This window comes from Dryobates pubescens, chromosome 6, assembly GCF_014839835.1.
Source record: "Dryobates pubescens isolate bDryPub1 chromosome 6, bDryPub1.pri, whole genome shotgun sequence".
Taxonomy (NCBI): domain Eukaryota; kingdom Metazoa; phylum Chordata; class Aves; order Piciformes; family Picidae; genus Dryobates; species Dryobates pubescens.
The window spans coordinates 39,821,242-39,893,330 of record NC_071617.1 but is presented as its reverse complement, the minus strand read 5'-3'; the positions used below and the strand labels follow the sequence as shown (position 1 = coordinate 39,893,330).

The 72,089-nt window shown below is 40.7% G+C and overlaps 1 protein-coding gene across 2 annotated transcripts; it reads right to left on the bottom strand.

The window, feature by feature from the left end:
• Window positions 1–30,149: 30,149 nt before the first annotated feature.
• CDC42EP3 (CDC42 effector protein 3) lies at window positions 30,150–60,178 on the bottom strand. 2 transcript variants are annotated; one of them, XM_054162361.1, is made up of 2 exons: window positions 60,050–60,178; window positions 30,150–31,304 (listed from the first exon to the last, which is right to left on the bottom strand). In XM_054162361.1, exon 2 carries the CDS (start codon window positions 30,971–30,973, stop codon window positions 30,206–30,208), a length of 768 nt encoding a protein of 255 aa, XP_054018336.1. In that variant the 5' UTR covers window positions 30,974–31,304; window positions 60,050–60,178; the 3' UTR covers window positions 30,150–30,205. The 2 variants fall into 2 exon arrangements, with proteins under 2 accessions (XP_054018336.1, XP_054018335.1); XM_054162360.1 differs by lacking the exon at window positions 60,050–60,178 and adding an exon at window positions 59,553–59,761.
• Between the last annotated feature and the right edge of the window lie 11,911 nt (window positions 60,179–72,089).

Genomic DNA, 72,089 nt, shown 5'->3' with positions numbered 1-72,089 from the left:
GACACAGCAGTGTTTTGGCTACTGTTGAATAAGTATCCAGGCTGTGTCTTTCCAACATTTCCCCACCCCAAGAATACACTGAGGGGTGGGCAAGATCTTTGGAGGGGACATGGCTGAGCCAGCTGACCCAGACTGGCCAAATGGGTATTCCATGCCGTATAATGTCAGCTCAGATATAAGAATGAAGTGAAAGAAGGAAGAGGGGGATTCATCCATGGTGTCTCTCCTCCTAAGGAAATAACCAAGTTTAGAGAGCCCTGCTTCCTGAGGCCAACCATCATCCTGCTGATGGGAAGTCGAGACTAACATCTCTCTCTCTGCTTTTGCTTCTGGCGTGGTCTGTTGCTTTTGCTTATTATTGTTATTAAATTGCTTCTATCTTATTACTGGCTTTTGTTATATTTCTCCCCTCTCCCCTGTCCATTTAATGAAGGGGAGTGATAGAGCAGCTTTGGTGGGCATTTGGCCCCTAGCCAGGGCCAAACCACCACTCAGGTACATCAAATTCAGCACACTGATAAGCCAAGCCTCAGACTGTGCAGTTACCTGCCTTATGGCAGAAGTCTTTGCCTGCAGAAGGCATACTTAAATACATCTAATTTTGACTTACTGTATTAAAAAAATAATTCTGTTTCTCTCTATTGAGGGAGGTATTTCCCCAGCTTTCATGGTGAGAAATGAAAAAGTGCATGTAAGCTAAGCTAAATATTTCCTTTTATCAGTTCATAAAAAACGTTTTCTGACACATTAGCAGAAATTTACATGCAATTGCCATGTAAAGGCTTGGAAATGCTGTGATCACTGAGTAGAGTTTGCTGTGTTCTGCAGTTGGTGAAACAGCTGACCGGTTTGTTGTGTCTTCAAAATATATTTAACATAACCTGCCACAGAAATAAATAAAAATTAAAATCAGTTATCCTAACAAAAGAACTTTTTAGCTGAAGGGAGCTTCAAAAGATGAAGCATTTCCCTGATGTTCATGGCTGCCAGAACCGTTCTTTCCTGAAGCTGCTGCTGGCAGAAGTTCATGTTGTGATGGATCTATGGTCCATATTATGACAAGAAAGGTCAGAAAAGCACTGATGCATTTTTCTAGCATGCTTGAATATGTCAGTAATAACTATAAGATTGTAACCTGGTGAGCTAAACTTTGTGCAGTTGCCAGATACAAGAAAGTTTGTTCTGTTCAACTTTTGTTTCATTTAAATTCTTCTCTTTGGTTTCTAATATAATCAACATTGCATTCTTTAATACAATCTTGTTTCAGGAATTGTTACTGAAGAGGGCTGCTCCAGAGCAATGTAAGTGAACTTCTGACCTCTGGGGATGAAAGAAGGGAGGTAAAAGACACTTGGGCAGGAGCTCTCTGCAGAATATGACACTGGCAAGAGTTAGTCAGTGCATAAATCAAGTCAAAAGAGAAGGGCACATCAGCCACAGGACCAAATACTGACAGTTGTCAAGAAAAATTCTCTATTAAAATATCAACATTTTTGGTTTATGTTGTAAAAACATCTGCCCTCTGCTATCCTGCAAACAGCATTATTAGAAGCACATTTTCAAGCTATATAAAGAATCACAGCCAGAGATGGTTATTTCAATAAAAAGTATTTCATTTAATTTGAACACAGTTAATTGGGACAGCTGCTTTCTAGAAAAAGTTTATAGAAAATCAATTTGTGATAGTACATAGAAAAGTCTGGGACTTAATTAGGACAGTAGTCACAAGTTTTCCTTAATGAGGTGTACTTGGCCACTGCCACAGGCTTACATGGTGTTTAAGCAGGTGTTAAATATGTGTGAAACACTAAACTTCGATCTTTTCAGAGAAACACTGCCAAACACTTACTGATGAATCATGAAATTCAATATTATTATTCTTATTTTCTTTAGCACTTCATTTCATCCTGAGCCTGCTACTATCTTTTGTGTGGGTTTCAGTGTCAGGTCTGGGAAATACTACAGATTTCCACTTTTGCATGTGAATATCTACATTATAAAAACAATAATTTCCTGAATGTGCTAGGGATCTGGAGGGCAGCAGGCTTCCAAATTCTGGAAGGTCACATGCATCATTCCATATATGTTATTTCAGCTCTAATGTTCTAATGTTCTATTTCCAAGCCTCAGATTGCTCTGGAGTCCAGGTGACTGTGCAGGCCTGAATTCAAAATTACTGAGACACCATTCAAACAGCTTTTTTCTAACAGTAGATGTTTTGGCATGAGGATTGAGAGCACAGCTCCAGTGGTACCCAAAGGAGAGGGAAACATTTGTTTCCTTCTATGGGACTTCCACAAAGATCAAGATGTTTAACTATTTTCAGTGAGGTTTCCTCAAACTGAAGTTTTAAAAGTAAAATACACACTTTATCATTGCTTGATATTCCCATTCAGAGCTTCTATCTACACAATAAAAGTACTTATTTTTGTTTATAACCTGACATGTGTAAAAACAATTTATGCTTTCTGAGCAAATAATTTATTTTACATTTTTAATGTGCTATTTGATTTAGTTCTCTCATTTTGAGAATAGCTAACTGAAAAGCTGTTCTAAAATTTAGTGTCAATAAAGAAGTCCCCAGTTAGACTGGTGAACTGGGGAAAAACACCCTTTGTTTTCAACCTCACCAAGGATAGCACAATAAGGTCAAAAACTGGAGTTCTTGCATGTCCCATGGCAAAAGACATCAAGGACAATGTTAAGGAAGATTTGAGAAAATAAAGGACTTTTAGATGGGAGATGTTTCTTCAGTTTTCTACTAAAGTACATGAAGTTTAATCTTCTGTTCCACCTATTCAGGACAGGTTCTTTTCAAGAAATTTAGATGTCTAAACAGAGGGAATAGGTTCCTAAGATGCTCCTAGTCTTCTGAACTCACTCACAGTAAAATCAGTTCTTGGTAACCGCATGTGACAACTACGAACAATCCTTTAAAAAACAACATAGTACTGAAGAATGAGATCACAATTACTAGTGAGAAACAGGGCATCTATCTTCTTGCTTGTCAGAACTACAAAGTTGACTTATCTTTCCTAATCATGTTGATACTCTCTGCTCCATAGATTGATTGAGCCTGCTGTAGTGATTCTGAAGAGCATTAAAAAGAGACATTCCAATTACTTTGCAGAGCAAGGACCCTGAGAATAAATGTTTTCCTATTCAGCTGTGAGCAAAACTCATGAAAGTGGAAGACAGAGACTTTAATCATGGAATGCTTTGCTATTCATACTGCTTTGTACACTCTGGAAAATCTTTACCTTGCAATAGGAGAAGACAGAAAGAAGTAGCAACCTTTCCTGACTTATTATGGATGTGATATGTTTTCACACATGCTTAGCTTTTCTGAGGACTGAAAGAGAGACTACCATTATTCTGGCTTGCTTTGTCTCCATTTGGAGATGAACTGGGTGTTTTGGGACAACCAAGGTAATCTGAGGAATCAGGCAGTAAAAAACAGGAAAAGTAGAAAGCAGCTCAACACATCAACAGAAGAAAGAGATCCAATCTACCCCTCCTCCATGTAAAGCTAGCTCTGTCCGTATACCCATCATGGTATACTCATAAAAGAGCTTTCCATATATGTGATTAGAGGGTACACTCTTGAGGCTTCCTAACTTTTTCAGTTTGGTAAGTTAAACCTGCAGCCCTCATCTCAGTTCATGGATAAAAAATGTGACCCCTAATGACTTTCAAGCTAATACACAAAGCAGTTATATTTGTACAGCAGCCTAACTGGAGAAGTGTCCAACAAAGTCTGCCAGTAGAACTTCAGCATATTTCCTATTTTAACAGTCTGTAATTTGAGTGGTTGTTCTCTTGAGTGCCTTCAAATTATGCCAATTTCCAGAGATCAGAGTCTAGGCTAAGTACTCTCCATGAATAGATATACAGTCGATCTCTGTTTTAGTTGGAATAAGGTACATATTTGAACCGATTGCTCCTTGCCTCAAAGAGCTATTCAGCTGGCTATAAAAATTGTGGTTTTGACATGGGAATGTTCCTGTGGCATTGTTTTACATATCACTGGCTGAATCAGAAATCTTAGATTCTCTTTGGACATTTCAGTTGTGATGTGGTTTGAACTGGAGTACCTAAGGCTCTCTTTGATTTACTACCAAGGGAGAAGTAAAATAATATCGCATGTTTTCGATGTTCAGAGAAGTTTATGTTACTTTCTCTGCAGCACTGCCTTGTTATGTTGCAGGTGCATTACCTCCCTAGTAATAATGACAGGTAATTTATTTTTTTCTGGTGCAGGAAGCTGAATTAAAAATGTCAAGCTTATAAACTTGAACTTAGTCTAAATCATTAAGTGGAAAACATATATGTTTTGACAGACTAAAGGTTAGCAAAAGTATCTTTTTAATCCTGTTTCCTATACTGAGTCAAAAAATAATCATAGATGTACAGCAAGACTACATCTGCTTTAGGTAATGCAGCTAGAAACTGGGTAAAACAAAAAGCATTGTAGATGCTGTGCTCTATATACAGCCTCAATATTCTTTGACTAAGTTAAATTTCAGTAAAATGTAGATGGAATAGCGATGCTTAACCAAAAAAAGTTTATGTGCATGGGTGGACTGCCACACACCATACGAAGTAACACTGCCTCCTGATAACAGAAAGATACATATTTACATGAGCAACAAGAACTAGAAAAATATTAAGAAACACATGTAACAAAATGCTGAGGATTTTATGAATTATTTCTTCTGAAAAATAGATACGCTGGTGAGCTCTCTGATGTGCTGCTGTAGATTAAGTTAACAAGACAGTGAATGTTTTTCAGACCATATTATTCACCATTATTCACCAAACTTAATTTCAGATAGTGGGGAATCTTCTAGGTTTCATCTCACATACAATTGCAACTTTAAATTAAAAGGATTTCTGATATATATATATTTTAGTTGAGTTTTCACATTTGCCTTACATTTGAATTAAGAGATTTTTTGAACCATGCATGTACAGTGGCTTCAGCAAGGATGACCTGGGTTTTTTAGAGTGCACTGTTCTTAGATGAACTGAGGCAAAGTTTCATTCTGAGTTTTGCTTGAGTAAGCCCTGTAGGATTTGGCCTAGTTTTGCCTATTTTCAGTAAGAACGGTGTAACTGTGGTCTGTTCTTAGCCTGCCACAACATAAATGGCCTTTTGAAACAAAGACTTATAATGTCAGCTTCAGCAGTCTGTATGAATATTGACTTTAACTTTGCTTACTCAGGAACGTTATAAAAAGAAACCTGCATATACATGGAAAAAAGATAAAAACATTAGAATGAAAAGATTCGGTTGTTTAAAAATATGTTGAGTCCTAAGTGACCATGAAAAAAAACTAAGCTGTAACAGTCACACTTAGAAAGTAAAAAAAAAAGTTATACTGTACAACTTTTGCTTTCTTTCAACAGAACAGTGTTGTGTTGAATTTCAAGGCTGACCCTGGAAAGCATCCTAGGTGGCAAACCAAAGATCAAGGCTAATGTCAAATTTTTCTAATTTATATTTCTCCAATGCTTTCAAAGTCTTGAGGCAAGATGGAGCCTGACTGGATTGAGGGTATTATATTCCCACGTATGTCTCATGAAGAATTGCTTAGGACTAAGAAAATCATCGAAGAAAAAAATCCCTTATTCTTTTTGGCTTAGAATAAGATGTGCATAAGTGAAGTGTAACTCAAATGGGGCTTTTCAAAATCTCTTGTTTCTGGCTAATACTCATGACTGTGGTGAGTTTTCTTGAATAACAAAAATGCTTTCAGCAAATGACCCTCTTCTCCAGGAGTGAATGCCACTCTGCCATGCTGAAAGAAGAAAATGAGGTAGTATTTCACTTAAGGGAAAAATGAAAGCTGGAATTTGTTTCATATTTCCCCCCATATTTTCTTTTCCATTCTCAATCATATCTGCATGGCTGATGGTTAACAGGGTGCTTGGCTTCTATGTGAGGAGGCATTTGTTATTGCTTGGTAACTATTTTCCATAGCAACAAAATGTCTCTGTTTAAGATCCAGTGGAGATGAGCAAACAGAAAAGCCTCCAAGAAGTAGTTTGTACAAGAAGCTAAATTAAACTTAACACTTTCAGGTTAACTGTGCAGTCAGTATTTTCTTCTGGTATTGAAAAAAACCTTGCTAAGGGCCAGAGTGACCTCAATTTTTAAGCATAAGAACGGCTATATTGGGCCAGGCCCACTGTCTCCTTAGCACAGAAAGCCATTTCTGCCAGCACTAGGTAGTGGATTGCTTAACTAGACTGGCATAAAAATACTATTCTCTTTCATTTCTGGTTTTAGTCATTCTTATTTGCATGGTATGTTTCATTACCAGTCCCACACAAACAAATAGCAGCCATTTTCCACATGACTTAGAGCTACTGTATTGTATCAAAGTATCAATGTATGATATTATAATTAAGACTGTTTTCATCTACTACAACAAAATTATGGTTATAGATGCTTTAAAATATGATTAATCAATCTTAATATACCCAGGGATCAAACTATGAAAATATCAGGCAACAGTAAAAGATAATACAGGGTTTTTAACCTAAAAACCATTAATTTAATGGAAGCAACAGACTGATACACTTTACAAAAGAGAGTAGGGAGAAAATGAAAAATGCCCAGGAGTTTTAAGCATGCAACAGCAACAGAAGAGAAGCAAGAAGGCACACAGAAAAGCATACCATAATTTATGTCAATAATTTCTATTGTCACAATCCAGTCTGACAGCCTTTCAATAACAGCCACAAGTACAGCATGGGATGTTTCTTAGAGTAATTTATAAGTTATAGAACTAAGTTTTTCATGTAATAACTATTTGGGTTTTGGTTTTGTTTGTTGTTGTTGGTTTTTTTTTTTTTACCCAGCAGGTCAATATGATGAACATAAGATAAAAATAACCTCCTAAAGTCTGAATTGATTTCTAGAATTTATGTGTGGCTGAATCTAGCACCAAAGTCCAGACATGCCAACAAAATATCTCAGATTCTATGTGATCCACTCACAAGGTCTGAATAGTATCTGTCTTTCAAGCGTCCATTCACAGATGTCATGCACACATGCACCACCTGCAGAAATGCTGACTTTTGGCTGTGTGGTAAAAGGCAGCTCTCACTGCTGGCATGCCTCAGCCAGGCCTTGGGACAGCAGCCAGGGCTGCACATTGTCTGCCAGTGGGCTCTTGTGCAGGCCATCAGCTGGGCTGAAGGGGCCACCATGACACACAAGGCCATGCTGGAGCACCTGGGCCCACAGAGACACCTGAGCCAGCAGCACCGCAGTGGGACCTGTTTCTTTGTCCCTGTGAGCTGTATGGCTGGGCCCCCTTACATAGAATCGTAGAATCAATAAGGTTGGAAGAGACCTCAGAGGTCATCAAGTCCAACCGGTCACCCAACACCTCATGACTGCTAAACCACAGCACCAAGTGCCACGTCCAGTCCCTTTTTGAACACCTCCAGGGACGGTGACTCCACCACCTCCCTGGGCAGCACATTCCAACAGCTAACAACTTTCTCTGTGAAGAACTTTCTCCTTACCTTGAGCTTAAACTTCCCCTGGCACAGCTTGAGACTGTGTTCTCTTGTTCTGGTGCTGGTTGCCTGGGAGAAGAGACCAACCCCCTCCTGATGACAACCACCCTTCAGGTGACAGCAAGGTCTCCCCTGAACCTCCTTTTCTCCAGGCTAAACAACCCCAGCTCCCTCAGCCTCTCCTCATAGGGCTTGTGCTCAAGGCCTCTCCCCAGCCTCATTGCCTTTCTCTGGACATGTTCAAGAGTCTCAATGTCCTTCTTAACTTGAGGGGCCCAGAACTGGACACAGTACTCTGTCCCCCAGGAACAATGCTTTCCCCTCACTGCTCCTAGGCATGGGTAAGCATCCACAGCATTCCAAAGCAAATCATAGAATCAAAATGCTTCTGCATTTTTCTGTGCTTTTCTGCAAATAGGCTAAGGTAACTGTACATTGTATTATCTCAGTTCTATTCCTTATCTCAACCCAGCAGGGGGTATTGTGTTACATTTCCCTCCTGTCTGTGTCGAGGCAAAGGGGTGCTTGTGATCTAAACCTCCTCTGGCAAAGGAGAATGTAAACTCACAGGAATTAAAAAAAAAAAAAAAGTTAAAAATGGAAAGATTCTTACTGTCACAATGTCTTCCAAGGGCTCCCGCCTCTCCTCCAGAGGTTTCCAGGATCCAGAGCTGCCTTTTCTCCTTCATCTGTCACTCATTATTTCCCATGGGCAAAGCCAGGCTGCACTGAGTGCATGTTGGGCTATCTGTTCATTCCGACCCCCAAATCTTCTTCTGCAGACACATCCCAGAATCCCAGCATGGAGGGGGTTGGAAGGGACATCTGGAGATCATCCCATCCAAGCCCCCTGCTCCAGCAGGGCAGGTCACACAGGACACATCCAGGTGGGGTTGGAAGCTCTCCACACAAGGAGATTCCACAACCTCTCTGGGCGGCCTGCTCCAGGCCTCCAGCACCCTCATGCCAAACAACTTTCTCCGCCTCTTCGCATGGAACCTCCTGGGTGCCAGTTTGTGCCCCTTGCTCCTTGTCCTGTCCCTGGGCCCAACTGAGCAGAGTCTGGCCCCAGCCTCTTGCCCTCCACAGGTCCTTTAGCTCTTGCTGAGCATTGATCAGATCCCCTTTGGGGCTGCTCTTCTCCAGCTCAAACACCCCCAGGGCTCTCAGCCTTTGCTCCTCACAGAGCTGCTCCAGTCCCCTCAGCAGCTTTGTAGCCTCCTCTGGATTCTCTGCCTGTCTCTCTTGAACGGAAGAGTCCAGAACTGGACACAGCCCTCCAGCTGTGGCCTCCCCAGGGCAGAGCTGGGGGAGAAGTCCCTTAACCTGGTGGCTACACTCTTCTTAGCACCCTCCAGGAGAGCACACTGTTGGCCCAGCCCTTCACACAGAGTCTCAGCTTCTGGGGCAGTGTGAGGCTCTTGCCAAGGTGCTGCACCCAGGGCCACAACAGTTCTCTTCATTCCAAGGTATTACATGCATTTATTATGCTTTGATTAAAACTTAGGTGTATGGTTTCAAAAGGCACAGCAGGCCAATCTAAAGCTCATTGTTGCCAAAGGGAGCGTGCATACTCACCTCCTCTCCCCTCCTGTCCCCTCCTCACCATCAGGCTGATGCTAGCATTTTCCAGAGCCCTTCTTATGTGCAATATTATTTGCTAAAATGGCAAAAATCTCACCCCAAGAAAAACACAATGAAAAGTTGAATAGGTCTCTGCCATACTAATGAGTTAAATTAGTTCACAGCAGGGTGCCAAGGGTGCCAGATGAGGAGTAAGAAAGATGTGCAGCCAGCAGCAGGAGAAGGAAGAGGAGGGAGGAGAGATTAAGTTTCCTCTTCACCATGTTTGATCAGTTTATTGATCAGTCTTTGTTTTATTGTAACTCTGAAACCTAGGTAACTAGTGTAACTCTGAAACCTTGGAGCTGTGATGGTGTTCTTTCCTCTCAGTCACTGGTACATGCCAATAGCATGCTGCCACCGGATTGGAGCCTGGCTTCTCCCTTGAATGCCAAAAAAAAACCCCCAAACCCTACTTCAAAAATATTTAGGATATTTATAATACACTATATGCTATATACATATAATAATACATAATACATATAATATCTTAATATTACTTTTATAATAATTAGGAACTGATGTTACCATCATGCTACAATGGCCAAAATGCAGCCTAAGCCCTTTTCATGATCAAAAATAGAATCTGCCATAGTTCCTAGATATGCACACCCCCATGGTTTCATTTATAGAAACATTATTCTAAAGAGTAATGTTATTTTCCCCTATGCAAACCAACACATTCATACAAATGCCTCCTCACTTTTCTAAAGTGGGATGTGAATATTCATCTTAAGGAAATGAAAAAAAATGTGCAGAAGAAGGCATTATAATCTGCATATGGATTAATCTAATAACATGATCTAATAATCTGTTTGTATTGGCATAATCTTGGAAAGCTCTCATCAGTGTGATAAAATTTAGCAACTAAATAAACACATCTTTCTATGCCTCTCCTGGAAAACTGGAGAGAGCCAATATATTGATTTTTAGCTTTGCCTTTGCCCTTTTTCCTGTTCCACAGACAAGAAAGGTTTTTACCAGTGATAGTAAAAAGACATAGGCATAGCAAAACACAGTGGTTGAAGCTTAAATTAGTAAATTTTAAACAGGAAATAAACCACAATTTTTAGCACATAGTTACTTAACTGCCTGGGCAGTTTACTATAGGCATGGAAAACTCAGTCTTTTTTGCACTCTTTAAACTTGAATCAACTGTCTTTATAAAAAAGGTATTTTCAGCCAAACCTACTGAGGTAACCATGGAAATTGCCAGAGAGGATAGGCAGGAGGTCAGGTCAGGCCGTACCATGAAAACCATTCCTTTTACTATAATCCATGGATATTCTCCTCTGTACCTAGCAAGCCATAGACTGATAGCTTTCCAGGTAAGCAGTACACTTGCTAAAAAAGCTGATGCTAGAGTATTCCTTCCTTGATACTAATGAAGAGTGGATGTCTTAAGTGGCCTGCAGAGAACTGTGAATTTGGAGGATACTCTACAGTGAAGGCTAAATAGAGTTGGTTCACTTTACATCACTAAGGATTTTAGAGCAAGCAAACATCCCAACGTAATGGAAGTGGTATACGAACATGCATCTTCGCTTTCCAGTTTTGTTTAGCATTGGCCACTTCCAAAAGAATGTTTGGGCCTATATTGGCAATTTCCCAAAAGAACAAAGACACAGATGTCATTGGTCTTAATTTCATTAAGCACATCAATTTTAATTATTCAACATCAGAGTCCGTATTAGAAAAAAGAAAGGAGAATTGAAACCTAACTTCAAAAAATCCTGGCAAGTGTCAAGTCCTGTACAAGTTGACTTGAACAGCTGCACTCAACATGGGATTTTTTTTTCCCTAATGTCCAGCTAGCAATAAATGTTCACAGGGAAAATTTGACAGAAAACAAACAGGAGAAAATAATAGGTTGTAAATATGAATACCTAATGTAAAACTACACAAGATTATTCAGCAACATTAATGTAGTTAAATCAATATTCTGGCCTCAGTGCTAAGCATTTCAGAATGACAAATTTTGGTATTTTCCAGACTCTTCCACCATATAGCTGCCCATTAATTACCTTAATTTGTCAGCTGGCAGCACAAACAGGGTACAAGTGTTTAGTCTGCTGCTTGTGTTAATATCTAGGAGCTGCAGTAGGCAGGTTTCCAGAACTCTGCTATATAATCATCTAAGAAACTTCTTAGCTCAGATGTTTGCTAGAACTACTAGCATGTTTTCTTTTTCTTACAAATAAAGTAACAGATGAAAATGTCTCGAGCTAACACTGGCTTGTTTGCATTCTTAACAAAATAACTTTCAGAGCAGTGCAGTAATTCCACTTCAGTATCTTGTAGGTGTGCTAACTAACAAGATGCATTTTATTTTTCAGTTTTAGGGCCAGAATGATTTACATGGTGGAATATTTGTGTAAGGTGCTTTGTGTTCCCACCTCGTGAATAACAGTGTAGGAAGAAATGATGATAAAAGCTGGTTCATAAACTAGCGCGTTCTGTAAGTCTTTTCAGGCAGTGAAATAACAGCATCATGAGACAAGAAGTACATTGACTGTTACTGTTTTGCTCCCACCATGGGAAACAAACTTGATCCTGGGCATTGGATCACTCAGTGACTTGTTGAGCAGAAAGCAAACCAGACTATAAACATGTATATGCACAAGAGCTTTCCACTGAGCCTGGCATTAGACCAGGTTTCTCATTGACATGTAAGCTAGCTAGTGCTATGGATCATCAAAACTCTGGCTAGAGATATTGTATCAATCCTTTTCTGAAGTATCCACTTGTTAGTGACAGGCAGTTAAGCACCTAGACAAATCCAAGCAAAAGGTGAAAATTAGGACCCAGCACCAAGACTTCTACTACCACTTTGTTAAGAGGTACCCTTAGCCTGTTTGACTACTCAGCCAGGACTGTAACTCAGCTTTCCTTGGACTAGAGCTTTTCTTTGAGCAGTGGTATCAAATGTTCTTAATGCCATTTCTTTTTTTTTTTTTTTTCTCCATCTGGGGACTAACTGAACAGATACAGGTGGGATTCAGTCCTGTTCCTTAAAAGGCTTTCTCAGAGCATAACAGTGTGAATTTTTTGATTTACACTTGCTTTCTCAGGCTTTTCTTGTACTGCAGCTGCAGGAAAGTAGTAATTCAATGACCTACTAACTTTTTCCACATAAAGAGCCAGCAGCAAAAGAACAGGCATATCAACATAGTTCCTCATATTGCAGTTCCTCATATTGCAGCATGGATGTAACAGAGAGATATGTTAGGGACCCTGACCTTGCTATGTTTTACAAGTGTCGCCTAACATCAATAGATTTCTCAGCTATTTGAAATTAAACAATAGTTAATATTTGCAGGACAGGTCAAATAAAACCATAGGTCTGCACAGAAGAGAGAATGTAAGTAGCCTTTGCTGTGTGTCCATATGGAAGTGTACACTTCACCTTTTTTGTAAGAACAGCTGAAGACAATGATAATGCCAGTTTACTTGTCTCTGTATGGTGATGGAATATGATGAAGATGTCTATCTTTAGCATTGTTGCTTCTGGCTCATTGTGAGGCACCCTGCAGGTTTACACAACTGAATTGTTCTCATTTGTTTTATAGGTTGTTGGGTTTTGTTTGGTGTTTGTTTTGGTTTTTTGGTCAATATAAACACAGATCAAAGTGAAAATATTTTTTAACTGAAGCTAGAGACAAAAGATAGCAGTTGGTTCCCAGAGGGAGAGTTTGAGTCTCCAGGTCAGAGCGAATGGGTAATTTTCTCCTTTAGGCTGCTGCTAAGGAGGCCAGTTTTGCTCCCATGAGCCTGTTGGATGGACTGCTTGACATATATGCAATATTTCTGATACAAAGACAACAGAGAAAAGCAAGCTGTGCAGTCTTTGTTAGGTTAGAGCACAGAAACCAATTACAATGCCCTTTTCAACTATTACACAATTGGTCACCTCATCATTTTCCCCCTTTCCTTTACAGTCACTTCATTTCAGAGGAGAAGGAAAATGTTGCTGTGAAAGGTAAGATGATGATACACCTAATAGAGTTGGGGATGTCCCTGTTTACTGCAGGGTTGTTGGACTAGATGACCTCTAGATATCCCTTCCAACGCAGTGCATTCTATGATTCTATGAGACCTAACTCCAGCAGAATACCACAGAAAGCACAAGCTTTCCTAAAGAAAAGCTCTCCAGCTAGTCATAGTCCTCCCAACAGAATTTCAGCAGGTAAGCATTCTAAACTTAGCACCAGCTGTTTATTCTCTAACAGTGTTCTTTTACAATAAGAGGAGGTTATATAAATGAACCTGAGCTCGCTTTACTCCAGATAGTGCTCCTGCGCTACAGAGCAACTTGAATGGTGGTTCTAAGCAGTACAAATATTCTGCTTGGTTTAGAGCTCAAAATTACTATTTTTACATTTAATGTTCTGGCATTCCCAGTTTTGATGGTTTGGGTTTTTTTCACATGAACTTTTTTTATCAAGAGATTTGACATTCACATCAGTTGTGTGACTGAGGTCACAAGACCCCATCTGTCCAATCTATTGTTTCCCCATGATGATCATTCAATGAGATAAATTAATCTTGATGAACATTTCCTAAAAAGGAAAAGAAAGAAGTTTCCACTGTGGGACTATTGAGAATCTAAAGGTCATTCCAATCTGATATACTTTCAAAAGTTTAACCATTATTACTCTTCCGCTTAGAAGTGTACTGTTTTACCAAAATAGTTATATGAAGGAAAGGCTGTTGGGTGGACACTTATATGTAAATGCTACACTGATATAGCTAATATAGCTTCTAGAATAAGCTGCATTTGAATAAGGGTATTCATTTGCCCTAAGGAAATTCTGTAAAACCTTGTAGGAGTCAAACTACTGTAGATAAGGCACCCCTAGCAATCTATGGCTCATCTAGGAATAATAAACAGTAAGTCCTTCCCTTGTTCCCTGAACCTAACTTTAAATAACTGTTGTACAATACAGAGGAAGGGCACACAGTTTTTATGAAGGAGCTTCATTCTCTCACCAGATGAAATGCTATATTCTTCCCTTTGCACCTGCTTTAGGTGCCTTTAAAATATGCTCTCTGTCACTGATGTAAAGTGAATAGAATAAACCAGGTTGGAAGAGACCTTTGAAATCATTGCATCCAACCCTTCATCCAACACCATCTAATCAACTAAACCATGTCACCAAGCACCCTATCAAGTCTCCTCCTAAACACCTCCAGTGATGGTGACTCCACCACCTCCCTGGGCAGCACATTCCAATGGCCAATCACTCTCTCTATGAAGAATTTCTTCCTAACATCCAATCTAAACTTCCCCTGGTGCATCTTGAGACTGTGTCCTCTTGTTCTGGTGCTGGTTTTCTGGGAGAAGAGACCAACCCCTGCCTGTCTACAACCTCCCTTCAGGTAGTTCTGGAGAGCAATAAGGTCTCCCCTGAGCCTCCTCTTCTCTAGGCTAAGCAACCCCATCTCCCTCAGCCTCTCCTCACAGGGCTTGTGCTCCAAACCCCTCATCAGCTTTGTTGCCCTTCTAAGTAGCTGCCCTTCTAAGTGGCTGCAATATATTCTTGAATTGAACAGATCTTTCACACTGAAGGAAAATTAAGCATGCTAAGTAGGTGGATGGGAAAGATGATCCAGAAAGCCATAATAATTTCTTTTCAGTTTGTTTAAACTCTTTTATTTCACCGAATAGACAAAAAGTCTACAGAGAAGTAAAAGTAAAAATGGAGTATGGCAAGACAATGTGCTCCATTTCAATCACTGTCTATTTATAATTCTCTAAAGAGAGATTATTCATAGATTCATAGAATACCAGGTTGGAAGGGATCTCACAAATCATCTAGTCCAACCTTTCAGGGTAAGAATATAGTTTAAATGAGATGTCCCAGCACCCTGTCAAGCTGGGCCTTGAAACTGTCTAATGTAGGGGAATCCACCACCTCCCTTGGGAGTTTATTCCAATGTCTTAAAGTTCAAATAGTGGAATATTTTTTTTCTGGCATCCAGTCCAAATCTCCCCAGTAGCAATTTGTATCATTACCCCTTGTCTTTACCATGTGACTCTGTAAAAAGTGAGTCCCTGTCCTCATAGCTGCCCTTTATGCACTTGTACAGGGTTATGAGGTCTCCTGTAAGCCTTCTCTTCTCAGGGCTGAACAAAAGAACTTTTCTAAGTAACAAGTTAATTCAATAAAGCAAATATGTGGATTTATATTTTTCATGTATTTACACCTATTTACTCATTTTACTAGAGGACTGTGAGAACTCTTAACTTTGGAGCAAACAGGGGGCATAAATTATTTGATTCCTTGATGGTCTTTTGCTTTGTACTCCTGCACTTTAAGGAAAGAAAACCAAAACATTAAAGGTGCAATAAGATGGATGCAGAAGTGTGAAAAATGTACCTCCTCCTTAACAGCCACTATTCCTACTGCTGAGAAGGAGCAGGTTCCAAAGCAGGCAGGTGAGAGAGAGCTGGTGGCAGGTGAGAGAGAGCTGGTGGCAGGTGAGTGAGAGCTGGTGGCAGGTGAGTGAGAGCTGGTGGCAGGTGAGTGAGAGCTGGTGGCAGGTGGAGAAAAGTAAGGCTTATTTAGTGTGTGTGGGGGTGAAATTAGCCAGGTGCCACTGTTTGTGTGTCTTTTTGTTATTTTGTTATTTGGTTTTGTGTTCTTGCTCCTTATACTGGGGGGAGGTATAATAATGTTCTGCAGTACATAACATTTTTATGGAGCATTGTTTCATAAGATCATCACATCCTCAATGCTGAGCTAGTAGGAAAGAATGAAATTTCATTGTAATGTCACTTAGATCTATTACAAATCAACTCTGGTTTATTCTCAATTATTCATCTCATCCTAAACTATTCATAACTTAGAAATACTTGGTTTATTTTTTTCCACTTAGAAGGAATGCTACTAGAAAAAATTGAAAATTAAAGGAAAATCCTGAAATTGCTTCAAAGTGAGCATGGAGTTATTCTTCTGAAAACCCTTTAGTTTCTTGAGAAATTATTAACACCAGATTTTGCATTTAAACCCTCCTAGATACACTCAAGATAGATTCTTCCCACACTTTCCCAATGGCATGAAAAAATGAGATATTTTTTTTGTCAGAATATGTGAAACATATTCACATAGCCACTGTTTCTAGAAGGGTTGAGAGCTACCTCCATGGTATGCTTCCATCTCCTCCAGTCCTGAGGATGACCCTCACTCAGTTGTATTAGATTTCAGTCTTTCCAGATCTGTGGGACCCCACACCACCTTATCAATAAAGGATGAGATGGAGACTGCATGAAAACTTCCTGAGATTTTTTGCTGCCACAAATAGTGTATCTCAGGTGCATCCTTTCACTTCATGATGATTTACTAGTGGTAACAACTCCATAAAGGGCCTATAAAGAACAACCAGTTTTGCTGCTACAGCCTGGGTCATGGTGCAACAGGGTGGGTCGCAAGGTAAGCATACAGTACTAGTAGTAGTGGAGGATAGTCTTCAAGGTCTTCCTTTTGAATGTGCACAGCACAACTCTCAAAACTAATCACTGCTTTGAGAATAGCCATCTGGAAGTGAGCGGGGAACAAAAACGGCCTTGTAGCAAGAAGAGGGAATACAGTGGAAAAACATCTAATTCACAGAAGTGCTCAACAACTTTTATGTTCCTTCAAGTATTTCAGTGCTATTAGGGACCCAAATAATGTCTGCTTGTGCTTAAGTTTGAACTTTCCTTTCAGAAATGGGCCTGACCACAGTGATCTCTAAGTTCAGTAATTTAGGACTATGTTACCATAACAATTGGGAAGTCCAGGCGCTACTGAAATCACTTTTGGGAAACTGCATAATCATCTGTGAAGGATGAATTTAAATTGGAATGTTTGCAAAAGAGAGCTGGAAGGATCATTAGGGAATGAAAGGCCTTCTAAGAGGTTTAAATAGAGCAGCTTGTTTAGTCTGACAAAATTAAGATCGAGGGAGAAAATGAGAGCTGTTGACAAATGTGTTAGTGAAGAAGGGTAAACACTAGAGGGAAAAGCTATTTAGGGTAAAGGACAGCACTGGTGTATGGCTACTAGCTTAACCCTTAACAATTTCAGACTGAAAAAAACAAGGAGAAGATTGCTACAAGAGTGAAATGCTGGAGTTTTAACAACAGCAGTGGAAAGGAAGGGTTTAAGATCTCAAGCTGAGCCAGGGGAAGTTTAGGCTCGAGGTGAGGAGAAAATTCTTCACTGAGAGAGTTGTTAGCCATTGGAATGTGCTGCCCAGGGAGGTGGTGGAGTCACCGTCCGTGGAGGTGTTCAAGACGGGGTTGGACATGGCACTTGGTGCTATGGTTTAGTAGTCATGAGGTGTTGGGTGACAGGTTGGACTTGATGATCTTTGAGGTCTCTTCCAACCTTATTGATTCTATGATTCTATGGAGTTTGACCTAGCTATGAAAATTTATATCACAGGAGCTATGGTGTGGGAGGCTGATCTTGATACCTGTAATACTTAATGTAGTTCTATCTGTTTTAAGATCTAGTCTTCAAATGAATATGTATGGAAATAACTCCAGTCATTGCCTCTCCAGCTGCAAGCAGGACCTTTGCAGAGCAGCTGCATTCCACAAGAAAAATTAAATGAGTCCAGGCTCCCTCACAAGCAAGAAAGGCAGGGATTTGGCTTTCCTGCATTTGGAATATGTTACTTGTAGAACTAAGGATGAGCTTCAGATCTCACTGCATTCATAACTAAATATAAAACTAGTTTTCTTGATTTCCTACAGTAAGCTTTGTAGGCACATAGAAGTGTTCTGATTTTAATGATCTTGTTGGTTTTTCTAACACTGGGGAGACAGAGCAAGTGGGGGGAAAGTGTGGTTGTAACTTTCAAAACTGTTATAAGATGTTCATTTAAAAAGCTTTTTTCATAAATATGGGCAGGTGTGTAACTTCAATGAAGGTTTCTTCATAAATTCCTTTGAGCAGTTTCTTCTAGAATATGAATTTGTAGAAACCTTCAGAACTTACAAAACTATTTCAAAGCTACTTTAAGTTTTGCAGTGTTGTATTAACAAATAACTTGGCAAACCCCTTTGACTTAACATATGAGCAGGTCTATGACTGTTCCTAGAGTTCTCTCTCTGTTGTACAACATCTGGAGACTATACATTGCTTCTTAGAGTTTTGTTTGTCATGGCCTTTTGTTCTCATGCTACTGATAAAAGTTCTTCTGATCCTCTAGTTGAAACAGATTAAAAGGGTCCCTACAGACAATCTATCTTTTTCCTGTCCTGTTGCTGAAGAGAGACCTGCAGGTGTCTGCTAGGCCTCTCTTGCTTGAGTGTGTGGCTTGTCTTATGATTACTGACTCCACAAGTCTTAAATAGACATTTAAAATCAAAACATTAGGGCTACACATCTTTGTGACCAGGTTTAGATTTGCTGTTTTGAAATTCCTTGTTAGATTTTGTCTGATCAGAAGAAACTGTTCCTCTAGTACAATGCTTGCATACAGACTATAAAAGTATTTGTTATTCTCTTTCAGCATATTCAGCTAACAGCTAATCTAACCCAAAGATCTAAACAATTTATAAAACAAAATTTAAAAAAGAAAAAGAAAAAAAAAGACAAAAAAAGCTTTTTGGTATCAAAAACTGTAAGAAGAGTTTGGGCCAACTGGATCTAACCTTGCAACTGAGAAAAGGGAAAAACAATTCTATAAATGGATGAGATGAAGACAATTTATGAGATCATCTTGAAATTCCCCCTAAGATAAATATCAGGAATAAGTTACCATAGAAAACAAGTGGTGATTATCTATGAATTGAAGAGGTACCTGATTCTTTCTCAGAAGCACTGAATTACATTATTCCACCTCAACATGAAGAAAAACTTTACTGTAAGGGTGATGGAACAGACTGCCCAGAGAGGCTGTGGAGTCTCCCTTATTGAGACTTTCAAGACCCATCTGGATGTGTTCTGGTGTAGACGTGCCCTAGGTGATCCTGCTTTGGCAGGGGGGTTGGACTCAATGATCTCTGGAGGCCTCTTCCAACCCCTATCATTCTATGATTTCAGAGTAGGCTCTTGTCATGTTTACAGTTCAGATCTATGGTCTAAATGGACTGAATTGGAAGCTTTCGAGGTCACCTAGGTGTTACTGTCAAGGATTTTCCAGCTCACTATTAATTTCTGCACATAATTCTTGGCTCTAGACTGGTCAAGGGGTGGTGGCCAGAAGAAAGACATGCTTAGTACTTTATTGTGGTCTTGTTGCAAGGAATTGAGGGGAAGAGGAGGGGGAAAACCTAGAACCACTGCAGCATTATAAACTCATATAGCTTCCTACAGATAGCTCTGTTCTCTGATTGCATTCTGACAGCCTCTCAGATCTATAGATAATATATTTTAAAGTGATCATTCTTCCTTCATTCCACAGGAGCTAAACCCTACTTCAATATGAAAATTACCTGAAAGATATTCAACATGAAAATACACAGAGCACCAGGGACTCCAATTATTCTCAGGTCAGATCTACAGTTTTCAGTCTGTTAAACAGTTTTTACAATGGACAAATCTTAATTTGTACTGTGAGAATGCCTCACAGGTGTAAATCATTTTGATTTGAGATACCTCTTAGTTTCTTTTCTTTCTCAAGTATGGACATTACTGAGTTTTGTAGAACATAAGTGAAATCCTATTTAAAGCAACATCTTATGTTACAGAAAGAAAGAAAACCACCACAACTGTGTCATATGTTGCTTTTCAAGGTATTCTTTTGCAGCCAGTTCTTTTGAGTTAGGAATTCTTGGTTTATTCAGTTAGAATAGCTAAGGATATTTCCCAGTAGCACAGCTTTCTAACTACGAAAAAAGTTTCACACCTTTGTGAACTCTCCTACCTAATACATACATTAGTAACTAGAAAAACACTTCAGCTAAACAGGAAAACAGGTTCAAATGAACTGTATATTTAATCAGGAAATGTGATTGAATAGATTATTGCATGAATGTTGGAAGGAAAATGTCAAAGTTCAAAGTATCAGATTGTATATCACCTCTACTTTGACTCTATCATGTGCAGACTTTTTGCACACAAATGAAAAGATCCAAAAAGCCAATCCAAAAAGCTGCCATATGTCAACAAATAATTTTAAAACAAGTTTAATGCTGGTAGAAAGTATAATGAATATTAAAAACAGGTATAGAATGCAAATAACAGTATATATCTATCTCATTTGACTAAAGACTAGTGGAGTTTTCCCCTAAAAGGAAGCAGTTCAGAGAATCCAGAAAACAGCCACATGTAAGCCCAGTTGTGCATATCTCTGCCTGACAGTGATGAACTTTTTACGAGATAGTTTAAACTGTATCTTTAGCACATTTCCTAAAAAGGAAGAGATAGAATTGTCAACAGCAGATTAAAAGATGTGCTAAGAAACAAAGAACAAACAAGCCTAAATTGGACTCCATAATATTTAAATTCATTTGCACTTAGCGTACGTCTGAGTATCAAAACACTAAGTAAAATTCAGCCTGACTTCCTAGGCTTCAGTGTGGGATACAACATAATGCACAATTAGCCTGACTTTCTGAAGAAATATGGTTTGGAAATCTCACTGTGTGTATGCGTGTGAGATCCTGAAGTACTTCTGAAAACCTCAGTCTGCTTCGAAGTTCACAGAGAGGTAAAGGGCTCAGTTATATTTGTTACAAACTTGATGAAAATAGGCAGCTAGAAAGACCTTCTAAGTGTGCCTATACTTCCCCAATGCAGAAAAGGCTGTATCATATAAGAAGCCTTTTTTAGACCTGAAAAACATAACAGGATTTCCCTTTGCTCTCAAAGATGTCATAGCTCGTAAAAGCCATTAGCACTAGTGGCTTATGTGTAAGTGTTCATATGTAAGTCTTAATAGATATAGATTGAGTTTTATTCTATACCCAAAAAAGCTGCATTACACAGTAGGTCAGCCACTAACATGTTCTTTCCTCACATTTGCCCACTGGCATGATGTCTCTTCTAACATGCAAAGGGCTAAAGGGACATGATTTAATGTATGGTTTAATCATAGAATTGCCAGGGTTGGAAGGGACCTCAAGGATCATCTTGTTCCAACCCCCCTGCCCTGGGCAGGGCCACCTCACACTAGATCAGGTTGCTCAGAGCCTGTGATGTGTTGAAAATTCCCCCCAACATCAAATTTGCCAGACCAGCCCAAATGGAAGCAAATGAAGCTGTATTTACAAGCAGAACTACAATCTACAATGAAATGCAATGAATGTGTACAAAATAAGCAGTATTTAAAATATTTACAGGTATTTACAATTTATGAACAGCACAAGAACCCCTCTGGCCAAAAACCAGGGGAGCTGCTAATAGCTTCTCCCTCCCTGCCCCACTTCTTACCCCCTTGGACACAAAAGTGACAAGAGAAAGCGCAAAGAAGTTGTTGTTAATACCAGTCACAACAAAAGCAATGCAGTCAAGGTCAGTAAAGCCAGGAGAAGCATCAGCCAGAGCTGAAGAATTGAAGAGAGAGGAATACTGTTTATATTACTACCTTAAGTTTGTTATCTCTCCAATGGGATTGTTTAGTTATCATTATTTTCCTTTTTACACCCCATAGTAATTTGTTTACATTCTACTACTTTCTGTTCAAGATCTGTGGAAAATTTTTAAAGGCATAGCCTAAAACTACCACAGAGTCGCATCCAGCCTGGCCTTAAAAACCTCCAGGGATGGGGCTTCCACCACCTCCCCAGGCAACCTGCTCCAGTGTCTCACCACCCTCATGGTGAAGAACTTCCTGACATCCAATCTGAATCTACACACTTCAAGTCTTGCTCCGTTCCCCCTAGTCCTATCACTACCCAACATCCTAAAAAGTCCCTCATCAGCTTTCTTCTAGGCCACAACAAGGTCTCCTTGGAGCCTTCTCTTTTCCAGGCCGAATAGCCCCAACTCTCTCAGTCAGTCCTCATAGGAGAGGTGTTCCAGCCCTCTGATCATCCTCATAGCCCTTCCTTGGACACATTCTAGCACATCTGTATCTTTCTTGTAACAGGGGCTCCAGAACTGGACACAGTACTCCAGGTGGGGTCTCACCAGAGTGGAGTAGAGGGGGAGAATCACCTCACTCAACCTGCTGGCTACTCTTCTCCTGATGCAGCCCAGCGTACAATTGGCTGTCTGGGCTGCAAATGCACATTAAGTGAGCTTTCAGAATGCAACTTGCAAACACAAGTTAATAACGGATAGAGAGATGTAATAGGGTTCTTAAAATCCATATTCAGTTTTCAGAACTGCAAGAGAAGCCCCACAAATGGAAAATTGTGTGATTTCTATTTTGCTTCCTGTCTTGTTATATGATCCATAGAGAAAGGAAGGGACAGTAGGCACACTTTAATCTGAGTGACACTTGGAGAAAGAAGCAAAGACCACACAATTCCAGCAAGTAAAAGCTCTAGAACTATGGATAAATTGATGTGTTCTTGGGCTTCTGGCTGGAGGGTACACCCTGGAAAAATCCTAACAGTCAAGCAGACATTCATTTTTCATTCCTATATAGGCTCAGTTTTCAGTAGGGGAACTGAACATATGTGGCAGAGGGCTGCTAGGCATGGTTTAGCTATGTCTTAATACCATTCTGCTGATGGATCTTGGCCTTAGCATGCACTGTCTCTCCATCACTGAATGCCAACACAGGATGAACGAATTGATGTCAAAGTTAAGTGGAAAAGCACAGAGGTTTTTTAGGTTGGTGTGAAAGCACAGAGACTTAGTGAGCAATGGCATAGCTTCCTGCAGATTGTGGGAAAGCTACATATTGGGCTTTTAGAGACATTTTCTTGTTCCATGAAGTGCAAAGTAATCCTCTTGCTAGGTGACTCTTTCTCACTCTTATGAAATGATCTGGTGGAAGTATAGCACATCACACACAGACCACTTACAGTTTTTCTCCTTTCATTCAATAACAGTAGGAAATTAAAATATACTTTGATTAGTCCCACATCAGGAAGCAATGCACAATATTAAGAGGATAAATATTTTTACAGATGCAGTAATAATAAGGATGTGCATTTTTCTCTCTTGCTTGCTTTAGGAAGTGACAGATACAACATGGGTACAGCATGGTTTAAGGTTACAAACATTTCTAGGGTAAAGTGTCTCATGCATCATTTAGAAGCACTTAACCAGACTTATTTCATGGCGGTCTGGTCGCACCTGTTCACATTTAAGTGGTTCTGCACAAATTTGACCTCTGTGTGACATGTCATGACACAGTGAACATCCCTCTGTTGCTGGACATGTGTTGTATTATTTCTTGAACTGTGGTGACAGCCAGGTTATTCTACCCGCTCTCCAGACGTAAGATGAAACAGTCTTTGCTTTCCAGCACAGTTCCAAGAAGACAAACAATAATGGTTAAATACAATACAAGCCTGGCCTGTGACTCCTGAATATTAGGTTTACTGAAGCCATCACTATCCCGTCTTGCCCTTGTTCACAAATCATGTAATCATATTCCTTTATGATTAATTATAGCAAAGCCTAGATGTTTTCTTCAAATGATCTAATTTTTCATGGGAGTTTATGGAATTTAAGGCATTTATCATTGAAACCTTATACAGTCTGTTGAACATACACGTTTACAATATCTTGTTGTATATAGTCTAGTAAAGCACTGCAGTTCCATATGACAATACTCCCTAGATACTCCAGCTAATGCTTTTAGTCTAAGCACTGCACTCCAAACAAATTATCTGATTTTTTTTTCCATGTAGTTTGACAAAACAGACAAGAGTTGTACAATGTTGTCTTTCTCATTCTAGTCATGTTAGTCCCAGCTCTAGAGAGATTACACAATTTGTCTAAATTCATGCCCATGGTTCAAGTCTATGCTGTAGTCAAGAGAACCTAGAAGTTCAGGTTAACATTGTAGCTGGAGGATTCTTTCCTTTCCTTTTATTTTTCCTATTAGCTTGGTTGCACCCTATACCGGTGCAAGTACAGCTGTCAGTGTTAGAATGTGTGTTACTTCCAGTAAGAGAAATGGCATTTTGCAGCATGCACATCCTTACTGTGGTTAGAATTTCCCCAACACTGCCACAGGATACAGGGCTCACTACAGAACCCTAGAATATTTGTGGCTGGCATTCAAAAGTAATTTTATAAGCCAAGTGCAGTTAAAGCTCTTGCAGTCCTCTGGATGCAGAAAGTCAACATTTATAGGCAGCTTATCAAGTTACTGTCTCTATCTGCATTTTTCCAGTGAGAGCTGTTTCAATAAAACAGTAAGTGAATCTTTTCTGAATTTAGAAAATACCTGATGATTAAACAGAAATGCAGGAATCATGAACTGCAGCTAGGTGTATCTGCCAGGAGAGGAAATAGCAATATTTTGAATAAGTCTATTCTCACAATTTGTCCAACCCACCACATAACGTTTACTAGAAATGAAGATGAGGGAAAAGAGAATATATCCCCAGATATGTTTCTATGCTTTATCAAAAAGGAATAGGTGGAAGCCCTAAGAAAGAAGGCTAACATCTTACAGTATCATTCAGAAACAGAAAGTAATGTCTGGAAGAGGGACGATGTCATGTCTATTATCAGAAAGGGCAAAAAGGGAGACCTCACCTCCATCCCTGTAAAAGTAATGGAGCATCTCATTCCGGAGGCCGGAATGGATTCAGTTTGTATTTCGGCTCACCATGATGGGACCAGCTGGATCAGGCTCACTATATTTTCACAATACTCATGAGCAACCCCACAGGTGACAAAGCACTGGAACTGGTTGCCCAGAGAGGTTGCAGAGTCTCCTTCTCTGGAGACATTCAAACTTTGCCTGACTGTGTTCCTGTGTGACCTGCCCTTGGTGATCCTGCTTTGGCAATGGGATTGCACTCAATAGTCTCTAGAGGTCCCTTCTAACCTCCAACATTCTGCAATTCTGTGATTCTCTGTGAATTCTGTTTCCTACAAAGAGAGAAGAGGGATCCAGGTGAGATGGCTTATTTTCAAGGATCACCTCCTCCAAGCTTCAAAAGGTCCATCGCAGTGAGAAGGAAGTCACACAGCAGTGGCAAGAGACTTGCATGGATGAACAAGTAGCATCTACTAAATTCAGATATAAATAGGAAATGTGTAAGACATGGAAACTGGGTCCAGTGACCCAAGAGGAGTATAGAAACACTGTCAAAGCATGCAAGAGCAAGGTTAGTAAAGGCAAATCTCATTGAACTGAATGGGAGGTGACAGTGAGAGATGTGAAGGGCAACAAGACAGGATTGTGCAAGTACATCACCAGCAATAAGGCACAGTAGGGAAAATATGTGCTACCTGCTGAAAGAGGCAAGGAGATCAGCTAAAAAAGGTCATGGAAAGGGCTAAGGTATTTGATGCCTCCTTTACCATATCCATTCCTGATAAGACTGGCCTTCAGGTGTTCTGGGTTCCCAAGGGCAGTGAGAGAGTCTAGGGCAAGCAAGACTTACCCAGGATGGAGGAGGATCAGATTATGGAATATTTAAACAAAATGGACATACACAAATCCATTTGGCCTTATGGCATGCAACCATGAGTGTATTTTTGACAATCTTTGAAAGGTCATGGCAATCAGAAGAGGTTCCCATAGACTGGAAGAGAGCAAATGTTACTTCAGACTTCAAGAAGGGAAAGGAGGATCGTCAGCCCCATCATAATCCCTGGGAAGATGACAGTAAACAATCCTTTAAACCAGTTTGAACAAATGAAGGACAAGGAAGTGATTAAGAGTAGTCAGTTTGCATGTACCAGGTGAAAATTATGTCTCATCAACCTAAGAGTCTCAAGCTGCACCAGGGGAGGTTCAGGCTGGATGTTAGGAAGAAGTTCTTCACAGAAAGAGTGATTGGGCTGCCCAGGGAGGTGGCGGAGTCACCATCACTGGAGGTGTTTAAGAATAGACTGGATGAGGCACTTAGTGCCATGGTTTAGTTGATTACATGGTGTTGGGTGATGGGTTGGATGTGATGATCTTGTAGGTCTTTTCCAACCTGGTTAATTCTATCCTATCCTATATGTCCTGTACTCCTCACTGGGCACTCACTCTGGGCTAACAGGATGTTGTTTAGATGGAGTTTGAGGCGATCCAGTACAGCTGTTCTTATGTTCCTGCGACACCAATCTGTGGTGTTTCAGACCTAGAAAAGTACCACTTCCCACACGGTAAGAGAGGAAGCCAAGCCAAATGTTCCCTGGTGAAGCTGTGTTTATAGACACTATGAAAGTTCAGTGAAGATATTGCTATCCTTCTCACAAATTTACTCCTATTGAGATTGCAACAGATAGCTCCCAGGGACCAAATTACGGTGAGTTGTTTCCACTGGGGATAGTTCTAGCTCTGGGTTGGGTCTGGGCCTGACTTGCTTTCATTAAGTGCAACTAATCTGACTTAGAATATACAGTAGTCTGTCAAGAACTAAGGAAAGGCCCAGTTCCATTGATCTTCTAAAAGTGCATGAGACAACATATCATAGAGTAATGTGACCGCTTCTGGGGAATATCTTGGGACAGTGACCTTTAAGCACTTAGAGCTAGAAAGATGCAAGGAAGGACTGACAAAAAAAAATCAGGTTGGCTAACTGCTGACATGTGGTATCTAATTTGGTGTCTGCAATACATGGGAGCAACTTTCTTCTTCAGTAGTTTTGTTGATCAGCACTTTTGTCTTCCAGCACTGCACGATTTTTTAGTAAGGCAGATCACTGCCCTAGAATGGCATTAACAATTTGCTAGATGAGCAAATGGATTTGACTTTGCTGGACAGTTTCATCCTCACTGGCAAAAAGGAAATGGCCCAAGGCTCCTTTATTTACAGCAAAGCAAAATCCAATACTGTGTTAGATGGTTTCTGTTATTAGTTATGACCTTCTGAAGATAAAATTTTTATCTTTCAAGTAAAAAATATTATCCACAAAAATCTGCCAGAAGTGTCAGGGTTCTCAGGTGGAACCCCACCCCTGTCCATGGGCTCAGAAGCCCCATTTCAGCGCAGTCCTGAGCATTCAGTCCTGATCTAAATATGGCCATAGGAGTGCTAGTATCCACCTCTGCCACTACTCACGACACCCGGACAGGAGATTCTAAGAGAAGAAACATTCCTAAATACATGAATAACTTGAGAAGCAAAGGAAGCATAGCATAGGCTAATAGTCATCCATCCATAAAGCTAAAGTCTTAGTTTCTCAGAGCACAAGCTAAAAAAAAAAATTGTCTTACACAACGAGGAAAAGAAACAGTTTGAATAATGAGCAGGGTCATACTGCCACATACCTGTAAAAAAATAATATTCCCTCTGGTGTAAATATTCTGGGAAACTTAGTTCTCTCTGGGAATATTCTGCTATAAATCACAAGCTGTGATTTTATTGATTTATCTGAGGCAAATTCTTCCAGTTCTCTCTTCCAGTCAAAAGGCCAACATGCAGCAGTATCTCGGTTTTCAGGAAATTGGTGCGTAACTCCCCTTGGAAAGACTAATTTCCATTAAGAATTTTATCAGGGCTTCAAGAAGGCAGAACTTCTCACAAATCAGAAATTCAGAGTTTCAACCTGACAAGCTGTATTGTGACAGCTGAGATGCCAGATCAGATTACACAAAGCAGTATTTTACAGAAGACTGTCAGAACAAGCTGAGCACATTTCAACTTTGCATCTTCTGGGTCTTTACACATAAAACTGAGCAGATGAGAGCAATTCTGGCATCCAGCTTCTGAGGGAAATAACAAGAAAGCTTTAAAGAATGATTAAATATACTTTGCCAGTGTAAAAGTTCTGTACTTGACTTGAGCAAAGGCTCTCCACCACAACAAGTTCTTTTGCCTGGAGCAATGGTTGTTATTATAGTCCAGACCACCCACCCTCATCACAGGACCTAAGGATTTACAAATTTAGAAGAGTAATCACACAGGAAGGATAATAGAGACAAAAACTCTTGCAATAATGGGACATTTTTCAGCAGACTAAGCCAGGAAATCAAGTGAAAAACACAATAAGGCAAAATCAATGACTGCAATAGCTGCTGTATGAATTTTCCTGCTTTCTAGAGAATACTTATTTGAAAAGACCTACAACATACTAACTTTTCATTCAGCAAATACTTTTAATGTTGTAATCATGGTATTTCAAGCTGATTCATACAGAATATGTCTAATTCCCCACTTTCCTCTCTCCTAGTGACTGAAAGATTTTTCCAGTGAAAGTTTTGGCCAAGAAGAGCCTTGAGCTTGCTTTCTAAAATACAAAAAGCACTATAGTCACAGAACCACCCTTCTTCTTGGATCATGAATGCATTGGAAATTTGATCCAGGCATAAGAACAGAAAATATGAAGTCGAAAGCAATTAAGCATTATCTTACAAACAAAGACATTTCTTGGCTATTCTACAACTCAGTTCCTCCTTTACAGGAGTAATATGGGAGACTGTATCTGCCTGTCACATAAGTGCAAAATAATTTAAGTGCTTAACCAGAAATGGGGATAATGACTGTGTTCCTAAAACACACCGAACAAACAGAATGAGTTGGCATTAACTCAACAGACATTTTAAGGATAAATATAATATACATTAAATTATCTATGACTTACATGTTCTGATAGTAAGATACAGATAAATGTGGGTATCTAATGAAGAGCAGTTTACAAGCTGTCAGGATTTTACCTAAAGACTTCAGTGAAAACTTTGCCATTAACATCACTAGGACCAATGTATTACTCTCTTGTCTCCAATATATCCCAGAGGATCCTACTTGCTTGGAATTTGCCCTTAAAAATCTCAGGAAGTGAAACAAACTGCAGAAGTCAAGTGAATTAAGACAGCAGAATTGATCTGCAGAAGTCAACTGAATTAAGAGAGTAGAATTGATCCGCCCCTCGGTGGCATGTTTCTGCATCTCTGCTACAGTCTGTTTCGTTAGAGAAGAACCCAAAACTTCATGTTTTGGTGAATCTATATTGAATCACAACGACACAGAATTTAAAGGATGTTTTTATTATTGCACAAGATAGCTATGCAATCCATGTGGGTAATTTCCCCAAACATTGTTTGTTGCAGCACACATCACAAGCATTGTGAATAACCAGTGCCTTCTTCAAAAAGTAATTGGTTGCAAGTTTAAGCATGTGTGGCAATAAATGGAAAAAAAAACCAAAACAACCAAAAAAAAAACCCAACCAACCAAGGAGTATCAATACATATTTCTTTTCAAACACACAAATACATAATTTTCAGAAGAGCACCAATAATGTTAAGCAACTATTTTGATGAGATACTGCATGTGTAGGCTCTGCAGTCAAAAGCCAATACGCACACAAAAAATATATTTTAACTTTTAAAATAATTTAACCATAATACCTTGCACGTGTCACCTGTTTACAACATATCATCTCATATACAATGTCAGGCCAAAGCCTCAACTTGTGTAAATCTATGCATACTCATTTAAAGCATTTGAGACTCTGGACTGGGTATCCAAGCTGAAAAAGCCATCAAATTGTTCACATCTGAATACAGAGTGGTAAGTGTAAGACTGAGAAAGTAGTTACAGTGAAGGTGTAACAGAAATGGTACAATGGAAAATGAAGAAAACCACTATTTAACCCTCAAAACACAAGGTTCTATAAAGAGGCCTACATGTAAAATGAGCTATAAAAGCAAATAATGAATACCAGTCCCCTTTCTGACACTTGGATTCTCATACATCCAGAAGCCCGTAGAAGTGAACTAACCAAATGTCACAATCCGCATCATCCTCAAACTCTGTTTCTTAAGTTTCTGATCATTAATACTGGTACTGAAAAACACTTTTCTATTTGCTGAAAACTGTTATTAAAATTTACCTTCCTGCTAAGAGAATTTAGTGTAATAAAAATAATGAAAACAAAAAATAAGTAAAAAAATAGTATTTTAAGAATATTTTTAGAAAACCCGTCAAACAACTGCAAATACAGCTGATTTTAAGTGTCTCTACTTTTGAACTGCGGTTTTTTTGTTTGTCTGTTTTTGTTTAAGTGAATCACTTATAAAGAAGCAAAGGAGTACCAGTTCTAAGATTTATTCTTGTCCATTACATTGAGGACCTCATCCAAAAGTGAAGGTCCCAAGTCAAGTTGTAGTGAGAGAAGAGAGCCTGCAAGATCTGAAAGGGATTCTTCTGACTTAGTCTTTGTCTTGGTTAGTTCACATGAAAGTCGATTGTCATCAAATATATCAACTGTTTGCCAATCAGTGCATCGTTCAGAGAAGCTGGATGAGTTACTGTCTCTACCGTTAGTAAAATGCGAAGAAGAACCATTTTGCTCCCATAGGTCATCTTTGTATGTTTCTCCCTCCTCCATCTGTTTACTTTTCTCCTGCAATTTTTCTTCTATTACTGGCTCACAGCTAAGCCTAGGATTTCTTGATGACCTGATGGATTCTTGCTTTGAATTAAATGTCACTGGTGACAATAAGGGCAACATGAGGGCTTGAGAACCCCCAATGGCAGGAAGGGAAATAGCGTTTTTGAGCACTGGTGATGGAGTTTCTGTAAACATGGATTCAGAAGTGCTGTTTGCCCTTAAGAATTCATAGTGGCCACCAGACTGACTAACTCTGGTTTCTCCTTCATTTCCAGGCAACAGCTCATAGTTGCCCTGCAAAAAGGAGATGTCTCCAAAAACATCATGTTGTCCTTCTTTTCCAATGTGTATAGTATGACGAAAATCTCCAAGTGGTGGGCTGATCATATCAGGAGATAAGATATCCCTTAGTTTGAATTTCTTCCCTTTCTTATTGTTAGCAGCTTTCAGGTACATGGGTGTCTTGGCTGGCATCTTGCTTGCAGTTTCTGAGAGGAAATTACTTACAAAACAAAACAAAAAAACCCCAACAACCAACCAAACAAAAAAAACCCAACCCAAGAACAGGAAGAAGAGGGAGAAGCCTCTTAGAAAAGTCAGTTAATTCTCAGGAAACCTTCAGCATTATCAGTATTACATCATTATCTTGAACCACTCTTGCACATGAAGTCACTTTCTTTTGTTGCAAAGAACTGTGGAGTATGTGAAGGTGAATGTCTCCCACTGCAGATCTTTCCAAGGCAGAGTAAAAGTTTCAGGTCAGCCAGCAACCAAACGCTCTGCTACTTCCAGAACTTGAGAAAACCTGCGTGGAATACAAAATCACATTATCATTAATTGATTTTTCACGGTTCATTCAGTCTTATTTTCACAAAGAAGGGGGGGGAAAAAAAAAAGTAATACTACTGACAGTTCCAGTCTACAGATTAGCTTTATGATGCTGTTTCCCTTCATTAGGCAGGATAAAAGAGTTCAGATTAACAAGGACTAGCTAACCTTTCTCTGACTTTGCAGCATTTTTTTGAAGTCAGAGTTTCTTAGACACAGTTGCTGAGCACAATTCCTTTGATAAATATTACTATCTCAATCTTCTCCTTATCCTGGCATTCAGAATGCTGGCCTTTGGGAGTAAATACAGCAACATGTTTATAACATTCATCATCAAGCTTTTGGTAGAACCAGGAAGACTGACAGAATCATTCATGAAACTTTTTTGGAAGTGGAGCAGACCACCTTGGATTAGAGAAATTCAGATGCCCCCATTTAGTGCTGGAACTCTGACAAACCATGTAGGTACCTGAAAAAAGTTCTAGTCCAAATCTTTACAATTAGTTAGAAACATCCAAATGCAGATGTCTTAGAGATGAATTCTAGTGACTACAACCTTTAGACTACAGGAATTCTTCATAGCAATTAGTTATAGCCTACCTCATCAGTTACACAGGCCTTGAGGCCACAGTGACTCAGAACACAGGGCTCTGTCCAATTAAATGACGCAGTGTTTGCAAACCAAATCATCCTATTAGAATGTGGTCTCTGAAAAGCTTGATAGAGCAGTCCTCAAGGGCTAACAGGCTATTGCATCAACAGTTCATGGTAAAACACTCTTCCTTAATGCTTTAATGGTGTATGTCTTCCATACAGTACTAATTCCTGACTCTTGAGCAATCTTAGAATAAATGCATTTTTCTCCTGGACATTTTTGTACTTTCCCCTATTATGTCCACGGACCACCAGAGCATCACAGGTAACTCCTCCTCACCACAATCTCAGCCACAAAGCCCTCACACTGTCCATCATCATCTTCAATCCATAAAAGAAGCTTGCAGGTTTTGCATTGAAAGACTTCATGCAACAAGTGAAGCTGTCTGTAAAAACGGCTACTTTTGCTGCCTTTTATCCATGCCCTAGCACACATTTTCCTTTATCAAATTAAGCCCAGGCTATACAACCAAATTGTCAGAGGTATTTAAGCATTTTCACAAATAATTTAGCCTAAGTAATTAATTCTTACAGTGAAGTATTCAACTGTGCATCACAAGGGCAGCTGGGAATCTAGCCAGGGTACTATTTTGGTTTTTTGATTCCCACCAGATACTAACTGCACTTCAGATATCACTGAAAAGCCCTCCTCCCCCAAATTACAACACATACAAATAGATAAAAGCTGTCATGCAAAATAAGCTAAATGTTCAGTAAGTGATGAAGACATTTTATACTTTTAAGCATAATTTTGAAAATCAAGTTGACTGCATCAATCAGTTAAAGACACTTCAGAGCTTCCTTCTACACAACAAAATGGTAATTCCTTAAGATCTACAGAATACTAGGAGATTCATACGACATACCAAAACTCCACCATCTGAGTACTGTAAGATACAAGGTAAGTCCTAAATAAGACATATACATAGAATGTACATAGAATACATATACATAGAATAAACCAGGTTGGAAGAGACCTTCAAGATCTTCGCGTCCAACCCATCAACCAATCCAACCCACCTAAACAACTAACCCATGGCACCAAGCACCCCATCAAGTCTCCTCCTGAACACCTTCAATGATGGCGATTCTACCACCTCCCCCAGCAGCCCATTCCAATGGGCAATCACTCTCTGTATAGAACTTTTTCCAAACATCCAGCCTGAACCTCCCCTGGTGCAGCCTAAGACTGTGTCCTCTTGTTCTGGTACTGGCTGCCTGGGAGAAGAGACCAACATCCGCCTGTCTACAACCTCCCTTCAGGTGGTTGTAGAGAGTAATAAGGTCCACCCCTGAGTCTCCTCTTCTCCAGGCTAAGCAACCCCAGCTCACTCAGCCTCTCCTCATAGGGCTTGTGCTCCGAACCCCTCACCAACTTTGTTGCTCTTCTCTGGACTCGTTCCAGCAAGTCAACATCCTTCCTAAACTGAGGGGCCCAGAACTGGACACAAGACCTCTACTTGTGCCACCTGCCATGGGAACAGAACTGATTAGTCAACACAGTTACCTTTCAGTTTTAAAATAAGACATTCACTGCATTGTTTCTCCCCAGTTATCATTCTACCAAGCAACCCACTTAGTTATCAAAATAGCCTTGACTCTAAAGAGAAGACTATTCTCAGCCAAGCCAAATGGTGAGGTTGTTTATCTAGTGAACTCAGCTTTATCTCACTTTTCAGGAGTAACAGGCCAAATTGCCCCTGATTCTTAATTCCTCATTCTTTCAGATCTTTTAGTCTGGAATGGAATGGAATGGAATGGCAATGTAATGGCAATAAGGCCCAAAGTTATGCCTGTTGGTCACTTGTTTACAAATGGAAAAAAAATAAAAATTCCAGTTCACTCAAAGCCCTCAGCTTCCACCATTTTGGATGTGCTCCAAAACCTATCACCAAACTTCACAAGGGGACCTCCAAGAAACCCAAAGGACACAATGAAATGCCTAAACATCAAGAAATACTAATATCAAGGGTAAAATAATGTTTAAGATAAATAATTAGTTTTGGCACACAAAAAGAGCACTGTGTTTTATTAAGCTCAATGCTGGGGGGGAGGTGGAATGTGACCCCCCAAAATAGAGCAAACTTTTGGGCACCCAAATCTCCTTTAATTCTTGCACTATGAGAAAACCCCAGTAAGGGGCAGTGTAAAACCACACTACCTCCGAGGTCATTGCAAAAGGCTTCAGCATCAAGAATTATAATCTCTTTCCACACAGCAGTTGCTGCAATTGTGATGACCTCATCCACCATTTGGCCAGTGCAAGAGTTTTTACACTTGATGAGAACTTTCACAATTATGGGCTTAACATAAGCGCCATTTTCTCTGCTGGGAACAAAAGCTATCCCTTGCTGCAGCTTTCACTAGCACTCTACTGAAAATCTTCAAATTCCACCTTGTAAGTAAAAGATATGGGTTCTCTCCCCAATGGGAAAGCTTTTCATGCACCGTAACATAGACTTCAAAGCAAATGTACTTTGTTTCTGCACATCCAACCTCTCTGTCAACTACCGCCAAAGGAGTACAGACTATAGGCTACTTTGAACAGCTGAAAGAGAAAGCTGGAAACATTCATTTAGTCTAAAATACTGTTGTTAGTCATATTTCATTTACAAATAAGTAAGGAAGAATCTCTATCAATATATAATGTGGTTACAAAACAAAAAAAAAAGGAAAAAAGAAAGCAGTTCTTTTACTAGGAAAATAATATACAAATAATATAAATCCAATTTGGGGAAATAAAAATAATCTTAAGGAGCCCCCAGTTCAAACCAAAACAAATTAGTCCACAAAGTTTTAACAAGATCCTTACATAGTCCTTACATTCAGCAAGACTTAATGAAACCAACAGCACATATGGCCTAAGAAAAGGGCCAGAACACACTCTAATCTTGATATCAAGCCATGCAGTAGCATTCACCTTGTCTTAAAATGAGACCTTTTTCTGATCTTGCTGCTAAGAGAGCCTCTGCTTTGGCTAATTCTGACTCAGCAACTAAGTGAATGCATAGCCAAACCGTAAAGCTGAGTGAGAAATTGTCCGAAAATCAAATGTGTAACCTAAAGTACACAGTTCTAGACTGACAGCCTACAGTGGAAGACCTTAATTTAGGAGGAAAAGAACAAAACAAAACAAACACGAAAGAATTTTTTCTTCCAGTTGAAGAGATTTGTTAGATCCCTTTCCTAACAAATCCAAGCATGAGCCAAGACAGGGAAACTTCAACCTGGTGAAAATGAAAGTTTCAGCTGGGCTGTAACTTGCTCATTTTCATTCCTGTCACTCCACACTCTCATATAAGTGTTTTGCTTGGTAACAAAGACTAATATTTTCAGAGGCACTTCTCAATCCGCCTTGTGAATCTTCTGTCCACTCAGCAGCCATCACCTTCCAGACAGCTCAGTTTTCCATGGGTGCCTTAATTTCTTCCACAATCTCTTTAGAATAGAATAGAATAGAATTAACCAGGTTGGAAGAGACCTTCGAGATCATCGTGTCCAACCTATCATCCAACACTACCCAATCAACTAAACCATACAACCAAGCATCCTGTCAAGCCTCGCCCTGAACACCCCCAGCGACGGCGACCCCACCACCTCCTCAGGCAGCCCATTCCAGTGGGCAATCACTCTCTCTGTGTAAAACTTCCTCCTAACCTCCAGCCTAAACCTCCCCTGACGCAGCCTGAGACTGTGTCCTCTTGTTCTGGTACTGGTTGCCTGGGAGAAGAGACCAACCTCCACCTCACTACAACCCTCCTTCAGGTAGTTGTAGAGAGCAATAAGGTCACCCCTGAGTCTCCTCTTCTCCAGACTAAGCAACCCCAGATCCCTCAGTCTCTCCTCATAGGGCTTGTGCTCCAAGCCCCTCACCAACCTTGTTGCCCTTTTCTGGACACGCTCCAGCAACTCAACCTCCTTCCTAAACTGAGGGGCCCAGAACTGGACACAGTACTCAAGGTGTGGCCTAACCAGTGCAGTGTACAGGGGCAGAATGACCTCCCTGCTCCTGCTGGTCACACTGTTCCTGATGCAGGCCAGGATGCCATTGGCCCTCCTGGCTGCCTGGGCGCACTGCAGGCTCATGTTCAGTCTACCGTCAACCAGCACCCCCAGGTCTCTCTCAGCCTGACTGCTCTCTAGCCACTCTGACCCCAGCCTGTAGCTCTGCATGGGGTTGCTGTGGCCAATGTGCAGAACCTGGCACTTGGATGTGTTAAATCTCATGCCGTTGGACTCTGCCCATCTGCCCAGCCTGTCGAGGTCCCTCTGCAGAGCCTCTCTACCCTCCAGCAGATCAACTCCTGCCCCCAGCTTGGTGTCATCAGCAAATTTACTGATGATGGACTCGATGCCCTCACCCAGATCATCAATAAAGATGTTAAAGAGCATGGGGCCCAGTACTGATCCTTGGGGCACACCACTGGTGACTGGCTGCCAGCTGGATGTGGCACCATTCACCACCACTCTCTGGGCTCGGCCCTCCAGTTTAAAAGAACAGACTATCGGAAAGCATCTCAACAGCTAAGATTACAGAGCCAGAGGCAAATTGAGGGTCAAGGTGCAAAATTTTGTTTGTGCACAAATATCAAGAGACCTTAAGCAGTGTCCTAGGTAAAGAAATGATAAAAAGACAATTCTGTTTCCAAAGCACAGAGGCAGAAGCAAGTGTGCGCTCTGGGAAGCCGATGGGCCTTCTGCAGGACAATCCCTTGCAAGGGTTCTGTGTCACACATCGTTGGCTTAGGAGCATATGAACTTTAGAGAAATCCATTTCAAAAGCATTTGAATTATCTTGTGGAGCAAGTCACTAGGAGAAAACGGAGTTTGTATGTTATTTAAATATCCAAATGAGAATACAGTATCGCAGCAAAAGACAGACACAAAATATGCAATAAGCTGCTGCAACTTTTCTGTGCAGTAAAATATCTGTATCTTTGAGGGTTCACTTTATGCTTTAGCTATGAATAGCTTTCAGCAGCACAAATAAACTGTTGAGAATGTCAGTGATGTTAATTTCACTGTGTATCAGTGCAAACCATTTTGTTTTTGTAACCAGGGGCTTGAACTCCTGCAGTTACTATTCCTGACTTCTGGTAAAACAAACTCCTAGTACAACCACCTCTTCAGGTACAAGAAAAGCAGCAGATGCATGACAGAGCTGGTGTCTCATGTTCCTGTAGACTTAGGTGTCTGTACCAACTGTCAGCCTCTGAAGATGAGAGGCCACAAGTCAGTCTGCTTCTAGACCAGATCACTAGTGAGCCTCTGCTTATAGAGCAACCACCTTCTGAAGAGCTTTAAATAAATCATTTGTTAACACTTACCCCTCCAGATTGTTCATCTATATTTACTTGTTTTTTTAAGAGGCCCATCCTTTTAATTGATTCATATTAAATATCAGAATCACCTTTCCTGATCAGAAGTCCTCTTCGCTTTGTTTCTGCCTCCATCAAAGAATTTGCATCTGATCCAAGCTACAGATTTACTTTATAAAAACAGTCTAATCACACTTCAGTTCAACTAATTTTCTCAAACTCAACCTATATCAAATCTAACCTATTTTATCCCATTTTCACATACACTTTTTAGAAAGTGAAGTAAAAAAACCCAACCCCTCAATCTTTCCTACAGTTACAGAAACACAGGTCAAGAGGAGACCCTGTGATGCATTTCCTTCATTTCTCCATTTGTCCTTCAAGGATCCAGATGCCTCCTTTTAGTTCTGGAAGGCGTTTGTCCACCTTCTTAAAATATCCTGTAGGTGCAGACTGCACACATTAGTTTACTCCATAGAGGCTAGCCAGAGAAGATGCACCTTAAGTCCCCCATGCACCAACCTGGGCCCTGATGAATACAGTTCTACATTTTATGCATTCTACACCTCCTTTCATCCTTTTCTTCTTCAGATTGAACAACACAAATATTTTAGTCTTTCAATATAGGACATGTTTCCTGCAGCTCTGACAGTTTCCCCCCCCAAACTCCTTTTCTTGTCTTCCTCCTCTTGGCTCAAATTTTCTTTTAAATATGCCCCAAAGAAAATACAATATTCAAGCTGAGATCTCAATTTCTCTCTTAATGGACTTTGTATTCTTTCAGCATCATAACATTGTTGGCTTTTGTTTAATAAGTGGTCCACTAAAAACCTAGCTATTTTAGTGATGAACTGTTATCTAGCCAGTTGTTCTACATTTTGTTCTTGACTGCATCCCTGGAGCAAAGCCTCTGTACTCACTGCACTGTTGTTCTATCCATTTCAAACACATTCAACAGACAGCATCGCTTTGGCAACTTTAATCTCGGCCTCTACTGCATACAGGGTTAATTAACATCATCTGCCAATGTAATAAGGCTACATCCAAATCATTAACAAAAATATTGTCTAGTAACAGAGATGGAAGCCAGCCCTGGAGAGTTCCACCTGATATAGCTTTCTAGATTATTAGTGGCTAAATACTCCAAGGTACTGCTACTTGAATGCCCTGAGTTCTTGAAACAATTGTCTGCTCAGGGGTAAATAAGGGAACATGAATATACTCCATAACACAGAGATATTAACAAATGACAAGGCAGGCTTGGAAAACTCCAGCTATACTCTAGGTGGGGAGAATTTTACTTTTGTATTATTTTTTAAGCAATTGAATTAATTCAATTAATTCAATTAATTCAATTAATTTGTTCTGGGCCCCTCAGTTTGTTCTGGGCCCCTCAGTTTAAGAAGGACATCGAGACACTTGAACGTGTCCAGAGAAGGGCAACAAGGCTGGTGAGAGGCCTTGAGCACAAGCCCTATGAGGAGAGGCTGAGGGAGCTGGGATTGTTTAGCCTGGAGAAGAGAAGGATCAGAGGCGACCTCATTGCCCTCTACAAATACCTGAAAGGTGGTTGTAGACAGGAGGGGGTTGGTCTCTTCTCCCAGGCAACCAGCACCAGAACAAGGGGACACAGTCTCAAGTTGTGCCAGGGGAGGTTTAGACTCGAGGTGAGGAAAAAGTTCTTCACTGAGCGAGTCATTCGTCATTGGAATGGGCTGCCCAGGGAGGTGGTGGAGTCGCCGTCCCTGGAGGTGTTCAAGGGGAGATTGGACGTGGCACTTGCTGACATGATCTAGTTGTGAGGTCTGTTGGAACAGGTTGGACTTGATGATCCTTGGGGTCTCTTCCAACCTTAGTTACTGTGATAGACTGTGATAGACTCATTATCAGTGATCTTTGGAAGGGAAAGGAAAATGTAAGAAAAAAAATCACAAGGACACATTTTCATCTCCCTTATGCTTTCATGTGTAAATTGAAAGTAAATAGTGCATTAGCTGTGAGCTAATGTGTTAATTGTCAAGAATGGTAAGCACAGACAGGGACAGACTGCATACAGTGCCTTTCTCTACAGGTACCTTCTGTTTCCCTGCACATCGCCCCCCCCCCCCCCCCCCCAATCTACTTTCAGAACATTCAAAACTGAAGAAAAAAGAAGTTCCTGAAACAATTTTTAATTGTTGACTCCTTTAAATCTTGCCACCTTTCCCTGCATAGTACCCCTTCAAATGGATCAAGCCAGAGAAAATCAAATTTACTTCAAGTGTAAGCCAATTAATTTGTATATTGAAATCAATATGGCATTTTACCTATTTAAGAGGTATTTACCTATTAAGATCTTCCTTTTAGCTTGTAAGAAAAAGATATGAAGAAAAGCCAACCTGGTTTGGGGAAAAAAATAAGTAGTAAGTAATTTTCATAGTTCATGGTACCATTCAAACATCTGTACCAGACATCATGAAGGACCTGCTGGAGCTGTCTCATTTGGGGTTGTTGTCTAATTTGAGCAATTTGCCCCAGTCTGCAGTTATTATTTTGTTCAGTACCAGTCTGTGAGATTGGAGAGGCCCTTTATCAACTAGTAACCCTCATCCTTTTTAAGTTGCTTTAATATTAACCAAGCTGTTTCTCAGTCATCCTTTATGATCGAAGTGAGCAGGGGGAATTCCTCATGTGGTGATGGCGGGTGAGTAACTTTAAGCCTTCAAACACATTTCTCTCTTACTCTCCTTTGGATCCAGTCCAAATTTTCCAACCTCTTTTTCAGAGCAGATCAGAATTAGTGACAACATTTCAGTATCATTCTCCCTAACAGTATGTACATAAATAAACCCCACCTTTTTCTTCCCATTATCACTGTCTGTTTACAAATAAGATCATATTTCCATTTTTAACCTCACCATCTTACAACAGGAGTTGTCCTGTATTTACAGGGTAGCATTGTATTACAAACCATCTAAGAGTTCTTGTGCTGGTAAAATAAGAACACATTCTCCAAGCAGAATAAACTGTACTGGCAAAAGTAGGGGTTTGTTATCACTGTTGTTTCTTGATTCAGAGAGAGCATCCCCCATTCTGTTTTATTAGGATGAAATTTTGACAGCATGGCCAATGGTGGTGCCCACATGATACTGTTTGTCCAGTAAGACTCTTCCATATCAGAAAAGGGAAAAAAAGGAAAAAAGAAGAAAAAAAAAGAAAAAAGGAAAAAGATAAAAAGGCAAAAGGAGAAACAAGCCCTATGGAACACAAGCCCTATGAGGAGAGGCTGAGGGAGCTGGGGTTGCCTAGCCTGGAGAAAAGGAGACTCAGGGGTGACCTTATTGCTGTCTACAACTACCTGAAGGGGGGTTGTAGTCAGGCAGAGGTTGGTCTCTTCTCCCAGGCAACCAGTACCAGAACAAGAGGACACAGTCTCAGGCTGCACCAGGGGAGGTTTAGGCTGGAGGTTAGAGAGTGATTGCCCATTGCAATGGCTGCCCAGGGAGGTGGTGGGGTTGCCGTCGCTGGGGGTGTTCAGGGTGAGGCTTGACAGGATGCTTGGTTGCATGGTTTAGTTGATTAGGTGGTGTTGGATGATAGGCTGGACACGATGCTCTTGAAGGTCTCTTCCAACCTGGTTTATTCTATTCTGTTCTAAAAAGGAAGAAAAAAGGGAAAAGAAGAAAAAAATAGAAAGAAAGAAAAAAGGGGAAAAAAAAAAAAAAGAGAGAAAAAATAGGAAAAAGGAGAAAGGAAAAAAAGGAAAAAGAAAATAAAAAATAGAAAAAAATAGAAAAGGCCTTGCAAGGTACCAACAAATTGGCTGGATTTATATTCTTTAGTATTAAAAAAAAGGAAGAAGGAAAGACGCAAGATCATACTTTACAAAGGCAAAACACTTAATTTGGATATGCTCAAGCTGTCAATAGATGAGTTGAGATTTCTCCATCTTCCTCATCAATATGCTTCCTCACTAATCTCTATCACCTGCAAATTCGTACTGCAGGCTGCTCACAAAAATACTGTGCAGCCCAGTGCTGTATAAAAGATCTCTGCATTATTTCAATACAAATACATCTCTCTTTGATGCTGACTTCTTTCTGATATCTACTCTGAGATTATAAACATTTTTCAAACATGCTTTGTTGACACTGCAGAGGACCAACGTTAAAAAAATCTGGTCATGATGCAATATTAAGGGCAAATGCATTATAAAGTATATTTTTGCAGATGTGCTTTTGACTGGCCACATATTAGAATGTCTTAAATAATTCTCTTTTTTATTCATCAAGCAGGTTGGTTTTTTTCCAATTTCCAACAAGGTTCACAGAATCACAGAATTATTGAGGCTGGAATAGACCTCTGAGATCATCAAGTCCGGCCTATGACCTAACAGCACCACATCTACTAGACCATGTCACTAAGTGCCACATCCAATCTTTCCTTAAACACTTCCAGGGACAGCAACTCCACCACCTCCCTGGGCAGTCCATTCCAGTGTCTAATTACCCTTTCTGTGAGGAATTACTTCCTAACATCCAACCCAAACCTCCCCCGGCACAGCTTCAAGCCATGCCCTCTCATCTTGTCACAAGTTGCATGGGAGAATAGCCTGACCCCCACCTTACTACAACTTCCCTTCAGGTAGTTCTAGAGACTGATAAGGTCCCCCCCTAGGTCTCCTCTTCTCCAGGCTAAACAACCCCAGCTCCCTCAGCCTCTCCTCATAAGACTTTCTCTCCCTTCACCAGTCTTGTCACTCTCCTCTGGACCTGCTCCAGCACTTCAATACCTTTCTTGAAGTAAGGGGCCCAGAACTGCACAGAGTACTCAAGCAGAAGCCTCACCAGCGCCATGCACAGGGGCAGAATTCCATCCCTAGTCCTGCTGGCCACACTATTCCTTATACATCCAAGATGGCATTGGTCTTCCATGCCACCTGGGCACACTCTGCTGGCTCATGTTCAGCCAGCTGTCAACCAGCACTCCCAGGTCCCTCTCTGCCAGGTTGCTCTCCAGCTACTCATCGCCCAGTCTGTAGCACTGCTTTCTTTCATCCAAGAAAAGTTAGGAACTACTAGAGTAACAAAAAATTTTATTTTCTTATCTTCTCCAGAGAAAAGAATCTAATGAGGTCACTGTATTCTGTTGTTTGGCTCCATGGACTGAGACAGGTCCCTCTTTATTATTTTCTCCTTAGCTTTGTTGGCTGGAACATTCAGACATACAAATTCAATACCATATAGTTCAGTTTTACCATTGGCTTTCAAAAATTGGGTGAGTGCAAGACCATGCAGAATCAAGCATAGGTACATGTAAGCACAAAGCCTAGCATCTTACCTCATGCTGCCAGTGATGGTGAGGTTATGCTACATCAGACAGACTCTGCACTAAGGTACAGTCACAGATTTCCTCCTACAAAGCCAGCAGCCCAGATGAGCAAATAGCTGAGGTCCATAAATTAGTAAGTCCATAAACTAATAGGATGCAGGGGCTTAAAAACATGTCCACCAAATCTCTTGGGGCAAAGGAAAACCATTGTAAAATGGGACCAAAAAACTCCTATAACCTGAGCATATGTGCTACCTAAGAGACTGGGTAACTGGCCTGTTCAAAAGATCATCTAGTGAGAGAGAACAAAGAAACAGTTTTTAGCCAAATCAATGGCCTGACACAACTCAAGGCTTGTTCATGTAAGTGCTGGTATTGCCATAAGGAAGAATTTGGGAAGATGTGGATTAAGACAGGCAGTGCTGCCCCTTTTGATGTAAACCAGCACTCGTATCACTTTAAATGGATTACAAATCCACACCCTTTTTAATTCTGAAGCAGGTTAGCATAGATGGCTTTCTGTTTTGACACAGAGGGTGCAGCTTCCCAACCCAGCTCTGCCCTCAAAGCTTAAGAAGTTCCTGCCCTGGATTCCTCACTCCTGGGTACTGGTTCCTGGTTCTGCACTGCAGCTCCTTACACCCTCGATAAGCAGGCAGACCTACACGCCACAGTGTGAACCAGTCACAGCAGCAATCCTCCCCAATGACTCAGTTTACAGTAAAGGCTTACCAACAGCTGCAGTGTGACTGATGGCAGTGCTTCAAGAGAGTTCAAGCCCAATATAACGCTGTCAGAAAAGCATTCACCCCTTCCCCCCTACTGTGTGCATACCCTTGACCCCTTATAAGCCAGTCCAGCACATTGAACTGTGTGAAAACCAACTGAGAAAGGCGTGTAAACTCACAAGACTAGGAAGGAGAGCACTGCTTTCATCTGCAACGAGTCATTTGAATATCTCAACTGCTTTGTGAAACATCCCTCTTAGAGAGCAAGCAGAAGGAATGGGCAATTCTTAACCGACTCCTCTGCAAGAAAAAACACCCATGGAATTACATCCAGATTTTATTCACTTCTTATGCAAAATGACTTGGTAGCTCCATTAGCTTGGGGCTCCCAAGGCTGCTGTCATGTTGAAATGAAAATTTTCCAACTAGAGTTAAGTTGTTTTAAGCTAGGTATCCTTTTTAAAAGCAAACAACAAACCAAACCAAAACATTTCCTTACCTGAAAGCTCCTGACAAAAGGCAATTTAAAATAAAAGCATCTTGCAAGATCCCAATCAAAGAACCCAAACAACCAGATAACACCCTACCTGAACTCCCCACCTCCAATTCTCAAATACCTTTCATCTCTAAGTCAAATATTCTACATCACCAAATATTTGTTATCATCTCCTTGAAACACATGTGAGAGAGTCATATTATAATCACCAGTTCTCTTATTATTCAATTCTCAAAGCATTTCACTTGAAATAAATATTTACCATCTTGAAGTGGCTGATAAACTAGGTTTAAAACAAACTTGAAGACCAGAGAGCCTTCTATATGCAAAGGCTAACAATGAGGTAGAGATATAAAGCTACAGGAAAAGATATACAACTATAAAGAACTTGTTTTATTACACAGGAAAAGAATGAATCCAACTACCTGAAAGGTGGTTGTAGACAGGAAGGGGTTGGTCTCTTCTCCCAGGCAACCAGCACCAGAACAAGGGGACACAGTCTCAAGCTGTGCCAGGGGAGGTTTAGACTCGAGGTGAGGAAAAAGTTCTTCCCTGAGCGAGTCATTCGTCATTGGAATGGGCTCCCCAGGGAGGTGGTGGAGTCACCGTCCCTGGAGGTGTTCAAGGGGAGATTGGACGTGGCACTTGGTGCCATGGTCTAGTTGTGGGGTCTGTTGGGACAGGTTGGACTTGATAATTCTTGGGGTCTCTTCCAACCTTGGTTATACTGTGATACTGTGATCCTCTGCTCTGTTGCAGTTCTGCCTCCTTTAGAGAGCTGAATGGTCATTAGGATGAGACTAACAACCAGAAACAAGATAATTCTTCAGTGTATTACAAAAATCTTCACTGAATTTATTTATTTTTTTCCCCCAACTCATGCTGCTGTCATAGAATTGCTTTGGTTGGAAAAGACCCTTAAGATTGCTGAGTTCAACCATGGACCTAACACCACCATGGCCATTAAACCATGCTTTGAAGTACCATGTATACATGTTTTTTAAACACCTCTAGCTATGGTATGCCTGATCACTTGCTCAGTAAAGGAATTTTCCCTAATATCAACCTAAATCTCCTTTGGCACAATTTGAGGCCATTTCCTTTTCTTCTATCATTTCATACTAGGAAGAGATCAACTCCCTCCTCACTACAACCTCCTTTCAGGCAGCGGTAGAGAGCAATCAGGCCTCCTTTCAGCCTCTTCTTCTCAGACAAAACAATCCCAGTTCTTCCAGCTGCTCATAAGACTTGTTCTGCTGAGCCTTATCCAGCTTTGTTGTCCTTCCCTGGACACACTTCAGCAACTCAATGTCCTTCTCGTAGTGAGGGGCCTAAAACTGACCACAGTATTTAAGGTATGGCCTCACCAGTGTCTTTAGCAATGGAGATGAAATCGTGGACTAAACAGGACTTCTAAAATGTTGTTATCCACGTGCAATTCAAGCTTCATTGTTAACATAACTAAACTAACTGGTTTATCACCCTCTTACAAAACAAAAAGAGAAAAAAAAATCACATCTTCACTGTGACTTCATACTATAGGCTTAACAAAACAACTCCACTATTTTAAAGCAAAAAATTGAGGAGAGGTAAGAATCTGGTGGAATAAGTGGTAACTGAAAGATAAGTCCTGTCCTGACTGTTCTGCCAGTGACACCTGTGGCATGCCCCAGATGATAGGGAGGCATCACGATGGACTGCAAAGCAGCACCACTTCCTCCTGAGATCTCTCTGCCACAGATGCTCAGTTCTGTTGAGCTGCCTGTACTAAATTGATTAGACCTCTTCTTTTCTGCAATATATCAGAGTGCCAAGGAATATTTCACATCCTGCTCTTAAAATTCAGCAGTTAATTGGTTTAATCTGAGAGAAATTAATACCCTCAGCACTTGTACAGATGCATATTGTATTCAGAATGGTGCAGTGGCAATTCAGTGCTAAAGCTAGTTTACTGATTAGCAGCTGATATTTCTTTCAAACTCTAAACCCCCATGTGTTTATAAGCTGCCTGAAATACTGCTGTCTCAATTCCCACTAAAGCTACCTTCTCACCATTCACAGGGTTTTACCTCAGCCAATTCTCAGCACCTATCTTCCCATTACTGTGGCCATATTTCAAAAGGTAAGTGCATCTCTAAGACACAGGTTGAGCCAAATGGTGAGTGAGAGGACAGTATCTGCATATAGCGAAGACAACCATGAGCTTGCATGTGCAGGCAACATGACACAATAATTAAATGGGTCAGAGAAACGCGGTATCCAATGAACCTAAGCAGACCTAATGTACTACAAGTCAAGTCCTCTCCTTTGCAGCTTTCTGGAAAAGCATTTTACAGATGTTTGTGTTCTCTCTGCAGTCTGCAGGGGCTCCTGCACAGAAATTTCTTGAGACTGCAAGAGAACATAAATCCCTCTGTTTAAAGGTCAGTATTTCAAAGTGCTTGAAAATGGACATTTTGTTTTCAGAAGTAGTGTCAAGGGAAAACATATTGGCAGCAAAAAGAAAACTTCTAGTAGGCAGTCACATCAGGGTAATGCAATCATGACTCATGCTCCTCACCCATTTCCTGACTAGAGCTGTGCATGATCAAAAGAAAACCAGCCACGGTAATGCTGCCACTCATTAATGTTAGCTAGACTGAAAGGATTACAGACTACCAGAAAACAAACTCGTTGCACAGTATCCTATTTAAAGCCTGACACTTGGCAAACACAGTGGTGTAATACCATACTCAACCAAAGCAATTTGCCTTTGTTGCAAGGAAACAAGTTGCAACTTTTTATGACTCGTTCTCCTACCCGAACAAGCCTTCCAAACACCTTAAAACACTGTTAATCCTTGAGGTGCATAGGGAAAGGGAAACGAATATCCAGTTATTAGTTATTATCTAGAGAAAGACAAGATAGATGGCCCTTTCAAAAAGGATCACAGCAAACTCAGACTGCTATAAAACAACTACTGCCTTCCCAGAAAAGCTACAAAAGAACACGCACACATAAGCCAAAGCACAAGCTGGGCCTAAGTGGCTGTCATCTTCTAAGAAAGCCACTTACAAGAGGCAGTTTCTGTCTCAGTGTCCAATCCTGTTGGGCATCCGGTGTGGAAGATGTGCTTATTGATGCAAATTGGTGTTCATTTGTATAAAGACTTCTTCAACACTAAACAAATTTCAGATCCTTGTTGGGACCTCGGTCACGTTTAATTTGCTCCAAACTCCAAATTAATGAAAACCCCCAAAGTAATCAGGTATTTCAACAGAAACTAGGCTAGACATTTAGGTTACAGATTACAACACCCAACTGCATCTCTATGTAGCCCTCAGAGGCCAAAGAGAATCACAGAATTATTGGCACGAGCCCACTGGTAGGTTGCATCTCTGCCTTGATGTCCTGATGAATCGTGACCCCACTGAGCTAAGAATTGTAACTATTCTGGGAGTCACTGGTGGATCTCAAGAGCTGACTTAGATACAAGTTGATATAATTTTAACTGGGAAACAGTGGAAGAAACATACTATTGTAACAAAATTTTAAAGGTATAGCCTAAAATTACCACAATCATCTAGGTTGGAAAGGACTGTTAAGACCAAGTCCAAGCCAAATCTTTTTTCCCCCTCCAACATCCAGAAGCAGAGCCTTGGGCTCAAGGTTGTAAAGGGGAGCCCTTTACGAACATCAGCTAACTGCTAAACATGCCCCTCAGCACCAGACACCCTGTTCCTTATCCTGCTCCCAAAAAGGGAGGTCAAAGGAGACCAAGATCCTGAAGATGCATTAAATATATAATCCATTGTCAAAACCTCTTCCCATAGAATTAAGACCGATGAGCAGTAATGCTCAAGTCCCAGGATACTACGAACTGTCAGGTGTCTGACAGCCAAATCCAACCTCAATTTAACCTGCCTTTTTAGTAATGCCTCAGCTTACCTCTTAGAAACCTCAGATGTTTTGCCTCTCACATATATACAGAGTACTGGGGGACTGGCAGGAGGAGCAATCACTTGCAAGAGGTAAAAGTTATGTTTAGGTTTGACTAAACCAACACCAGATTAATATACTAAACCTATACTTTACCTAGGTTGCACTAATTACTTCAGAGTTGAGAGAAGCTAATTCTGAAACTGAGCACACATATACCAAGGCTGTACGCTGCACTGTGACATTTCCTCCTAGACAGTTATAACTGTACTTGATCATCAGATATCTTATTTATACAACTCTAACAGCACAAAAATGAGGTGCAGCAACCCCTTTGGACATAGATGCACCTTAAACAAGAATGAGCTGTTACCACATGCTGCAAGTCATTCATGTACCAGTTCATAGAGCTGGTATGGAAGGCAGTGGGGTGTAGGCAGAAAAATAAAAAACCCCGTAACTTGGGGACCTACTTTCCTGTACAAAGGGCATGTTTATTTACTTAATCTTTTTATAAGCAAGATAAATGTTTTCTTTTACTGAAGGTTATTTAAAGCAAATTTCTAATGGCTCTTGCAAGCTTCAGGGAGTCAGAATTCAAGTCATAGGAGGATTGATAAGTTTGCTTAGTATGCTTTACCATCCTTCAGAAATTTAAGAAAAGCTGTCACATTGTAGAGCCCTGGATAGACACCTGCAGTGCTGACAAAACCATCTGTTGAAACAGTAGTTTAAAAACCATGCAAAGACACACAAAAAATTAAAACACAACAGCTATGACAAGAAAGATCTTCACTAACTCAGAAAACAAAGCCAGTGTAAAGACTGTTGCAATCCAAGCCACAGAAGTGGCCAGGTATTCCTAATCTCTTTAGTGTAGGCAAGGGGAGCAAAAACTGAGGTCAATTTGTTCCGTCTGAAGTGCAAATCCAAACCATACCCAGAGGAAAAAAGTTTCCCATATAATACTGTAACAATGCATCAGGACTGCATTAAATTAAAGGCACAGTGTGGCACTCTATTCTCTTGTAAAGTCCATACTGTTCCTTTTAACAGAGCCTCTATAGGAACACAAGTAATACACTTTAGCTCCCAGAATTACAGAAGAGCAAATGACCAGAGACAGTGTACTCAAAAAGTCATGCACAGGAACTTCTAGAAGGAATATAGTATTACCAGACTGACATTCTTTTCCTGTGTACATGGGTGCTACCTGGATTTATCAGAAGTATGCTCCTTCTAGTGCAAAAGCAGTGTGGCAGCATACTCAGGTTCCAAGGAAGGAACCCAAGGAAATCCTTACAAGAGGAAATTGTTAAATTGTCCACCAACAGCTACAAAGATGCACATTAGGAATAGTTCAGCAACACCACTATTGCTATAGTCCTGTGCTTGTATTAAGCAATATCCTTTGGGAAAAGGGGATTTTGTAGTTTGTTTGTTTAAGCTCTTCTCTCTTTGTTCTGTGTTCAGAACACTAAATATGGGTTATGCTACAGTAATTTAAATGTATACATTCTCTTAAACAAAGATCCTACCACAGTCTTTGCTTTCAAACTCTTGCCATTCCAGAAGACCATAATCCATTCACTTCAGAGAACAAAAGTGAGAAGGCAGAGACGATTTAGTATAAGGAAGGCTTAAACAACAATGAAAAGAAAAAAGGAATCTGGACCTATCAGTAAACCAAAACTCGACAAACACAAAGCCTTATCAGCCTGCAGTAAAACAGTTAACTTCTAATAGTCACCAGGTTGCCAGGAGAGTGGCTGTTGATCAAGAAAGTTCACACCTCCCAAAGTGAGCGTTTCAGACTGTCTAAAACAAGGCAGACAGTTTCAAAGAGGGTGCTGAAAGAGGATCGCATCTTAAAGTGAAATCTCAATTCTTAAAACAAATATTGTGAATACCTGAAAAATCCATAGAGACTCTTAATCTGCCTTGCATTTTGGCTGGTAACACAGAATCACTATGGCTGGAAAAGAACTTTAAGATCAGCAAGTCCAACCATTATCTAACTCTACCAGGGCCACTACTACACTATATCCTTGAGCACCAGTATCTAGACAGCTTTCAAATACATCAATCATTTCCCCTGGTAGCCTGTTCCAGTCCTTGATAACCCAGTGACTTACTATGCAACAAGACAAATTGTGTCATGCTTCAGAACATAATTAAGCTTAATAAATAATGAAGCTCCCTTCACACCTCTCACTACTCACCTCTCTTAACAAGTAGAAGATACAGAAGAAATTATGTATTCTTCCAGAAACTGAACTATTAGTCTTGAGCATTCCAGTGAAAGACTGTCATTTACTAGACACCTGGAAACAGCCATTTGCTCCTTGGCCTAACTTTGCACTCATGCCCTCAGTTGAGTGCAACAGTTTACTAATACAATTAACATCTTGGAACACATGCTGCACTTGAAAAGCAACGAACCTTCATCCCAGGAAGTACAACAAACTCCTATTTACGATCCCACCACAACAACAAACAAACAGTAGGTATCTATGTTTGACACTACTTCAAATCCTGCCAAACCATCTCAGATCTGGAAGTTTTAAAATCTGTTTCTCCTTCGATGCCATGCAGCAGAAGGGCATGTATTTCACAGCCACTTACCATTTAGCCTGGAGAAGAGAAGGCTCAGAGGAGACCTTATTGCTCTCTACAACCACCTGAAGGGAGGTTGTAGCCAGGTGGGGGCTGATCTCTTCTCCCAGGCAACCAGCACCAGAACAAGAGGACACAGTCTCAAGCTGCACCAGGGGAGGCTTAGGCTGGATGTTAGGAAGAAGTTCTTCATAGAAAAAGTCATTGGCCATTGGAATGTGCTGCCCAGGGAGATGGTGAAGTCACCATCACTGGAGGTGTTTAGGAAGAGACTGGATGGGGTGCTTGGTGCCATGGTTTAGTTGATTAGATTGTGTTGGATGATAGGTTGGACTCGATCTCAAAGGTCTCTTCCAACCTGGTTAATTCTATTCTATTCTCAATGCAAACAGGGAAAACTCAGTGTTTTAAAGTGCAACTTTCTAATGACGGTAACTCAAATCCATGGCTGTGCAAAATCCAGCGTCAAACTTCAACTACTCAGTTTTGAAGAAAAGTACAATGAAAACTTAGCTGTGGCTTCATCTACTTTTACTCAACTGAAACTGAGGTAGTTCTCAAATTTGATGATACTCTACATTACCACTTTTTTTTTTTGGTTACCACAGTAAAAGTTGACTTTGCAACCACATTTGTACTTTCAGAATATTCATCCAAAACCCACAAACTTCGAAATTCATAAAGGCCAGCAACTAGTGACCAGCTACCTCACCAGGTGGATGAAGGAACACACTGAATCAGGGCACCTGAAAAATTATCTGGTAGCATTTCAGACAGGGATCTTTAACACACAAAGACACACAGAGCTGGTCATACTTCCACAGATACCACACACTGTCCTGTCACAGACAGAATACTCTCAGTTTCACAGATGCTTTGTTCACATGTCCACCCACCCTTCAGATGTCTTGGCAGCTTTCATTTTTAAGCTCACTTTCAGAGTTTTTTTATAAATATCAGACTTGCCATTCAAGCCAACATTTTCTATCCTTCCTCTGCAGCAATCTGTACATGTTTGTTTACTGGAAGGATTAGGAAGAAGTGGGAGAATTTCAACCAAAGTTGCTAAACTGTTTCTCTAATGAGACTAAACAAAATTATGTATTTGTACTCTCCTGCCCCACTGTAACGTACTTTACTCCTATGCACACATCAACCATCAAACTTCACAGGCTTGCTAAAATGTTCTGCCACTTCTGTTCTTTTAAATTGGGATCTGGGAATGTGGCTTTTCCTGTCACTGTGACTTATTAGGATAATTAAGGTGTTTAACCACGTAATTTTTTCAAGATTTGGTAGCTCAGTGCCTGTCAGCCAAAATCTTCACAAAGCCCCCTCTATCAAAATAACCACCCCTTCTGTTTACATCGCTCTATTTCCACAAACAACTCAGCAGGAAGGAATAACTGTCAACCGAAATTCAGAGAAAGGACCTAAGAGTTCTTTGCATAAGAACTGGGGAAGCGGAACCAGGAGATGGATTACAGTGGAAGTGGGGAAGGGATTGACCCTTATGCAGAGATGCAAGGGAGAAAGACCTATAAGCAGTCTTGGTGCAGGAAAACGGGAAGGAATTTAGCAACAGGAGTTAATTTCATGTTTAGAGCACTGATTTTGGCATTGAAGCATACTCCTTTCCTTACAGATTCTTCAGTTTTATGCAGATTATATCTTTGTATTTTCAGAGATCACTTGAGCACGCAGAAAAATGTACATTTCAATGGATACACTTTGCTTTCCAAAGGCAATGTCAAAAGCTTCCAACTTCTCTGTTGTTGCTTCATTAGCTGCTACACCTATCTCTTCCTCCTATGAGGCTATAAAAGCATATTCCAGGAAACCAACTGTTGTACCATGCCAAAAAATACCTTATTTTCAATGCATATTCATCTGCCAAAGTAGGGGCACTGTTGTGGGCTCAAGGCAAAATAGTTACTGTAACTAAAAGTGAAATTAATTCTAAGACAAAAATATTAAAGCTATCTGTAGTGTAAACAACTTGATTATTCGTAATTTTTGTTTGGAGAGGTGGATTTCATTTTTGTCCTCACAAATTCCTTTAGGAACTTCTACAGATTCCTAACTTACTTGGGCTCTTGCTATTGTAAATTTCCATCACTGAGACTAGAAATATGCATTTTTAAGAGAGACGTATGGCCCACTCTGCCATAAAACAGATGACGCTGGAGACTAAGACAGGTATTCATCGTGCATGCAGGTGCATATAGGCAAAACCAGAAAAAAAAGCACCTCTCTCCCCACTATAATCACACTATGCAAGTGGGTGGAGGGACATACAGGGACAGCAGTTGCCATACAAATTGCTGGTCTGTTCAGTCCACTACCTTGTTCAGTCTGTATGACTTACCTGTACCACTAATTATTTTGCCTATCGTTATTAAGAAACAAGTTAGAGAAGATATAATGACATTAATAATCCACCCCTTTAAGACTTTCTTCAAACTGACTAGATTCTACAATTTACTTCTAGGCAAGATGCCCAAACTGAGAAATGTATTTCTATAAATGTGCATTATTGTAGCATCAGAAGCCCTAATCACAAGCCAGGTACCTAGTACGTTAAAAATTATGCAGACACAATAGCAACAACAAAATCTCACCAAAGAGTTCAGTTACTGCATCTTTTGGGGCAGGGAATATTGTTAGCTTTGCAACAGAATTGTAACTGTTGAGCGCATCACCTCCCTTCTATTTCACTTTTCCACTCCAAGTGTTTGACTAAAGTAAAATAGAATTCTGTATGCTATATATAGAGCCTATGTGTGGATGCACTACTCCACTCTTTATCCCCACATTCCCATCTGTTTTTTTAAACATCCAAGCGAAAAAGCTCCCCAAATACACTGCACCTTACCCTCCAATGAATTGTGGTTATTCTTCCAAGGCCATCTCCTTGAAGACCACCAGCAAGCAAACTTAAATTTTATGAAGAGCAGTAATCTTTTCTGTCTGGAGCAGGAACATGCAAGCTGCAACTGACATTTGGGACAAGCAATGGAGCCATTCTTTACTGGCCCCTCTTTCACTCACCATGGAGCTCTCCTACTGTCCAAGTCTTCCCTAGATTGGGTTAACTCAAAACATTATTTGTAGGAGCTACGCATCCTTAAAAGAAGGGAAACACCTAGGACTACACAGCTAGACACCATCCTCCAGATGAATACAGACAAGTTGCACAAAAGCTAAAGTGCCTTTGCAAGGACCACAGAACTGGTGAGAAATGGTATGGCTCACCTGTACATCAAACTACACAAAAGACAGAACCAGAATCTTCTTTTTCTGTCACTCTCACTGTGGCACGTGCAGATTTGAGTATCAGAGATGCTTCAGGTTTTATTCTTTCTGGTTACAGAAATACATACTCTCAAAGAACCAATGAGACGTGTGAATGCTTCAAATGACCGACAGCTTGTAGAATTAATATTGATTAAGCTATCATTTGAAATCTGAACATTGAGAAGATTGGCCTAGGCATTCCCTGGCGAAAAATTTTAACCAAACTGAAACTATGCTTTAGCTCTTGGAAGACAATTTATCAATTAATAAAACAATAAAGATCAAAAAGTAATACTGATGATGATTGTCTAACATTAAAAGCAGTGGCAAGAGAGCCAGAACAAGATAGTGCTCCTTAATGGTGGTCTGTCACATTGAAGACAGGATATTTATGGTGTGCATCTTGATCACAGAAAAGTGGGGGGGGAAAGGCAAACCAAAGCATTTACCTTAAACTCCACCATATCTCGGACTTATCTCTGCCTGAGTTTCAGGTCTAACTTACCCAGTCTCATCAAAAGAATTACAGGCAAACTACAAAGTATGCATGAATTGTGTAACTGAGGCAAAAAGGCAATGTTAGAGGGTTTCAGAAAATACTTCAACTTTCATGAAAAACATCTATGTAAACACAGACGATTTAGGCTTTACTTATCAAGAACTGGAGATACACATAGAAGAAAGAAAGAATGGGATGTATTTCTGATTACTGTATCTTGATAAATCCAATGTAAAATGTCAGATTTAGCAAGTATTAGAATAAGAAGAGGCATTGAAAAATTGTGCTGGCATCACAAGGATTCTTTTTTTAACATTCTAAATGATTTAAGTATTGATTTTTGTAAAATTTAAAAGCTTCCTCAATGAGAAGTAGCCATGAGTGCTACCATATAAATGAAATATGTGGGGAAAAAATAAGCCAAAACTCAAGAACATAAATGTGGGGGGGAAAAAACCCAACCCATTATGTTTGTGTACAGTATCTGGTAATAATGCACCACTCAAGCACTAGAAAAAAACAAATGAACAACTGTCTGCTGCTCAGGAACTGACATAGGTATATGGCTTGAGAAAACCATCCTCTCAAAAGTCAACAAGAAACTTTACTAGAATAGAAGAAAAAGAGAAAGTGTTTATCAAAGCAACAAAATCCATCAACCTCTTTGCTGAAGACCTATGCCTCGAGTCTTGTCTATCATCTCCTTCCTGCCTCTTCTTTGCTTCATGCTGAAGACTTGAAACAATACTACTCATTCTCTTACAGGTATCAAGGTTTCTGCTTGTAAAGATCATGACAAAGTGCTCTGCTGGCCAGAGAACTAGTTTCACCACCTCTTTGAAGAAGTGCTTCATAGATGCTGACTGTGGTAGCAGCAAAGGACCTTTGATCTTCCTTGCAAAGTGGTATCACTGAGAATTCTGAACCCCATAATTAGAAATATATGTGGAGCAGTAAACTTGCAAAGTCCAAGAATACAAAGTTAGGAAATCTCAAGATTATATTCCTTGTGCAACCATTATTTGGTTTCCTCACCACCCACATTACAATATTGCTCAGCACCACCCAAAAGGACTATGACAGTGCAGGACACAGAATTTCATATGTATCCTCTTTTTGTTACTTCTCAACTTTTCACCCAACATACTGTTTGAAGCAAGAGGGCTATGAGAAGTAATGAGACCATAATGCACTTAAATAAGTATCAGCACTTTCTATGGTTATTTCCATTTTCTCCTAAAGCATAGCAGGCTTTAGGCTTTTAGGTTTACAGAACTTTAATGTTATATTGTACAGACTTTTTAAAAAGTTAACTAGAAAAAAAGAGAAAAATTTGCAGAGTAACAGTTTGACTTTATTTACTATTTTTATGATAGTGTCTAATATTCTAACGTGAAAAAACCATTTGGAATTAAGACTCCACACCTGTTTCCTTTGTTTGAGGCACACCACCAATATTCAGATACACACAAAATTCCTACAGCAAAACAGTAAGAACCAAACTTCAAGCACCTGGTATTTCAAAGCAACAGAATAAAAAACTATATTCTAAGCCCTTCATTTTAGGTCTTACCAGCAAAGCCAGGAAGAAGTATTTATTTTTAGTACGTTCTCTACAGATGACCTAAAAAAATAGTAAGTTGCCATCTAAATACACCTAAACAAGTTTGCAGACCTGACCAAGAAATCATACCTAGCTTCTTATCAGCACTTGTATCTCTATAGGTCAGTTGCTGTTTACACGTAACCACAGGAAAGTTCACTTAGCTTATTCAGAAGGAGCCCCAGCACAATAACTCACGGTATCAGTCCATTTAATTCCTTATCTAACTTTTCCCCTGTTGACCTTGTATCACACTTGGTGTGCTTTCTTCTTTTATTCACTACAAGTAAACAACATTAACACAACATTTGCATACTTAAGTTGTATGCTGTTGCCCCACACATAGTGGGGGCTGAAACCCTTAATGTGGCTCCCTGGCATTCACAGGATGCTAGTCATCAAACTTCAGAAATATTGTGCAACTTGCATAATTTCAACGGCAAGTATAACTGTATTTCAGATTATTTTTGATAAACAAAATAAAATGATCTCACATAAAAAGCTACTACAGTCATGAAGATACATTTTAGTCTGTGTATTCAACGATCTCTTTCACATTTTCAGAGCTTTAGGCATTAAAAAGTGTTACTCAAATGTAGGCTCAGCCTATAAATGGCCTGCAAATGGCTTATGTCCCGCACATTAAAAAAGGGGGGGGGGGGGGGGGGCAAAAAAACCCCACAACAAACCCACAGAAACATAAAGGAGTACACCACATTTAATAGTTCACTAGTGTCTCAAAAGAAAAATCGCATAGTTGGTTACAAAAATTATTAACTAACTGCTCTTGTGGACTTAAGTGGTGGCAGAACCATAAAACATCTGTTTCTACACCTGACTATTAATTCCATAAATGTCAGTGAAACCCTAGCAAAGGTATAAATATATCTTGTTACCCTGGCTGACTCCATCCATTTGTAATCATCTCATTTTATCCTGGCAGTGTGTTTTCTGAAGCTTTGCTGTGTCTTGATTTAACCCTTAAACTATGAGGAAGCAAGACTTCTTGACAGCCAGTTCTACCTGCTCCTGTTACACCCATCTCCCCCGTAATCATCATGCTGGATCAATATATTTGCTCAGTAAAATCATGAATGTAAATAGAAAACACTGTAAAATATTGTATGCAGTGCTTGCCTTCATGAATGTCATTCAGAAATCTTACCTATTTAAGAGAGCACTCAGAAGAGATCTCTGCTTCGGTATGAACTTTACCTGAGCTTGTACTCAGTATGTTGCACTTCAGTGTGCTGTCCTGTTTCACATAAAACCCTCCCCTGCCTAGATGGTGTTTCAAACCCTCGGTCACACCTCTACCCAGTTCTTTTTTACCACTGGCAGAGGGAGAGGCAGACAGTTTTTCCCAAGATGTCAGATCTTGACAAAATATCTCTGCCCCGATCATGACAAAAAAACAAGAGCAAAACAAAACCAACACAAAACCCCATCACTTTTTATTTATTTTGTTGTTGGGTTTTTGTTTGGTGGTGTTTTTTTCCTCCCCAAAAGTAACATTTTCAGGTGGAGGAGTGAAAGCTTGTGGTATTTTACATGACTATGAAAGGGCAAAATGGACACCAGGTGAGCTGTTTCAATGTGGGCGATGCACAGGAAGAACTGGTCAGAGGTTATAATTGAGCCCCTGGGACACAGTCTCACTACCAAGAAGCAATGGAGAACTTGATGGCAAATTCTGCATGGCAAAGGGAAGTGTTTTTAAATGCCAGCTCCCCCTCCTAGCCTAAAGTATTTCTCAAGACTTGGGCAGAGGACCAGAACTTCTTCTAAAAGAAGAAGCTTGGAAGACTATAAACCAAGGCAGCATACCTAATTACGAAAAGCCGAGAGCAAAACATGTTTTGCCAAGAACCATGGCTTTCTTTGGTTACAGTAAAGCTGATATAATTGGTTTGGAATAGCTTTAGATGCCTCTTTGAAGTCAGCGTGACATTCACCCACAGCACTCAAACAGCCACGATGCCTCAGGGAAAGAGTGTCTCTGGGCTGCCTCTTAGGTGATACCCATCTCTTTCCTCTCCAAAATCCACCCAGGCCACCTCCTGGTGATTTTGGCTGGCTTTACTGATCACAGAAGAAAGGCCAAACAACAGAGGTAGTTTCTGCAGCCTGATTTTCACTCTGTGGACGCACAAGGTACTCCTGAGAGAACCGTAACCGTGATTATCTTTAATCTAAGGAAGAGATAGGCCCCATTGTTTCCTTCCCAGATACCACTGGCTTATGCTGAGGCCAGGAAAAACGTTCCCTTCAGTACTATCCTACTGACAGAAGAACCTGCTCAGTTCCTCTCCTCTGCATGTTATAATAAAAAACAAATGTTTAAAGCAGGGAGTGCTTTGAACACAGGAGTTTTCTCATACTTTTCTGAATGCTTCTGCTGAAAGATTATTTTTAACATGCCATAGAGCTAAAGTAAATCTTAACACTAGTGCTAAAAAAGGCTGGACCCTTTCAGTACAACACACTTTAAAAATAAATCCTTGCAACCATAATCACCTGCTGATACATGCTTTTGTTTAGCCAGCTGCTGAGATGCCACATCTGTCACTTCTTGCTTCCAGAAATGAGCTTTCTTTTTCTGTACAGAAGGAGAAGATTCTGCTCCTGGAATTGTGCTGAGGATCATGATGCCTTTTTTGGTATCTCTGTCACTCCTCTAAGCATATGAACTGCAGCAGATGGATTATAAGTTTTCTGGTACTGTGTGTCTTAAGAATTGTTTAGTCTTAAGATTTTCATACCTTAAAACCTCTGATTTTTTTCCCTACACTTAGCTGAATGACGTTCCATACTCATAACCTATATCTAAGTGAAAATAATGGTTTACGCATGAGTAATATAACTCCTGGGACCTCTCCTTGCCTCCCTCCCCCAAATATTTTCTAAAGGAAAGTAAGAGATCATGATCATATTTATTACATTAAACATTTCATAATGAAATCTCTTTCTATTTTAAAAACACAGCAACAATCTCCAGTGACGCAAGTCCTAAATTAATTACTTCCTCTATTTTGGTCGCTTTTTAACTTCAGCTGAAAATACATCAAGTTTGTCGTATTAATCTACTGTTCTCATTTCTTCACCACCAATCCAATACAAACTCTTACTTGAATTCCCGACCTGAATGCTTTGTTCGACAACCAGCATCTCGCCGGAACGCTGCCTTTCCCCCGGCCCTGCCTGTGCCCAGGGTGCAGCCCCGGCCCCATGGTGCTGCAGCGGCGGCGCAGCCAAGCGCAGGGTTAATTTTAAACCCATACAGAAAGGCGCAGCAAAAAGGGACACCCCGCACACAATTCCCTCGCTGTTTCGGGCCTTCTGCCTCCAAAACTAGGCGCAAGATCAGATATGTCAAAATACGCTGGAGAAAAAATGTAAACCGATTACAGAGGCGAATTTAATCTCGGAATTTCAGTGATGTAGCAACACCTCAAGACGGTCTTAGCGATGTGATTGCTCCGGCATAAATCCCCCAGGCAGTCAAACACGAGGATTACTGGATACTGTCTCTGGTCACCCCGAAATGCCACCCCTCTTTCCCAACCTCCATCTCTGTGCACCCCCCGCCCTACACCACCTCCCCCCCCTCGTCTCCCGCCCTCATTGCCAAAGCTGGCACGGAGCGGCCCTTCCACTGCTCCGCAGGGAATCAGTCCGTCTGGCCCTTCGCCGGCCACCAGCCTCGGCCGCACAGCCCTGCGGCGACGGCGCGTCCCGCCCCGCGCCCCGCTCCGCGAGCACGCCGCCCCAGCTCCCCCGACTTACGGCGCTGCCGGCTGCTCCCCCGCCGCTTCTTCCTCCCTCCCTAGCTACCTCCCTCCCGCCGGTGCGGAGCCGGGAGGGCAGCAGGACCGCCCGTCCGGGACTCGGGGCGACCGCGGCACCTGTGAGCGCCTGTCAGTGCGCGGGCGGGCGGCGGCGGCCCATGTCCCGGGGGCGCGGCGCGGGGCCGCGGACGGCGAGCGGGAGCCGCGGGGAGGCGGCGCTGCCGGCGGAGAGGGCGGCTGCAGGGAAATCCTGGCACCGCGGAGCGCCGCCTGGGAGGCGGGCAGGAGAGGCGAGCAAAAACTACAAGAACAATAAAGGGTTCCCCTTTTTTCCCCTTTTCAGCTCATTGCGGGGGAGGGGGCCAGCCTCGCCCTCGGCAGCGTCCGGCTGAAGTCCGCGGGTAGACACTCTCTGCACCGTCCCCGGAGCACGGCCAGCTCGGAGAGGTGCTTAAAAGCTGACTGATTTTTCACCCCAACCCTCTTTCCCCTCACCTCCTCGACGCCCCATCCGCCAAGGCTGAGGCTTTCAGCTCGCTCTTCGCAGCAACGCCCGCCTCACTCATTCATTCTCTCTTTCTTCCATTATTTACTCGCTTTTAAGGCGCGCTCAGGCTCTCACGACTGAACGGTCTGCGCCGTGCAGGTAAACGGCAAATACTGCGAGAGCCGGCGAGGCGCAAGGGCGTCTCCCCCCGCCCAGCGGCGCGGCCGCGACGCGGAGGTTCTGCACGGGGTGCGGAGCACCAGCATCGCCTCCGTGGGACTCGCTGGGGCCAAGAGCACTTTAATGACAGATTTAAGGGTACCTGCTCATCTGTTTTATACAAGTGAAACTGCCTTGCCCAGAACGGGAAAGAGCTTAAAACAGCTGCTGGCAGTCCGGCAGATTACTGACTAGCAAACCCATAAATACTGAGCTGATGTTAAATTTTTTACAAGTCCCTTGGTTAATCCCGATAGAGACCCTAATATTGTTTCATTTCTCTTAGTGACATCCTCCCAGGGGTTTCTATTAGCAGGTACCTGAACTCAACACTCCACATCTGACAGTTTTACCAAAGGGTCATTTCTTAAAAGGTTAGTGTCGGCATTGCTACGCAAGCACTGCGTGTGCATTTATTGAACTTGAGTGTGGTACATACCAAGCCAAAGGTATTTTGGTAACTATTTGCATAATTGTCATCACGTGTTATCTTTTAAAATAAGTGTCAACAGTGGATGCACTGCCTATAAATGTAGGTTTAATTTAAAATATGTTTACACACCCACATCTAGGTGAGAGAATTTTCCCATTTGCCCTCTTTGCATTGTTAGCATTGGAGCAATTTAATGCTTAAAGCATTTCACCACAGGGCAGTTGTATTTTCTGTGAATACAGTGCCCAAATTCAGAGGATATTTTCATTTCACAGTGTCAACCCTGTAATATTCAGCACTCCCACAGACTGCTGGGTCCCCACATATACAGGGTGATGTCTCCAGGCAGGAAATGTCAGGTAACACAGATGTTTTACCTCAATCCTGCTATCTGAAATAAAAATCAAGCAAAAAATACTGTCCTTTTCTCATTGCTGAAATATTTTCAAGTCTATGAAAACTCTTTTAGTCATTTAGTTTGCACATATGATTTTTTTTAAAAATCCCAAGCTCTCCATGTGTCAGGTCAATAGCTGAGGGTGAAGTGGCTTTGTCTGTTGGACCAAGGGCTTCCTGCAAACAATCCTGCCCCCTGCCCAGCATCCGGCCCCCAGCTGGGAGCAGGCCGCACTGAGCAGGTGGTTGGAGGGAGCAGCCCCACCGCTGCCCAAGGAAGCAGGATGGCTCTGTGTCCCGGCCTCCAACAGTACCAAAAGCATGGCTGGAGACTCCACAGTTCCAGTAACTCTTAATTACTACTGCAGAAGCCAAAGTAAATTTGAGAGCAGCCCAGAGGCTGCTCCCAGTTTATGCAGAACAGTCATAGAAAACAGCTATTATAAAGTTTGTGTAAGCAAAAGGGAAAAAAGAGTTCTGCAATAAATCCTGGCCTTTTTTTTTTTGATACATTTCTATCCAACTTTGCAATTATTATTCAATTGTTTAGTCTCTGCAAATGCACTTCACTCTTCCTTTAATCTATGAAGTCTACTCTTGAAAGTACTTTCTCATTTAGGAACCTAATTTAAGTGGTTTAAAACCTTTTGAAAGGGACACTTCAGGGATGACATTGCTCATACTTCTTTTTAGTTCAGAAAGGACGTGTGCAGGCATGCATGTGTATAGCTCCACATGCTGAAGCTGAAGAAAATCCACACTACTATTTCTGAGGACAAAACACGCAGACACAGAGATTCATTTGCTGTAATAACATGCTGGCAACAATTTACAGTTACACACACACACGAGCTTGTCCCTGTCATGTCACACATCCCAGTCTGTGAGTATTTTCCTTGGTTCTTTTCAGAGTTGAGTTCCAAACCTCCATGTGACACTACACTGTGCCACAGTCGGTTTAACTTAAATTTCTCTCTTGTGATTTTCCACATTGTGGCCTCCTGTGCCTCACATCTGCAGCACCTGTTCTAGCTTTTCCTCTTCAGTTTTTCCTTGTCTTTATCCCTTCTGAGAATCATACCTGTTTTCACTGTAATGAGATGACCTGCTTTCCTTTAACCTTAAAAGTCTATTGGCCCAAAGCTACAGCCATGCTATTTCTGCTGTTCTTATATCATTGCTCTTACTTGTTCCAATCCCATGTTAGTCATCCCAAGGTTGTCAAAGGCAGTCTGCATTTCCCAATACAAGGAGCGCATTTACTCTACACTGCACCCAAGTGTACTGTCATAGGCCACAACGGTACTGGTTTGTTCTTCTATGAAGAAGCAACAGACATATCAACAAAAGAAGTATTGTATACACATAAATAAAATTAGTGTTTTGAGACAGTAATGGTTTAGAGAAAAGTTTCAGTTTCCTTGCAGAAAAAAAATGCCAAACCCTCCTTTAGCTTAGCAGGACGCCCTGGAAGACGAGCATAGGGGCCAGAGGCAGTACCAAGGTTCCTAGGAGAACCTCAGTTTTTAGTGGTTAAAATATTAGCATTATTACTGACATGCAGAATTTGAATTGATCACCAGGAAGAAGCGATGCGATCCTCTGCTGCTTGGCCTCTTTCTGCCCCAGAGTTATGCTGTCTCTCCTGTCATTTCAAACCTCTCTCATTAGAAAGTAAAACGGAAGTTTAAATCATGGTCTTAAGATTCCTAAATGGCAGGCATACCTGGATACTTAACTACTTGATTACTTGCATTGCTGTGATATCTCGAGAATGTAAGTGTCTGTTTAAGTGCTTTGCTGAGTCAGGATGATATCTCTTCATCATCATATTGGTTTTATTTATATATGCCAAACTCAAGTTCACGGTGCTTTTGCTTTTTTTTTTTCCCAGCTGGAGCTAGATCATGAGTTTAGTGAGGATTGTTAAGCAGTCTGTTATGCTTTGAAATGGCCTGTTTAAGGGCTCTACTTTCACAAAGGTTTTATGATCCTTAAAATACACATGATTAACATAATCTCTGGAAGCTAAGAAGTTAAACTGTTTCATGTAAACACTTTCCATACTACTACCATAAACAAGAAAATGCTACTAGAACATTTTTCAAAAACTATCCAAATCTATTTTCCAGTGTTCCTGAAGACTGCATTCTAAAATATATTGCTAAATAGTGTTTAGCAATACTATATAGGCATAGTCTAAATATTTGTCTTTATATATATATATATATGTATGTATGTGTGTGTGTAATTCCTGTGAGTTAGAATCATAGAATCAGTAAGGTTGGAAGAGACCTCATCAAGTCCAACCTGTCACCCAACACCTCGTGACTACTAAACCATGGCACCAAGTGCCATGTCAAATCCCCTCTTGAACATCTCCAGGGATGGTGACTCCACCACCTCCCTGGGCAGCCCATTCCAATGGCTAACAGCTCTCTCTGTGAAGAGATTCCTCCTCACCTTCAGCCTAAACTTCCCCTGGTGCAGCTTGAGACTGCATCCTCTTGTTCTGGTGCTGGTTGCCTGAGAGAAGAGACCAACCCCTACCTGGCTACAACCCCCCTTCAGGTAGTTGTAGACAGCAATAAGGTCTCCCCTGAGCCTCCTCTTCTGCAGGCTAAACTATCCCAGCTCCCTCAGCCTCTCCTCGTAGGGCTTGTGCTCAAGACCTCTCACCAGCCTCAATGCACACATATCCAAACACATAACATTTCTGATAAGAGCAACAGAACTGTAGGATCAGAAGGGACTTTGAGGTCATCTCCTCTATGTTGTGCCCTGATACAGGATCAAGCACCTAACTTTTAACACCTTCCAAAATCTCTGGACCCCACCATGCTCTTTTCCAGAGGAGATGCAGTCCCTTTAGAGTTCCCTGAGATGAGCTGCTACATAGCACATACAAACTAGTCTCCTCAGACACTGTTCGCTGTACCTCCCAGGTCGCTGTGGCACTGTGGGTAAGTTGGGTAACCACACACCTAAACTATTCATACCTGTGTTTATTTACCCTCTGTTCCCAAAATTACATGCTGATGGAAATTCCATAATGTCCTGAGGTAGCTCCATAGTTTTGTCTTTTCACTATCTGTATTTTCTTTCCATTTTCCCAACTCTTTGCTCCAAATAAGTCTGCTTTATCCTCTAACTGAGCCCAGAGAACAGTGAGACCATCTTCTTTATATCAATCCTATTTGGTAGGCTGTTATTTTTCCCAACCTTATAGTTTTTCTGCACTGTTTTCTCTTTCCAAGTTGAAACAATGATCAGGGCTACATAATACAGCTTCTTTTCATGGAAATTATTATGCGGTGTTGGAAAGAAAGAACATGATCTGACTGAGGGAAAAATCTTCTGCAACTTGTTTGCCACAGATTATTTCTGTAACTGTCACTTTGGGAATTTCTATAAATAAAATCACTATCACTCTTCTGAGAAGTGAGTATTTACTACCATTTTTCAAACAATGAGAAAAATACAGATCTGTTTCTCATCTAAATTCTTTATATATTTGAAATCACTCAGAGAAGAAAGTCCAAAGAAATGTGGTTAGGTTTGATGAAAAGAAGCCTCCCAGTGGGGTATTTAACAGAATACCTAGAAAAAAAGTGTTGAAAGACTTGTAATATTTGGAACCCATTTTTTCAACTCTTGTTGCTTGACCTCTGAGCTCCAGAGGACCTTACTTGGCTTTAACTCATTATCCTTCATGGTGATAACACTTCGGACCCCAGGGAGAAAAGAAGGACTAATTGACCCACAGTTTGAGCAAGGCTTTCTCCTGACCTTGTGCATATTAATGATGAATGTTTGACTTTCAACTTTTTTTTTGGTATTCAAACACTGCAGAACATTGGCTTTCCTAGTCTTCTTTCTCTTACTGCATTATTAAATGCCAAGTGGAAGCACGTGTGCATGGGGCAGCAACCTTTCCCTCTGTGCTGTCTTCCCAGGCTGCCCAGTACTGCCTGGGGGAGTGCAGGGGTGAAGTGATGATTCAGCTGGTGGAAGGAGATGGTAGTTCACAATTTTGCCAAAGGGCATTTCCTTTATTTTGTCATCTTTCCTCTCTGGGTCCCCTAAATGCCACAGCTTTTGGTGGGAGAGGATGCAAATAAGTCTGTGGAGCCAGATGAATGCCACCATCTATAAGCAGCAGCAGCTTTAAATGAATTTTTCATTAGAGAACATTAATGGTTCTTTTAAGCTTAGAGGGGAAAAGTAAAGCAAAAGTCACTTTAAAGGGCTATCGCAGTAGCTTGTATAAATGTTATAAATGGATATGGCATGGAACAAATAATACTTTTAGCAAAAATTGCTCACTTTATAAAGAAAAAGAAGAGTGAAAGAACAATGAGAGCTCGTCAAAATATTGTCTTGTTTAATGTGAAAATTTGTGCATCGCAATCGGCATTTAGGGACTTAGTTCTGAAACTGATGAGTACTCTTCCATTAACTACTGTGGGAGTTGAGAGCACCTGGCATCTTGAGGAGTCAGGCTCTTCAGCAGTTTTAATTTAATCTGACAATAACGCTGAATAAAAATATTCTTGGGGATAGCCCACAATTATATAGCATGAGCTCATTTCTTCATTATAAAATGTGCGCTGAAACCATTCATATCTGCCAGCCAATATTACAACAGGCAATTCCAGTTTTTCATTCCATGGGAAAAGCACTAGCAAGATTTAATGAGTTTCAAAAATAGCTGCCACATCAGAAAATTGTAATTGTGCTTGTTTTCCAATGTGAATACCTGCTCAGCAGACATCACTTAAACAATGTCATCCAAATAGACCGGGGCATGTAAAATAGCTACCCCTATTTGTCAGCTGCACACTCATTGTTTTCAGTCAGAGCCTGCAGAGCTGCTTCAGCTGTACATTCCTGGGAAGTGAATAATATCAGTTGAGATTACACTACAGTACCACATCTATTACAAGCACATTATAAAGATTGAATATAACCTAATTAGGAAACACTGAAGTCGACTGAGTGTGGATGTGGGCTGCTAAAGAGTCATTTTACATGACCCTCACTTACTGAAAATGAGAGTTCACAGAGGATAAAGCAAAGGTAACTGTAGGTTTCAGTCCTGAGTCCAGATATCCCATACACATCTCACATTCCTCATAGCTCTGCTACTGGGGCAAACAATTGCTCTCCAAGTTTCACTTCCATGAAACTCTTTTGTAAACATTTTGCAAATTGAGCAGGACAAACCAAATTCTTATTTTTGATGCAGATGAGAATTAGAGCTCTAGTCTGAATTGTAGTGCTAGAAGCAAGAGGTTGCAGAGAGAGGCAGCCTGTTTCTTGTAGAAAGCAGTTTTTCTGCATACCCTCATAGAAGGTTGTGTTTCCCCAACAACTGCCTGCTACAGAGACACTTCCCACCATCACACGAGTTTAGCAAGACAGACATCTCCTTTAGGTGCTTGCACATTCCCTCAGTTAGGTGTTAATGAAGCAGCAAATGACTGCAGATACCTGTAGAGCACAGTGACTTACCTAGATGATGGGACAATTACAGCTGTAGTGTAGCTACATTTTTCCTTCATTTTTAGATTTGGATGGGACATGTTTGGAGGACCAGAAGATCTTCTGTAGTCTTCTTTTTACAGGTTCTTTAAGGGCACATCTTCACTGGACAGGTGAAGAGGCAAGCTCTTTCAACAGCTTCCTCTTGCAGATTCTGGCTCTTCCGACATCTGGGGCTGTTTGATTACTTTCTGCCTCTAGCCCTACCACAACATCACTGATCAGCATTATGGGATTTAGTAGTCAAAAAATCTGAATCAGGTGCCCCTGGGTTTGCATGTTGTTAGAGAGAAATTATGCTGGCTAACAAGAAGTCACTGACAAAATGCTTTCAAACATGTCTCATGTCTTGCATTTACCTCCTGGTTCCAAAAAGAAAGTTGCATTAATGCCAACAGCTGGAATAGATCAGTGCTCCAAGTTGGACTGATGCCTTACCGCTGACTGGAATAAAGGTTGCAGAGGGAAAACTTCAGTATGCCAAGCTGAAAGTAGTGTACTATGTTTATGTGAAAAAGTCTCATCTGTACAGGTACTCACAATGGACAGACCAGTTTTCCCACAGCACACCACAGAACGGTGTGGCTGAACATGCAGTTAAAACCAGTAAACATAATCTCAGACACCACAGAATGTCCCATAACTGAATGCAGTACCAGAATACGCACACTTCAGCATAACTCTGCTGTTCACATGCTTAGAGCTGAGCTGAAGTCAACAATTACCCATTCTCTTTGCCATGAATATATTTTTGAGAATCTATTCCCATCAGGAAACAAAGGAATGATGCATCCTTTCCTGTGCTACTCTTTGCACATTCAGTGCTATGAATTGATTCTCAGCTGATTTTACTGTAATTCAAGAATAACTATTAAGATCAAGGGCATGACACTGGTGTGAAATGACATGAAGATGTAAAAGATAAGTGTATAAAGAAATGTACTTCATAAAGACACGTCTTTACTGTGTGTTTACTATGGTGTGCATTTCTGCATCTCCTGATGTTACCTTAGGTGGGCAGCTCCTCTCCTGTGCCTTGTAGATTGGGAACATGTCTGCCTCTACCATATACTCCATAATCACCAGATAGTTATTCCTTCTCACGAATGTGAATAGCTATGTCTATCCTCTGCATCATAATCAACAAAACCTGCATTGAAAATGCAAAATAAAATGACCAATAGGTAAGGTAGTCCACAGTCCCACAAACATTCTCTAGTTTACATCTTACACAAGTCACTTGACATCACCAAAACCCCCAAGACTATAGAGGTCTGCTGCTTGATGTCCCTATAGCAGTTAAGCAAGTTGCTATCTTACTTTTGAAGCCCTAGTTTTGAACCTGTTGTCTGTGGGCCCATGGTATCCACTTCTGAGGGCCTTATGAAAGGCAAACAAGAAAAGAATGCTCACTGTTGGTAGGTTCATATCTGCAAAGGATGAGTTTTAGGAGCCCTCAAATTGACAAAGATGAAAATAGCGAGTCCAGAACACACAACTTCACACCTTCACATAGTAAAGGTAAACTGTGTAGTAAAAGTAAACTGTGTCCAGTTCTGGGCCCCTCAATTTAAGAAGGACATTGAGACTCTTAAACATGTCCAGAGAAGGGCAACAAGGCTGGGGAGAGGCCTTGAGCACAAGCCCTATGAGGAGAGGCTGAGGAAGCTGGGATTGTTTAGCCTGGAGAAAAGGAGGCTCAGGGGAGACCTCATTGCTGTCTACAACTACCTGAAGGGCAACCAGCACCAGAATGGGAGGACACAGTCTCAAGCTGTGCCAGGGGAAGTTTAGGCTCGAGGTGAGGAGAAAGTTCTTCACAGAGGGAGTTGTTAGCCATTGGAATGGGCTGCCCAGGGAGGTGGTGGAGTCACCATCCCTGGAGGTGTTCAAAAAGGGACTGGACGTGGCACTTGGTGTCATGGTTTAATAGACATGAGGTGCTGGGTGACATGTTGGACTTGATGATCTCTGAGGTCTTTTCCAACCTTATTGATTCCATGATTCTATGATTCTAAAGATTTAGTGAAAGTATCAGTGGGAACAAAATATAAGAAAAGCTTAAAGATGGCTATCATGATAAAACCTGAAGGATTTTTTTTTAAAGATGTCTTCATTTTCCAAGATCCCTAGTGTATTTGTACAAAAAAATATCTGGAGACCTAGTACCAAATATAACTGTTGTACGCATTTTAATTTTCATAATATTCATGTCAATTACGGTAATGTTTTTAACCTATGCTGCTGTTATATTATTAAATGACCTGACATCTGGCTAAACAAAAAAACCATACTGTATGTGATTAAAACACATAGGATAATAATATGTTAGTGCTGGAATAATTAATTTGCTTTTAATAAATTATGATGGCTTTTTGCTTTCCCCAGACAAAAAATACTTTCAACTACAGAATATAACTGTCATTAGCTCCTTCTCTCTCTTCCTTTCCATCTCACACAGCATCCATCTCACATCAGTATCTTGTCATCCTAGAAGATTCTTTGAAAAGCAACTGGACAAATCTTCTAAAATGTGGTAATAGCCTACAAACTGGCCATTACCTAGAGGCAAAAGGTATAATTAAAGCCTAGAATAAGAAAACTCCCACTTATTTCAGTAGGAATTTTGCTTGCACTAACATAATCCATAACCAGGTGCTTATGTTTTGGGGCAATTTTGACACTCAAGGAATATTTGAAAGCCCACTATGTTTTAGCTAAATCATTCTTTTTGAACAACCTCTTAAGCAAACTGGTATGACAAGAATATATTTTCAGAGGGAAAAAAGATGTGTACCAAACTTTAATCAACAGTCTTTCTGATGAATGACATAATTTGTTTTTCTTAAGTAACCACAATACTCTACAGGTTTTTACTTTGGGTCTGGTATGTTTAACGTTGGCTTCCCCCCGCCCCCACCACCAAAGCTGTTTTCTATAGATCTATTACACTTACACTTAATGTCTGTAGAAACTACTGGAGTGGAATAGTCAGTTAGTAACATCTGCCAGTTTACTAGAAACACACAACGTGTTTTTGTTTCAAGATTTCCATTACTTGCAGCAGCCAGTGCTCAGAAATCTCTAAGAATGGCTCCTTCTATTTGGTCTGAATTTTCAGGATGCTAAACAGAAGCATGTGTTAACTCAAACCAGATTATACATTTGAGCTGATCTCATGTGATGATGGAATTAAGGGGGGGGGGGGGGAGGGGGGAAGTTTGTTATAAGGCCTCCTGTGAATGCAGACAACATGGAATCTGACAAACCTTACTGGATCTAAGCTAGCACTGCACAGAGCAGAAAACCACATTGCTTTCCAACCATTTGTTTATTCAGCCTGTCTGAATACTTAGAAAATCCATTGCATGCATCCTTACATTTTAGTTCTATTTGTCTATTCAAAGCTGTAAAAAAGTAAACCAGAAAGAAAGAGAAGAATGTGAAATTGCTTTCAGATATGTATTTTTCCTTGTCTTTGAGCTCGTTCATAGGAAGTGGGAGAGGTTGTTTTTCCCCCATCAGCTCTGAGTTCCTTACAAATACTTCAGGTAGACTCAAATTTCAGTTTAATATTGGAGTCACATCAGCTTAAAGAGAGGATATTAATGCTCAGCTATGAATTTCCAGCTATATGTGACTATCTTACCTTTCCAGCCTGTTCCATTTTTAACTGGATTCCTAATGGATGTTCAAATCACAGTTGTGTATTTTATGCCATACAGGCACTTCTTTTGGAAAAAAAAAAAAAAACCTTGGCACTTTGGGAAAATGTCATGTGGTGACTTTTTCATGACACGTCCAGCTACGAAAAAAATACTTTCAAAATGCATCATTGGAAAAAAATGCCGGAGCAGATTACAACAAATTCCCTAGTGGATTTCTTCAAGAGAGGAAGGAGTCTTACTCAGCATTAACTCATAGTCAACCAGTTCCTGAAGTCCTGAACAAAGATTTACTCAGGCTCTGATTTGGTAGGATGCACACACGGAGATGCAGAGGCAATCATTTCTGAAGGGAAGCCAGCGCTCTAAACATTTCCAGTGGTTTGAAGAACAGAGGAAGGTATCAGCTGGGAGGAGATGCAGGAAGAGATCCTATTCCTGCATCTTGGTGGGTTTGTGTTTACCTTAGTTTGGCCTTGCTTGCCATTGTTTAGTGTTTGTTTAAAAAATGACTCAGAATTTATGGAGCCTTTCAGGAGGATGTCCCAAAACCCGTGATTCATGACATCCTGCAGAAATTGCGTGCTGGTTAATACCTTCTCTGTATGAAACTGCCTTTCTGAGCTGTGAAACGTAGCGAGTGCTTCCAAACCCTTATAATTTTATTCTGCCCAAACTGAATTTTGTACTGTGAAGCTTTTCAGACTATAGGTCTACCCCACTAAAAGCCTTCGAGAGTGATTGGTAGCAGCTTAAGAGGTTCCATAGAGCCCATTGCACACACACTGACCTGAAAGAAATGTGGGGATCATATTTAAGGAACTCACATGGATCAGTGCAACATTACTCCAGAAGTGGATGGATTGTTAAAATGCAAACTTACAAATTGAAAATTTAGTCTGTAAAGCTGATCACCATGTCCAGCACTCCCTGCTGTGGAGCAAACCCATGGATTTTGCTTGGGATCAGTTAATTTTAGGGCCCACCTGAGTTCAAAGGAGGGTTTGTTGACTTTGGGTAGCTCTCTGCCTGGCAATATGCCTACGAAGATTTACAGGTTTGGAGCATGTTGACTATCAAGTTATTTATATCTAATTTTATATTCCACTCTGTGTGTGACTAAATTAAATCTTGCAATAGGAACAAACTGACATTATTAACAGTCAGTGGAAGTAATTTTGAAATATGCAGTCTCTTAAAAAAGTGAAGTAGAAATAAAAGTGTAAGAAAGTTCCACTAAAAACAAGCTACTGTAATGATGCAGCAAGCAAAGATGTGGGCTTTATGGTTCATCATCAGTTCCCTAGAAACTCACTGGTACTTTGCTGCTGAGATTTGGCAAAATGTGCCCATACAAAAAAGTCCTGCTTTGGACATCAAACTGACTTCTAAGGACATAGTGCCAATGATATTATAATGTATGCCTTACAGTATGGGGGATTCCTGCTCTGCAAGGTAAGACAGTTTTCCTCCCCTCAAAATCAATTATCTGAAAGGAAAACATTGACTGTAGAGGTAAATACTGATCTGAACTGAACTACCGTACAGCTAAAGGATCTTTTCTGTAGGTGGGGACGTGACAGCCAGCACTAGAGAAAGATTAAGAAACACTAAACTTTTGCATTCCCATTTTTCCCATTTTGGAGTAGAATTGCCATACTCTGTAAATAGCTGTGGCTTCAGCTGAGCAGTACAGGATATTGTAAACTGAAACACTTCCTAAAAAAACACAATGCCTGCACAGGTGTGGTGAGCCAGCAGCATGATATAAAGCGTTATTCTGTGACGCTC

What these genes read in the sequence shown, in the direction of transcription:
- CDC42EP3 (XM_054162361.1), bottom strand. Translation starts at nt 30,973, where the DNA reads ATGCCAGCCAAGACACCCATGTACCTGAAAGCTGCTAACAATAAGAAA.